General features: G+C 34.5%; 4 protein-coding genes and 1 non-coding gene across 10 annotated transcripts; 2 read left to right on the top strand and 3 right to left on the bottom strand.

Annotated features, from left to right (window-relative positions):
- Positions 1-23,079: 23,079 nt before the first annotated feature.
- On the top strand, positions 23,080-23,187 carry LOC112799390 (small nucleolar RNA R71). The gene has a single exon (XR_003200972.1). It is a non-coding gene; the product is annotated as a small nucleolar RNA R71 (small nucleolar RNA).
- A 20,604-nt stretch (positions 23,188-43,791) lies between these two features.
- On the bottom strand, positions 43,792-44,496 carry LOC112794702 (pectinesterase-like). Its single transcript, XM_025836683.1, has one exon. The coding sequence runs from the start codon at positions 44,494-44,496 to the stop codon at positions 43,792-43,794; it is 705 nt and encodes a 234-aa protein (XP_025692468.1).
- A 1,032-nt stretch (positions 44,497-45,528) lies between these two features.
- Positions 45,529-46,299, bottom strand: LOC112794701 (probable pectinesterase/pectinesterase inhibitor). Its single transcript, XM_025836682.1, has one exon. It carries the CDS (start codon positions 46,297-46,299, stop codon positions 45,529-45,531), a length of 771 nt encoding a protein of 256 aa, XP_025692467.1.
- A 1,141-nt stretch (positions 46,300-47,440) lies between these two features.
- LOC112794700 (uncharacterized) lies at positions 47,441-51,008 on the bottom strand. The gene is made up of 2 exons (XM_025836681.1): positions 49,287-51,008; positions 47,441-47,647 (listed from the first exon to the last, which is right to left on the bottom strand). Exons 1-2 carry the CDS (start codon positions 51,006-51,008, stop codon positions 47,441-47,443), a joined length of 1,929 nt encoding a protein of 642 aa, XP_025692466.1.
- A 4,819-nt stretch (positions 51,009-55,827) lies between these two features.
- On the top strand, positions 55,828-60,548 carry LOC112796401 (protein IQ-DOMAIN 14-like). 6 transcript variants are annotated; one of them, XR_003199150.3, is made up of 10 exons: positions 55,828-56,136; positions 56,270-56,294; positions 56,441-56,541; positions 57,087-57,354; positions 57,536-57,614; positions 57,776-57,829; positions 57,981-58,070; positions 58,393-58,647; positions 58,789-59,096; positions 59,235-60,548. XR_003199150.3 is itself a non-coding variant. In XM_072235182.1 (9 exons), exons 3-5 carry the CDS (start codon positions 56,497-56,499, stop codon positions 57,568-57,570), a joined length of 348 nt encoding a protein of 115 aa, XP_072091283.1. In that variant the 5' UTR covers positions 55,828-56,136; positions 56,270-56,294; positions 56,441-56,496; the 3' UTR covers positions 57,571-57,614; positions 57,776-58,070; positions 58,393-58,647; positions 58,789-59,096; positions 59,235-60,548. The 6 variants fall into 6 exon arrangements, 4 of the variants coding, with proteins under 4 accessions (XP_072091283.1, XP_072091284.1, XP_072091286.1 ...); XM_072235182.1 differs by having other exon boundaries at positions 57,776-58,070; XM_072235183.1 differs by having other exon boundaries at positions 57,536-57,829.
- Positions 60,549-72,089: the final 11,541 nt, after the last annotated feature.

Genomic DNA, 72,089 nt, shown 5'->3' with positions numbered 1-72,089 from the left:
TGTTCTTTATTTCAACTTGCTCTAGGTGCTGTAAATTCAGAGGTTCTTCTTGAAAGGTATGAGCTTTAAAATATTTACATGATTTTCATATGCAGTAATGTGTTGTTTTTCAGGCTTGGTATGTGGGGAAATGAAGGTGGTCAAGTGTAGCAAAATTATTTCCTCATCAAACTATTCATTTTATATGGTTAATGGAATTATTCAAGATCGGATCAAGAGAAAGCTTATATAAATAGCATATGAAACAACTAGCTGAAGTTCTTGGAAGGTCATTCTTTCTCAATCTCAATGCCTAATTTGCTTCTTTTTTCTTTTCTCCTATTTTGATTTTTGAGTTTTCTGCTAACTATGTAGTAAGGAAGAGGCTAAGAAGAAGATATATTCTGTTTCCACTACTTGATGCCCTCTTTTTCGAAGAGCTTTCTTACAAAGTTAAAGGTAGGTTTTACCATTAGTTCTTTCTGATTCCTCTTCCCATCAGTTCTTGTCTTTCATTAATGTCGATGCTTATTAGATTTGTTTTTATTGCTTGCATGTGTTAAATTCTGATTTGCAAAGTATTTTTGATATCACAATTGCTTTGTATTTAAAAGACTCCTCAACACTCTTATTTCTTGATGAACCAACAAGTGGATTTGACAATGCTACCTCTTACTATGTCATGAAAAGAATTAAATTCCTTGATCATAAAGATGCCATTTAAAGGACAATTATTGTATCAATCCATCAGCCTAGTGCTGAAGTTTTTCAATTCTTTGATAATCTCTATTTGCTCTCTGCTGGCAAAACAATTTATTTTTGACCTGCTTCTGCTGTAATTCAGGTTAATATACAACTAAGAACCAACTAACTAACTAGTTCATAATTTCAATGCCCATCATTTCTATAGTACTATCATAAGAACATCATCTTGTATGTAGTTTTTCGCTTCCAATGGTTTCCTTGTCTTGCTCTTCAAAACCCCTAAAATCATATGCTAAAAACTATAAACAAGGACTTCGATCAGGTAATAAGCTTTCCAATGCCTCTTTTCTTTTCTTTAACAATTTAGTTGTTCTTATATATATAAATAAATAGATATAAGTCTTCTTTGTCTTTTCCATGTTGGTACTCCCTTGGACCTGGTTGTTTGCTAGCTTTTTGGTCATTAATTATATATATATATATATATATATATATATATATATATATATATATATATATATATATTAAAAAAATAAATAAAGTTTAGCATGCATTTGAATTTGGTAGATAAGGCGTGACAAGGACTTTAATATGTCCAAATCTTGTTTCCACGCTAAACAGGCTTATCTAGAGGAGCAATTTCAAAAGCGAGACACAAATTGACAAGGCTTCATCATTTGTAGTTATCGTTAAGTTGAACAAGTAATTAAAAAATAATCTCAGCTTGAATTGAAACATGATCTGCTATTCATTTAAGGTGGATGCGTAAAGTTGTCAATTTCATCTTTTTGTAAAGACGTTTTTCATTTTGTGGTTGTTATTGATTTAAAAGCGTAGTATTAAAAGTGTTGCTTAAAGAGAAAGTGTTACCCTTAATCGTTAACTTGCTCTGATATCAATTTTCAATTTCGACTTTTCTTTTAATTCCTTTTTCGAAATTTCTACTAACTCTTCATATTTTACTTCGAATAAGTTTAAAACTTCTTTTATTTCTACACTTTCTCTTATTTCTAATTATCAACAGTTTTAATTCTTTTAAATTGTAATATGGTTTTCCAGACATTTATAAATTTCCTAGATTTAATTCTAACTTGTTTATATTTATTCTTATTTCTATCCTTTTCATTATAAGGTCATCAATTTCGATCTGAAGATTGTTTAATTCTCTTTTATACTCCTCTATTTTATTTTTTAATTTTTTCGCTCTTTTCCTTTTTATTTTGTTTTCTGGTTTTTCAATCTTTTTATGCCTCATAAATTAGGTAATCTTATTATAATTCCTAAAATAGTTTTGTTTATCATTATTTATTTTAAAATTTCTGCAAACTCTATCGTTGATTCATCACTATTTTCTAGAGATTCTATTAATTTTTCTAGCTCTTCAACTTCTCTTTTTAACTTGTTATAGATTATTTTTAGAGCTTTAAATGCTCTTTGATTTATTTCAGAAAACTGCAAATAATTCAAACGATTTTCTCTTTCAAAGAGCTCTTGTTTCTTATCTTGATAAGTTACATATATTTCTTCCTTATTTATTGTCATAATTTAGTATTTAGGGTTTCATTTAATTTTTCGACCTTTTTTGTTAATTCTTTTATTTCAGAGTTTTCTTCTTTAATTTTTAATTTAGATAAACTTAAAGGACTATTGATTTTAGATTATCTTATTTGAAAATTTGATGAAACCGATCTTTTTTATGGTTCTTTTAATAATAGAACTGGGTTTTCAATAACTTTATATTTTGGTATTTCTGTTTTTACAATTTTCTGAAATAATTCATCAACATAAATTCTTTCTCTATTTTTAAATATTATACTATGATGGCTATTTGTTAAAGCATAATTTATTGCATATCTAATTGAAAATGGTTCATCATCTTGTTCCATTAAACTTTTTCTATGAAATTTATAAGCTAAACTTATAGATCTACCAAGATTTTCAGTTGATAAAGGTATGGCATATCCAAGATGGGCATTAAATTTAACATTTACATTTTCCAAATTTCCATGAACAATTCCAATTATTTGATCTATTGGGTCATCAGTAATTCTTTTATCACAGATTGCTAAACTTATTGGTGAATTAATTCCTTTCATATATGTAGATTTAATTAAAACTTGTATGGTACTAATATGAATCCATCCAATTTTAGATCTTTTCTGTTGATCCTTAATTTTCTCAATCTGTTTACTTAATTCTTCATCATTTATCAAAACTATTTCAAGTTCTCCATTAGCAGATTTTATTTTTACAGGGGCTTCAAGTTGAATTTTTCCATAGTATATTATATTTTTTCTATTAAAAACTTCTTTTAAAAGATTTTGTTTATTAAAATTTTCATTTGATTTGAGATTTAGTTCTGTTTTTAGAACAGCCTGTTTTTCATTATCTAATAAAGCAGTTAATTTATAATAATCAGATTCTTCCGTTAATTCTAAGCTTTCTAAGTAATTCATAACTAAGAGATTATGACAAAAGACATACCTTTCTGGAGAAAAACTTCCTTTATTTAGTATATTTTACATAAGGTGTTTTTATCTCCAGAGGGGAGATTAACTCCAGAGGGGAGTTTAAAACTATTTTTTCCTAAAGGAATTCTTTTGTCAGACTACAGAATCGCCTCGGCAGCGTCCTCCTTGCTCTCCTAGCATATGAGTACTCTTAGCCTTCTGCTTTCTGTTTTCTGATGCCTTCTACAATTGCCTAAGCAATCTATTTATAATGGTTGGGTCTGATGGACAATTCCCATCCTTACCCTTCTTATGACGTCATTGCTTACGTCATTGTTTTGTTATCTTGCACCAGCTACATTGTTGGTGCTCTATGACCTAAGCGCTTACGTCATTATACAATAATGTTGAGGGATGCTTCAGATGCACTGTCTTCTTCTTTTATCATGTGGGTGGATGCACTATCCTCTTCTTTTATCATGTGGGTGGATTCCGTTTCATTATTGCTTTCTTCAGATATTTCCGAGACACATAGCTGGCACTTGTGGTCTTCTCTATCTTTTATCAAATAGCAGAGATTCCTTTTTATCCCTTCAGGAAGCTTTTCTAAGAGTCCGGATAAATTGTAGAATGCAGATTCAAATTCCACCAAGAGTCTCATCTCTCTTTCTTCAATTTCATTTCTTTTGCTGGACACAAGCAGAGTATTTCTGCTTTTATAATTAATTCTTGTGTGAGATTCCCTTGTTATTTTTTGAGTTCTTTCAAAGACCCTTGCTAATGTGCTGGCTAGTCTTCCTTCATGACTGTAGATTGTTAAATCTTGAATTTGATCAATTGGTTGAAAGTTTCCTGGGAAGTGATAAACCCCGTTTTGACGGTTTATCTTGTATTGATTTTAAGAGCTTTTATCACCTTTTACCCACATTTATTCAATGAAATAGCATGGTTTTGTGATTGTCTCCTTATTTGTGCTTAGATGTGAAAACATGCTTTTTAACCCTTAATTTGATGGTTTTAATCTCCCTTTGATTCCACTAGATGCCTTGATATGTTTGTTAGTGATTTCAGATTGAAAAGGCTAGGAATGGATCAAAGGAGTGAAGAGGGAAAGCATGCAAAGTGGAGAAATCATGAAAAGTCAAAGAAGTTGAACTCGCCCATGGACGCGCGCGCGCACCTGGCGCTTGCGCGCACCTTGCGAATCACCCCATGGACGCGTACGCGTGATGTGCGCGTACGCGTCGGTGCTGGTTTATGATTTTTTAATGAAAACGTGACCAACGAATTCTCAAGGGTGGTGGGGCCCAATTCCAACCAACTTTGGCGCCAAAGATGCTATTTAAAGCCAAGGATTGAAGAGCAAAGGGAGATTAGTTCATTCACATTCATTAGGATTAGTTTAGAGTAGTTTCTAGAGAGAGAAGCTCTCACTTCTCTCTAGAATTAGGATTAGGATTAGGATTAGTTCTTAGATCTAGGTTTTAATCTTTGCTTTCTTCTACTTCTACATCTCAATTCCTTGTTGTTAGATTCATTCTTCTTCCATTCTTTTGTTGTAATTTCCTTTATGTTGTTCTTATATTTTGTTGTAGATCTAGTATTGTTCCTTCTACTTTCTTCCAATTCAATAAGAGGTAATTCATAATAATTGTTCTTCTTTTCTTTTCTATTGTTGATCTCTTGCCTTTGTAGTTAGATCTCTCTTTAATTCTTGCAATTTATGTTGTTTACTTTTATTGCCTTTTATGTGTTTGTTGAAATGCCTCTTCTAGATATAGTATAGATTTTGTTCCTCTTGGCCTAGGTAGAGTAATTAGTGACACTTGAGTTATCTAATTCCTTTGTTGATTGATAATTGGAGAGATTGCTAATTGGTTTGGAGTGCACTCAAGCTAGTCTTTCCTTGGGAGTTGGCTAGGATTTGTGGCTCAAGTCAATTCATCCACTTAACTTTCCTTTATTTAGTAAGGGTTAACTAAGTGGTAGCAATGAACAATTCTCATCACAATTGAGGAGGATAACTAGGATAAGACTTCTAATTTTCATACCTTGCCAAGAGCCTTTTATAGTTGTTAGTTTATTTTCATTGCCATTTACTTTCATGCCTCTTATCAAAACCCCAAAACAACTCAAACCAATAACAAGACACTTTATTGTAATTCCTAGGGAGAACGACCCGAGGTTTGAATACTTCGCTTTATAAATTTAGGGGTTTGTTTTAGTGACAAACAACTTTTTGTATGAAAGGATTATTGCTTGGTTTAGAAACTATACTTCGACGAGATTTTATTTGAGAAATTCTAAACCGTCAAAAATCCAATCATCAGGAAGACGGACATGAATATTACTTGGTGTACTGGAACTAAGCATTCTTCTTCTTCACTAAAAATAGGTTGACTATTTGTAAATTTTAGGGATATATCCCTTGGATTTACATTGTCAATCATATTTTTAAATCTCTTTACTGCATCAACGAATCCTGCAGGAAACTCACTAATAATTTTTAGATCATTAAAAATTAAAATTGTATCAATTAATCCATACTGAAAAAACTGATAAGTGTCAGATGGGAAAGCCTCTGGAAAAATAACTAGCTTTGTTAGCTGTTCTTTGGCAATAGGATAGTATCCCAAACTTGCCCTTTTTTCTTCAGTCCAATTCAGGACTATATTAAGGGTTTCTCTGAGATTTGATCTATAGACCCTTTTCTTTTCCTTGATTTCAGCCCTTGTAGGAATGTTTCTTATTATTCATGTTCTTTGGGCTTGAATTGCAGCTTTATCTGCTCTTTTTAGGGTTTGCTCTGGATGAAGAGCTTCATATTCCCTGAAGGATTCTTTTGCCTCTTCTAGTGTTAAAAATCCTCCTTTATGAACTATCTTTGATTGATGTGTGAATGGTGCTACTTTTTCCCAGGCATTATATACTCCTTTCATGGGGCCATAATATTTTTTTATCTTGTGTGGATTTTTTAATAATTTCAGCAATTGTTTTATTTTCTAAAATTTTTTCTTCACCTGGTTTGTCCACCATGCTTAGCTGGCTGAACTCTGATGGTTTTGCTTGTTGTGTTGATTTCATTGCTTCAATGGCTTTCTTGAGGGATTGGATCTGTGCCCTTATTTGCAGACAATGCTTGCATTCTTCGAGTTCTTGCTGATATTTTTGAATTTCTTGATTTAATGCGTTGTAGACGAACTCCATTCTCTTGTCAATGTATCTACAATAATATTTTTGTCACCCTTAATATATTCAATTTTTATTGGATATTGTAACAAAAATAATTGCCATCTTACCAATCTCCCATGATTATAATCAACTTTTAAATTGTATCGAATGAAACCTGTTAGGTAACTTGAATCTGTCCTTAATGTAAATTCTTTGGGTAGCAAATCAATTTTCCATTTTTAAGAGATTTAATTGCTGCTAGAGTTTCCTTTTCATGAGTAGTATATCTCTATTCTGTTGAAGTAAAAGTCCCTGAAATATACCTGCAAAGTAATTCCTTTGGGGAATATTTAGAATCTAGTGATTCTTTTTCTTGTTCCAAACTTTTTATAGCTTTCTTAGCTTTTAGACATCTTGACCAGGTTATGTCTGAAGTATCTGTTTCTACTATTAAGTAGTCATTCTCTACTGGAATATAAAGTTCCGGAAGCTTTTCACATAATTCTTTGATTCTTTGAATTTGCATACTATTTTTTTCTTCCCATTTCCATTCTTTTTTAGTACTTATTTTTGGAAATAAGTTTTTAGTGTATTCTGTTATATTTTTTAAAAATCCTTGATCAAAAATATAATTTATACACCCTAAAAACCAAGGTTTTCTATCTTCTATTTTATTAGGAAATAAATTTACCTTTTCTAAAATATTTGGTTGAAGTTTTAGCTTTCCTTGAGTGGATAAAATTAACCCAAGAAACTCTATTTCTTGTCTTGCTATTTTTGCTTTCTTTTTGCTAAGAACTAATCCTTTTTCTTTACATCTTTCTAAAACTGTTAATAATTTTTGAAGATGATCTTCTTTGTCTTGTTTTGTAAAAATTAATATATCATCAATGTAAACTAGAATAAATTCATTTAACTCTTTTAGATTTTTTTCCATAAATCTTTGATAGATACCTGGGGCTTGTTTTAATTCGAATGGTAAAACATTCCATTCATAGAGCAACACACTTGTTGATTCTTTTGTTGGGCAAGTAAAAGCAGTTAATTTCTTTGTTTCTTCGTCTAAACGAAGTTGCTAGTATCCTGATTTTGCATCAAGAGATGAAAACCAAGTTGCTCCTTTGATTTTTTCCAAAATAGAATCTTTTCTTGGAAGTTTATGAGCATCACCAACAGTTGCTTCATTCATTTTCTTATAATTAATTACCATTCTTCGTTTTCCCCTTTTAATTTCATTGTTGTTTTCGACATAAAAGGCCGGAGCCGCATGAGGACTTTTGCTTAGTCTTATAATTCCTTTTTCCAAAAGATCTTTACATTCTAATGAGAACTCTTCTCTATCTCTTGCGGAATAATGAATTTTATTTGGAACATTTATTTCTTTTGTAGGATCTTTTAATTTAATGCTTATTAATTCTTTATTTTTATTTTTAACATCTAAAGGATTTTCAGCGCAAGTTTCATCCAAAAGTTCTTCTATTTTTATTTCAAGATTATTTTTTGGGATATTTATCTGAAAATATAAATTTAAATAACATGTTTCTAATATAGAAAATATTTTAAATTTTAAAATCTTATCTATGGTAGTAGTTGGTATCTTTATACGTTTTGATTTTTGATTTATTGAAGAATCGTGTGGAGCTTTTAAAACTATATATGTTAATTCTTGAATGAATGGATGATATAGCTTTAAGAAGTTATTTCCTATGATAAAATCCATCCCAGAATCTAACATATATATGGATGGAACAATGAACCTATAATTTTGAATAAATATTTCAGCCATTTCTGCTTTTTGGTCAATTTTATGTATTGATTTGTCAGCTATTCTAACTCTTAATGGTTTCTTTAATTTTTTCCAATCAAATTTTATATTTGTACTAGTAAAGCATTGTGTTACTCCAGTATCTATGAAAGCATTTATAAGCTTTTCTGTTATTTTTATAGTAATAAATGTGGCATTATTGCTCAGTCTCTGAGTCTGTTTCTGAGACATATTCAAAAATATAGTTTAAGTTATCATCTGATTCTTCTAATGGTTCCATGAAACAAGATTTAGCAATTTCTAATTGTTTGGTAAGGTCTTTTTTATCCTTCTTTTTTGGACATTCATTTGCATAGTGTCCTTCTTCTTGGCAGTACCAACACTTACAATTTTCTTTTTTATTTGGGCAATAGTCATTTTTTTGTTTTTTGTTTTTATTGTTACTTCTTTTTCTAAAATACCTCTTTTTTCTCCAATTTGGATAGTATTTTCTTTTTCTAAATTGATATTTTCTTTTTCTTTGAAAATTTTTATTAAGGCCATATTTTTGAGGTATTTTTTCATTATCTTGACAGCAAATTCTAATTATATTTTCAAATCTTTTTTGAGTTGCTTCTTGCATACAACGTTCTTTTATTTCCTTTTTTATTGCAGAGGTTGCTCCTCCAAAATTATTTTCAATTGTTCCTCTATTTATTTCTCTTATAAATCTTCCCATTATAAATTCATTAGCAGGGTATGGAAGTTTTGTTATATACATACTAAGATAATAGTTTTTATCTTCTTCTTTTAGTTTATAATAATGTATTCCATATTCACATATGTAAGATTCCACTTTACATAAATCATATATTTGAATATTAGTTAAATGGTTTTTCGCTTTTTGATATTCTTTATTATAGACTTCTTGTCTATGATCTATAATATTTTTTCCAAAAAATTCTTTATATAGAATCATCATTATATGTAATATCTTATCGTAAACTGTTTTTTTTGTTGCTAATTCTTCTATAATTTGGTTTTCTATTGATGTCATATAATCTCTTACAGTTCCTTTAGTATGAAATCCTATATAATTCCAGATATCTCCTCCAGATAATTCACTAAGTTTTGGATTAGTAAAGGCTTCTAATAAGAAGGAGTTCAACCAGTTCTCGAAAATTTCTTTTTCACTCTTTTTACAGTCTAAATCGAGCATTCTTTCTCCTTCCGTTTCCTGGATTTTAGGAACGTACTTTGATGGTATTTTTGTATACTTTGAATTTTTATTTATAAATCCCTTTTTAAAAGCATAATTTTCAAACCCTGTTTCCCATTTAAATTGAGATTGATTATCCTTAGATGTTCCAGCTTCATTTTTTACTTGTATTGGAACTGCTGGTTCTTCATCACTTGAATAATCTAGGATGTGTTCTTCATTTTCTATATTTTCAGAATTTACTAATTCTTCTTCTATCTGAAATTCTTGTTCCATAATATTATTTTGTTGAGCCATTTTTAATTGTTTAAAAAGCATTGTATGTAACACCCTACCATACAGAGTCTTATGCTTAAGTCATAATTCAGAGATGGCAAGGTATTACGACCTCTAAAATAAAAATTTAGTACGTATAGTAGTATGAATAAGGTTTATAACTAGGAGCCTTTACAGAAAAAGGGGTAAACAAAATTCGAAATCCTAAAGCGCAACACTCCGATCGATAACGTAACGAACGAAGGATAAACCAACGCGAGATTATATATATACAAAGGAGTGTCAAAAATAGGAATATCAAGACTCAAAATCCGGCTGCGAAGATAACCGGTCCGAGCATAGCAATATATACATATGATAAAATAAGGAAAACCCCAAGGAAACCCAAAGGGACACAAATACAGAAACCTATTCTCCAAAATCTCCCATAAGAGGAGTCATCACAGTTTGTATTATTTAATGGAGATAAAAGTATCTAAGCAAAACATATATACCAAAACATAATCCCGAGAACAAAGGATCTTCGCAAATCCAGAAGTCTCCCGCAGGCCTCAGCGAGAAACCTCACGTCCTGCATTTGAAAACCACAAAATCCGCATGGGTGAGAACCAGAGGTCCCCAGCACGGTAACAACTTCCACATATATAATACATAATAATAGAGGAAAGCCGAAGGCAATCCTAGAACTTTCTCCAGATAATTCAAAGCTTATAAACAAGCTAAACCATAAAAGGGCATCTGACTAAAGATTCTTCAGTCTAACTAATACCTCCCTTTCCAATTCCTTCAAACCTCCCAACCTCCAGCAGGAGTATAATGTAGCAAACACAGTTATATCAAACAAGAGATAAACAAATAGGAACAAATAATACATTTAGACAGTTAGCAAGTAATATGCAGTCAAATAGGCAATCTCAAACAATTCATATAGTATGCATATGATGAATGCCTGTCCCTAGTGGCTGATGATATCACCTGTCAGTTATAGAGCCAACCCGACAAGTCCTAGTAGCTAACCATTGGACTGTCCCTCTGTCACGTATCCCCAACTCGAGTTATACTCATCATAAACTTGATAATAATCATGATCTATATCCATCACCTTCACTGGTGAATATTTACGGGGGCGAGCTCATCCGGGTCTTTCACAGTGCCCGGCCACACTTATGACTTAGGGTCAAAAAGAGCTTCGAGGCTCAACCTGGAGCACGTGGTGGCTAGCCACTGCTTCCTCCCAGGGAAACTCTCATCTCCAACAGTGGAAGTGCAACATTCACAATTCATTCAACAGCATATATGCATTTATACTAGCCATAATCATGGCTCCACCGTAACACGGCAATAATCTAGCCATCCGACTCACAGTTAAATCCATAAATAGCCATTTCATTAACAATTACAGCCTTTCGGTCCATGGCATAACAAGCACTTCCACTGCCATCCTCCGCATCTCACATAATCATCTTGATCCTCATTGATCATTCATTTTTCCCTTGCTTCACTCGCAAGTTACCATATTCCCTAGCTCCTTTTCTAATAGCTAGGCATATCATAATGATTTAAGACATAAATGGTGAGATCGAAGACTTAGAAGTATGAGATTTGGCTTTTAAAACTCAAAAATCAACTTTGGGATGAAAATAGGACCACGCGTACGCGCACTCTACGCGCACGCGTGGATGGCCTAAAAAAATCATCGACAAGTATGCATCATTCACGCTAACGCGTGGATTGAAAATTAGCCAATCGACGCGCACGCGTCAGCCACGCGTACGCGTGGGTACTCTCGTGCCCCAGGCACGAAACTGGCACAGTTCAGGCACAACCCTCTGGAAAATGGCTGGGCATTGGGTGCAGCACGCGCACGTGTGGATGGCGCTTTCTGAAAGAACGGCGCGTACGCGCCAAGTGCGCCTACGCACGAGGGGTCATTCTGCTAAAAATTTTCTAAGTTAAAAGCTGCAGAATTCACAGATTCAAACCCCAATCTTCTAACAGACATAACTCTCTCATTTTAAATCATTTTTCACCCGTTCTTCGAACGGCATGGACATCCCGGATCCAATTTCATTTCTAAATAGATTTGGCACAAAATGGAGATCCGTAGTTCAAGTTATGTCCCGTCAAAGTATGCCCAAAAACCATATTTTTATACAAAACCACAAAGTCCCATTTTCAAAACAAGCCATTTTCAACTCTTTTCAAAATCAATCAAAACATGCCAATTTCATCCGTTTTCTTTGAAATCAATCAAAATATATCAAATTCAACATCAAGCCTCCTCAACTCACACATTGACACATTACCACAATTTACAAAATCACTATCCCATCATTTTAGCCCACTTCACCAAAGTGTCTCAAACCCAAACACATTGACATATCATATACTCTTCCTCATTCCAATTTTCAACAACACCAATTCCAATTAACCATCATTGTACATAATCAATATCATACTCACCATCATCATGATTTCACCCACAATTCAACCATAATCAATCATCAAGCCTATATCACAACATGCATATTTCTCATACATCATACCATCAAGGCATTAATAATCATCATCACATATATGACCACATCATATATATCAACCATCCAACATCATCAACAATTCAATGCCTATCTTAGGGCCTCTAGCCTAAGTATTTCCTACCACATTACGTATTAGATACGAAAAACCGAAACCATACCTTAGCCGATTTTCCAAGCTCAACCGGAGCACTTCCAAATCACTTTTTCCTCAAGTTCTCAAGGCCTCAATACTTTCAAGAACAGATTTTTCACCACCAAACCCTTTTCAAGCTTTTCAATATCACCAGTCAAGCTCCAATATTCACACATACACAACCTAAGCCACAATCATCACACCCATACACAACATCTCAAAACCCAAACATCATAGAACCACAAATTACACTAAGGTTAGGAATCTTACCACACCCAAGGTCCAAGGAGACAATATTAACCTTCTCCTTCAAGAGAGTTGGGTCCTATAACATCAAAGAGCCCAAAATCTCAATATTTTTGCTCATGAAACTCGAAAACAAGACTGGAAATTCGAAGAGAAAAACGTGGCTTACCTCAAGATTGATTGTATTGGTTTTGTAGAGCTCTCCGCGGTGAACGCGTGGCCGCAAACGGTGCGGCAATTGGAGCTCTAGATCAAAAGTTATGGTGGTTTGAAGATTAAGTGAGAGATAGAAGTTGAGAGAGTGTTCTTCCCCCCCTCCCTTCTAATTTTCAGCGTGTTTGAGTGTTGTGTGAGGAAAGAGAGTGCTGAAAACTAGGGTTTTGGTTTAGTTTAGTTGGGCCAAGGGCCCACTTTGGGTCCGATTAGCCCGATTTGGCCCGTTCGGTCCAATATTGGTCCGAATTCTATAAAATTGGTTCCGAAATTCTAGTCTCAATCTCATCTATCACTTTTAGCCATAAAAATCACATTCAGGGCTTTCTAGAATAAATTCTCATTTATGGGTTAATTAGCCGTTAATTAACCGGGTTTTACATTCTACCCACCTAATTGGGAATTTTGCCCACAAAATTCAAATGCAATTACCTGAGAATAAGTGCGGATAATCCGTTCGCATCTCCGACTCAAGTTCCCAAGTGTGTTCCTCAACACCGGCTCGACTCCATGCCACTTTGACTAATGAAACCTCTTTTCCACCTAACCGTTTGATACTAGTATCATCAATTCTGACTGGAGCCACTGAAAGCGTCAAATCTTCTCTTAACTGAACCGATTCAGGTTCTAACACATGGCTAGCATCAGGAGTGTACTTCCGAAGCTGCGACACGTGAAACACGTCGTGCAGGTTCGAAAGATGAGGCGGTAGAGCCATCCGATACGCCACCGGTCCAATCCTCTCCAGGATTTGAAATGGACCAATGTATTGAGGATTCAACTTCTTTGCTTTAATCGCCCTACCTACTCCCGTGGTCGGAGTAACCTTAAGGAAAACATGGTCTCCTTTCTCAAATTCTAAGGGCTTTCGCCTCTGATCGGCATAACTCTTTTGATGACTCTGCGCCGTAAGCATCCTATCTCGGATTTTCTTGACTTGTTCAGTGGTCTCAGCTATCATTTCCAGCCCCAACAAGATTTTCTCTCCAGCTTCATACCAACATAGCGGAGATTGACATTTTCTCCCATACAAGGCCTCATACGGAGCCATTCCAATGCTCGCATGATAACTATTATTGTATGCAAACTCCACTAATGGCATATACCGATCCCAACTTGCCGGTTGGTCCAAAATACAAGCTCTCAACATATCCTCTAGTGTTTGGCTCGTCCTCTCGGATTGACCATCTGTTTGAGGATGGTAAGCCGTACTCAACCTTAATCGGGTTCCAAAAGCTTTCTGAAATGCACCCTAAAACCTTGAAGTGAAACGAGGATCTCTATCAGAGATTATAGTAGCAGGTACACCATGAAGTCTCACAATCTCCTTTATGTATAACCGTGCTAGCTCCTCAAGGGTGTAAGTCATACGAATGGGTAAAAAGTGAGCTGACTTCGTCAGTCGGTCCACAATCACCCAGATAGCATCAAAACTAGCCCTAGTCCTTGGCAATCCCGACACAAAGTCCAATGCAATACTTTCCCACTTCCATTGTGGAATCTCTAAAGGTTGCAACATCCTGGAAGGTCTTTGATGTTCAATCTTTACCTTTTGACAAGTTAGGCACTTTGAAACATATTCCGCCACATCATTCTTCATACCCGGCCACCAGAACATCGCCTTTAAATCATGGTACATCTTAATACTTCCCGGGTGAATGGAGAATCCGCTTTTATGTGCCTCCTTTAAGATATCCTGCCTCAAAGTGCCAACATCCGGCACAATGATCCTACCCTTGAACCTCCATAACCCATCTTTTTCTTCCGACACTTTCCACTGTTTCCCTTGCTCAATAGCCGGTAACACCTTCCATAACGCTTCATCATTTTGATGAGCCTTTAGGAGTTCGGACTTAAAGTCACTTGAGATTTCTAATCGGCTCAAACATAAGGTTCCAGATACTTCTCGAGCACCAATTTTTAGACTCTCGAATCCCTTGAGCAACTTCTCCTCTTGAAGCATCATCCAAGCCGCATATAACGACTTCCGACTTAATGCATCCGCCACTACGTTCGCCTTTCCTGGATGGTAATTCATCTCAAAGTCGTAGTCTTTCAATAATTCCATCCACCTTCTCTGCCTCATATTAAGCTCTTTCTGATCAAAGAGGTACTTCAAGCTCTTATGATCAGGGAAAACTTGGAACTTAACCCCATAGAGGTAATGCCTCCACACCTTTAGCGCAAACACGACCGCAGCAAGCTCCAAATCGTGCGTAGGGTAATTAACTTCGTGTGGTCTCAACTGTTGTGAGGCATACGCCACCACATTATGATGCTGCATCAGCACGCACCCTAGACCCTTTAATGAGGCATCACAGTACACCTCAAATGGCTCGTTCGGCTCAGGTAACACTAACACAGGTGCAGTGGTCAACTTTTTCTTCAATGTCTGAAAGCTCTCCTCGCACTCAGGAGTCCAAACAAACGGAGTGTCTTTGCGGGTTAACTTTGTCATTGGCAAGGCTATATGTGAAAAGCCCTTGATAAACCTTCGGTAATAGCCAGCTAAGCCCAGAAAACTCCTTATCTCTGTTACGGTAGTTGGTTGCTTCCAATCCATCATAGCCTCCACCTTAGTTGGATCTACGGCTATTCCCTTCTTACTCACTACGTGACCCAAAAACTTCACCTCACTCTTCCAAAACTCACACTTAGACATTTTTGCATAGAGTTTCTTCTCCTTTAGAATCTGCAACACAGTCCTCAAGTGTTCCGCATGCTCTTCCTCAGTCTTGGAATAAATCAGTATGTCATCAATGAAGACAACAACGAATTTATCCAGAAACGGACAGAAAACTCTATTCATGTAATCCATAAACACTGTAGGAGCGTTCGTCAATCCAAAGGACATCACAGTGTACTCGTAATGACCATAACGAGTTCTAAAAGCGGTCTTAGGGATATCCTCACCCCTCACCCTTATCTGGTGATAACCGGATCGCAAATCGATCTTGGAGAAAACTCCAGCTCCTTGCAACTGATCCATGAGATCATCAATCCTCGGCAATGGGTACTTATTCTTTATTGTGACCTTGTTCACCTGCCTGTAATCCACACAGAGCCGCATACTCCCATCTTTCTTCTTTACCAGTAGCACTACCGCACCCCACGGAGAGACACTTGGTCGTATAAAATTCTTACCCAACAAATCCTCTAACTGAGACTTTAGCTCATCCATCTCTAATGGTGACATCCTATAGGGAGCACTTGAGATTGGTCCCACCCCGGGCACCAACTCAATAGCAAACTCAACCTCTCGGTTAGGTGGAAATTCATCAATATCATCGGGAAACACTTCCGAAAACTCACACACAACCGGAATCTGTTCCAACCTTTGATCATCTCCCGAAACACCCGCGGTTAACAACAGGATAACTGACATTCGGTTCCGGAACAGTTCACCATCATCAAATTCAAGTAATAGTTATTCACCACGACCGGCCCTTCTGTATCCTCTGGCATAAAGTACATCGACTTTGTAGAACAATCAAGCAGGACATGGTTCTTAGATAACCAGTCCAATCCCAAGATAAGATGAAGACCGATCATCGGCAAGCAGATTAAATTATGAACAAAATCACGCTGCTTGAACCTAAAGGAAACTTTCGGGCATCCTAGCCTAGTTACCATGGCTTCATGGGTAGCATTATACACTTTTAGGTCATAACCTAAGGTTACGATCTTCAATCCTAACTCATGGGCTTTCTCAAATGCAATGAATGAATGTGATGCTCCCGAATCAAATAAAGCATTTAAAGTTTGACCAGCCATTTCACAGTTACCTCGAATAAGTGTCTCAGATCCCTCGACACCTATAGCTGCGGTGGTGAACACCCGACCAGTCTGTTGTGCCTTCCCAGCACCTTATTTCTGCTTCTCCGGACAACTGGCGGCTTTGTGCCCCGCTTTTCCACAATTGTAGCACAAGCCCCATCCGGCCTTGCATGGTGCTCCCGGATGGTGACTCCCACATCTAGTACAAGCTTGATCATTCTGAGGCTGCTTTTCAAACTTCTTCCCTTTGGAGTTGTTGTTGTTGGGCCTCCTGAAAGAGCTTCCCCTCTCGAAAGACGGACCTCTAGGTGCAAAGCTCTTCCCTCGATTCTGTGGGAATGATTGTTTGTGACTCCCTTTCTCAGCGGTTTCCCTTTTCACACACTCTTCAGCAACCTGGTGCACAAAATTGTGATCTCTTCTTTTCACAACTCAAATAATCCCCGGTGATGAATCCAAAAACTTGGTGTTCAATACCATGGCATAAACACAACTTCGCACAGTAATAAACCTTACGCGAGTAAGGGTCGATCCCACAGAGATTGTTGGTATGAAGCAAGCTATGGTCACCTTGTAAATCTTAGTCAGGCAAACTCAAATGGTTATGAATGATGAATAAAACATAAAGATAAAGATAGAGATACTTATGCAATTCATTGGTGGGAATTTCAGATAAGTGTATGGAGATGCTGTGTTCCTTCCGTCTCTCTGCTTTCCTACTGTCTTCATCCAATCTTTCTTACTCCTTTCCATGGCAAGCTGTATGTAGGGTTTCACTGTTGTCAGTGGCTACCTCCCATCCTCTCAGTGAAAATGTTCAACGCACCCTGTCACGGCACGGCTATTCAGCTGTCGGTTCTCGATCATGTCGGAATAGAATCCAGTGATTCTTTTGCGTCTATCACTAACGCCCCACAATCGCGAGTTTGAAGCTCGTCACAGTCATTCAATCATTGAATCCTACTCAGAATACCACAGACAAGGTTTAGACCTTCCGGATTCTCTTGAATGCCGCCATCAGTTCTAGCTTATACCACGAAGATTCCGGTTAAAGAATCCAAGAGATAAACATTCAAGCCTTGTTTGCTTGTAGAACAGAAGTGGTTGTCAGGCACTCGTTCATAAGTGAGAATGATGATGAGTGTCACATAATCATCACATTCATCATGTTCATGGGTGCAAATGAATATCTTAGAACAAGAATAAGCTGAATTGAATAGAAGAACAATAGTAATTGCATTAATACTCGAGGTACAGCAGAGCTCCACACCTTAATCTATGGTGTGTAGAAACTCCACCGTTGAAAATACATAAGAACAAGGTCTAGGCATGGCCGAATGGCCAGCCTCCCAATGATCTAAGATAGCATAAGAACAAAGATAGCTACCAAGATGAAAATACAATAGTAAAAGGTCCTACTTATAGAGAACTAGTAGCCTAGGGTTTACAGAGATGAGTAAATGACATAAAAATCCACTTCCGGGCCCACTTGGTGTGTGCTTGGGCTGAGCATTGAAGCATTTTCGTGTAGAGACTCTTCTTGGAGTTAAACGCCAGCTTTTATGCCAGTTTGGGCGTTTAACTCCCATCCTTGTGCCAGTTCCGGCGTTTAACGCTGGGAATTCTGATGGTGACTTTGAACGCCGGTTTGGGCCATGAAATATTGAGCAAAGTATGGACTATCATATATTGCTGGAGAGCCCAGGATGTCTACTTTCCAACGCCGTTGAGAGCGCGCCAATTGGGCTTCTGTAACTCCAGAAAATCCACTTCGAGTGCAGGGAGGTCAGAATCCAACAGCATCTGTAGTCCTTTTCAGCCTCTGAATCAGATTTTTGCTCAGGTCCCTCAATTTCAGCCAGAAAATACCTGAAATCACAGAAAAACACACAAACTCATAGTAAAGTCCAGAAAAGTGAATTTTAACTAAAAACTAATAAAAATATACTAAAAACTAACTAGATCATACTAAAAATATACTAAAAACAATGCCAAAAAGCGTACAAATTATCCGCTCATCACAACACCAAACTTAAATTGTTGCTTGTCCTCAAGCAACTGAAAATCAAATAAGATAAAAAAGAAGAGAATATACAATGAATTCCAAAAACATCTATGAAGATCAGTATTAATTAGATGAGCGGGGCTTTTAGCTTTTTGCTTCTGAACAGTTTTGGCATCTCACTCTATCCTTTGAAATTCAGAATGATTGGCTTCTTTAGGAACTCAGAATCCAGATAGTGTCATTGATTCTCCTAGTTAAGTATGATGATTCTTGAACACAGCTACTTATTGAGTCGTGGCCGTGGCCCAAAGCACTCTGTCTTCCAGTATTACCACCGGATACATACATGCCACATACACATAATTGGGTGAACCTTTTCAGATTGTGACTCAGCTTTGCTAGAGTCCCCAGTTAGAGGTGTCCAGGGTTCTTAAGCACACTCTTTTTGCCTTGGATCACAACTTTATTTCTTTCTTTTTCTCTCTCTCTTTTTTTTTTCGTTTTCGTTTTTCTTCTTCTCTTTTTTTTTTTGTATTCACTGCTTTTTCTTGCTTCAAGAATCATTTTTATAATTTTTCAGATCCTCAGTAACATGTCTCCTTTTTCATCATTCTTTCAAGAGCCAACATTCATGAACCACAAATTCAAAAGACATATGCACTGTTTAAGCATACATTCAGAAAACAAAAGTATTGCCACCACATCAAAATAATTAATCTGTTATAAAATTTAAAATTCATGCAATTCTTCTCTTTTTCAATTAAGAACATTTTTCATTCAAGAAAAGTGATGGATTCATAGGACATTCATAACTTTAAGGCATAGACACTAAGACACTAATGATCACAAGACACAAACATAGATAAACATAAGCATAATTTTCGAAAAATAGAAAAATAAAGAACAAGGAAATTAAAGAATGGGTCCACCTTAGTGATGGCGGCTTGTTCTTCCTCTTGAAGATCTTATGGAGTGCTTGAGCTCCTCAATGTCTCTTCCTTGTCTTTGTTGCTCCTCTCTCATGATTCTTTGATCTTCTCTAATTTCATGGAGGAGGATGGAGTGTTCTTGGTGCTCCACCCTTAGTTGTCCCATATTGGAACTCAATTCTCCTAAGGAGGTGTTTAGTTGCTCCCAATAGTTTTGTGGAGGAAAGTGCATCCCTTGAGGCATCTCAGGGATTTGATGATGAGAGGGGTCTCTTGTTTGCTCCATCCTCTTCTTAGTAATGGGCTTGTCCTCATCAATGGGGATGTCTCCCTCTATGTCAAATCCAACTGAATAACAGAGGTGACAAATGAGATGAGGAAAGGCTAACCTTGCCAAGGTAGAGGACTTGTCCGCCACCTTATAAAGTTCTTGGGATATAACTTCATGAACTTCTATTTCTTCTCCAATCATGATGCTATGAATCATGATAGCCCGGTCTAAAGTAACTTCGGACCGGTTGCTAGTGGGAATGATTGAGCGTTAGATAAACTCCAACCATCCCCTAGCCACGGGTTTGAGGTCATGCCTTCTCAGTTGAACCGGCTTCCCTCTTGAATCTCTCTTCCATTGGGCGCCCTCTTCACAAATGACTGTGAGGACTTGGTCCAACCTTTGATCAAAGTTGATCCTTCTAGTGTAAGGATGTTCATCTCCTTGCATCATGGGCAAGTTGAACGCCAACCTTACATTTTCCGGACTAAAATCCAAGTATTTCCCCCGAACCATAGTAAGCCAATTCTTTGGGTCCGGGTTCACACTTTGATCATGGTTCTTGGTGATCCATGCATTGGCATAGAACTCTTGAACCATTAAGATTCCGACTTGTTGAATAGGGTTGGTAAGAACTTCCCAACCTCTTCTTCGGATCTCATGTCGGATCTCCGGATATTCACTCTTTTTGAGTTTGAAAGGGACCTCGGGGATCACCTTCTTCAAGGCCACAACTTCATAGAAGTGGTCTTGATGCACCCTTGAGATGAATCTCTCCATCTCCCATGACTCGGAGGTGGAAGCCTTTGCCTTCCCTTTCCTCTTTCTAGAGGTTTCTCCGGCCTTGGATGCCATAAATTGTTATGGAAAAACAAAAAGCAATGCTTTTACCACACCAAACTTAAAAGGTTTGCTCGTCCTCGAGCAAAAGAAGGAAGAAGAGAGTAGAAGAAGAAGAAATGAAGGAGAAGGAAATGGTTTTGTGGTTCGGCCAAAGGGGGAGAAGTAGTGTTTCGGTTGTGTGAAAATGAAGGAGTGAAGATGGGTTTATATAGGGGTGGAGAGAGGGGTAGGGTTCGGCTATGGGAGGGTGGGTTTGGGAGGGAAAGTGTTTTGAATTTGAATGGTGAGGTAGGTGGGGTTTTATGAAGAATGGATGTGAGTGGTGAAGAGAAAGATGGGATTTGATAGGTGAAGGGTTTTTGGGGAAGAGGTGTTGAGGTGATTGGTGAATGGGTGAAGAAGAGAGAGAGTGGTGGGGTAGGTGGGGATCCTGTGGGGTCCACAGATCCTGAGGTGTCAAGGAAAAGTCATCCCTGCACCAAGTGGCGAGCAAAATTGCTCTTCATGCCAATTCTGGCGTTAAACACCGGGCTGGTGCCCATTTCTGGCGTTTAACGCCAAGTTCTTGCCCTTCTCTGGCGTTTAACGCCAGTCTGGTGCCCCTTTCTGGCGTTAAACGCCCAGAATGGTGCCAGACTGGGCGTTAAACGCCCATCTGCTAGCCTTACTGGCGTTTAAACGCCAACAGGTTCTTCCTCCAGGGTGTGCTGTTTTTTTCCTGTTTTTCTTTCTGTTTTTGCTTTTTCAATTGATTTTGTGACTTCTCATGATCATCAACCTACAGAAAACATAAAATAACAAAGAAAAATAGATAAAATATAACATTGGGTTGCCTCCCAACAAGCACTTCTTTAATGTCAGTAGCTTGACAGAGGGCTCTCATGGAGCCTCAGAGATGCTCAGAGCAATGTTGGAACCTCCCAACACCAAACTTAGAGTTTGAATGTGGGGGTTCAACACTAAACTTAGAATTTGGTTGTGGCCTCCCAACACCAAACTTAGAGTTTGACTGTGGGGGCTCTGTTTGACTCTGTTTTGAGAGAAGCTCTTCATGCTTCCTCTCCATAGTTACAGAGGGATATCCTTGAGCCTTAAACACAAGGGACTCTTCATTCACTTGAATGATCAATTCTCCTCTGTCAACATCAATCACAGCCTTTGCTGTGGCTAGGAAGGGTCTGCCAAGGATGATGGATTCATCCATGCACTTCCCAGTCTCTAGGACTATGAAATCAGCAGGGATGTAATGGTCTTCAACTTTTACCAGAACATCCTCTACAAGTCCATAAGCTTGTTTTTTTGAATTGTCTGCCATCTCTAGTGAGATTTTTGCAGCTTGCACCTCAAAGATCCCTAGCCTCTCCATTACAGAGAGAGGCATGAGGTTTACACTTGACCCTAAGTCACACAAGGCCTTCTTGAAGGTCATGGTGCCTATGGCACAAGGTATTGAGAATTTTCCAGGATCTTGTCTCTTTTGAGGTAATTTCTGCCTAGACAAGTCATCCAGTTCTTTGGTGAGCAAAGGGGGTTCATCCTCCCAAGTCTCATTACCAAATAACCTGTCATTTAGCTTCATGATTGCTCCAAGGTATTTAGCAACTTGCTCTTCAGTGACGTATTCATCCTCTTCAGAGGAAGAATACTCATCAGAGCTCATGAATGGCAGAAGTAAATCCAATGGGATCTCTATGGTCTCAGTGGGAGCATCAGATTCCCATGGTTCTTCATTAGGGAACTCATTGGAGGCCAGTGGACGTCCATTGAGGTCTTCCTCAGTGGCGTTCACTGCCTCTCCCTCCTCTCCAAATTCGGCCATGTTGATGGCTTTGCACTCTCCTTTTGGATTTTCTTTTGTATTGCTTAGAAGAGTACTAGGAGGGAGTTCAGTAATTTTTTTGCTCAACTGACCCACTTGTGCCTCCAGGTTTCTAATGGAGGACCTTGTTTCAGTCATGAAACTTTGAGTGGTTTTGATTAGATCATAGACCATGGTTGCTAAGTCAGAGGTGTTCTGCTTAGAACTCTCTGTCTGTTGCTGAGAAGATGATGGAAAAGGCTTGCCATTGCTAAACCTGTTTCTTCCACCATTATTGTTGTTGAAACCTTGTTGAGGTCTCTGTTGATCCTTCCATGAGAGATTTGGATGATTTCTCCATGAAGGATTATAGGTGTTTCCATAGGGTTCTCCCATGTAATTCACCTCTTCCATTGAAGGGTTCTCAGGATCATAAGCTTCTTCTTCAGATGAAGCATCCTTAGAACTGCCTGGTGCATTTTGCATTCCAGACAGACTTTGAGAAATCAAATTGACTTGCTGAGTCAATATTTTGTTCTGAGCCAATATGGCATTCAGAGTATCAATCGCAAGAACTCCTTTCTTCTTATTTGTCCCATTGTTCACAGGATTCCTTTCAGAAGTGTACATGAATTGGTTATTTGCAACCATTTCAATCAGCTCTTGAGCTTCTGTAGGCGTCTTCTTCAGATGAAGAGATCCTCCAGCAGAGCTATCCAAAGACATCTTGGACAGTTCAGACAGACCATAATAGAAAATACCTATGATGCTCCATTCAGAAAGCATATCAGAGGGACATTTTCTGATTAATTGTTTGTATCTTTCCCAAGCTTCATAGAGGGATTCTCCTTCCTTCTGTCTGAAGGTTTGGACTTCCACTCTAAGCTTACTCAATTTTTGAGGTGGAAAGAACTTTGCGAAGAAGGCATTGACTAGCTTTTCCCAAGAGTTCAGGCTTTCTTTAGGTTGTGAGTCCAACCATATTCTAGCTCTGTCTCTTACAGCAAAAGGGAATAGCATAAGTCTGTAGACCTCAGGGTCAACCCCATTAGTCTTGACAGTGTCACAGATTTGCAAGAACTCAGCTAAAAACTGATGAGGATCTTCCAATGGAAGTCCATGGAACTTGCAATTCTGTTGCATTAGAGAAACTAATTGAGGTTTAAGCTCAAAGTTGTTTGCTCCAATGGCAGGGATAGAGATGCTTCTCCCATAGAAGTCGGGAGTAGGTGCAGTAAAGTCACCCAGCACCTTCCTTGCATTGTTGGCATTGTTGTTGTTTTCGGCTGCCATGGGTTCTTCTTCTTTGAAGATTTCTGTTAGGTCCTCTACAAAGAGTTGTGCCTTAGCTTCTCTTAGCTTTCATTTTTAAGGTCCTTTCAGGTTCAGGATCAACCTCAACAAGAATGCTTTTGTCTTTGCTCCTGCTCATATGAAAGAGAAGAGAACAAGAAAATATGGAATCCTCTATGTCACAGTATAGAGATTCCTTGAGGTGTCAGAGGAAAAGAAAAATAGAAGGAAGAGGTAGAAAATTCGAACTTATCAAGGAAGATGGAGTTCGAATTGTGCATTAAGGAATAGTGTTAGTCCATAAATAGAAGGATGTGAGAAGAGGGGAAGAAATTTTCGAAAATAATTTTAAAAGGATTTTAAAAACATTTTGAAAAACTTTAATTGATTTTCGAAAACCAAGATTGAGAAAGAAGTAAAGTGATTTTTGAAAAAGATTTTGAAATTAGAAATCAAAAAGATTTGATTGAAAACTATTTTGAAAAAGATGTGGTTAAGAAGATATGATTGGTTTTAAAAAGATGTGATTGAGAAGATATGATTTGAAAAACATTTTAAAAAGATTTGATTTTAAAAATTAATAACTTGGCTAACAAGAAAAGATATGATTCAAACATTAAACCTTTCTCAACAGAAAAGGCAACATACTTGAAATATTGAATCAAATCATTAATTGATAGCAAGTATTTTGAAAATGGAAAGAAATTGATTTTGAAAAAGATGTGATTGAAAAGATTTGATTTGAAAAAGATTTGATTTTGAAAAATTTTGAAAACTTGAAAAAAATTTGAATTAAAAACAGAATCTCCCCTCTTGTGCCATCCTGGCGTTAAACGCCCAGAATGGTGCACATTCTGGCGTTTAACGCCCAAACTACTACCCTTTTGGGCGTTAAACGCCCAGCCAGGCACCCTGGCTGGCGTTTAAACGCCAGTTTGCCTTCCTTACTGGGCGTTTTGAACGCTCAGCTTTTTCTGTGTAATTCCTCTGCAGTATGTTCTGAATCTTCAATTCTCTGTATTATTGACTTTGAAAAGACACAAATTAAAAATATTTTTGGATTTTTAATAATAAGGAATAATCAAAATGCAACTAAAATCAAATAATAATGCATGCAAGACACCAAACTTAACAGTTTGTATACTACTGACACTAACAAAATGAGAATGCGTATGAGACACATAAACACTCAAGTCAAGAGAATTTAAAAATCAGAGCAATGAAATCATCAAGAACAACTTGAAGATTAATGAAGACGCATGCATGAGTGCAAGAAGAACAGAAACATGCAATTGACACCAAACATAAGATGAAACACTAGACTCAAAAAGAAACATAAAATATTTTTGGTTTTTTATGAATTTTTTTTTTATTTTTCGAAAAATAAGTGGAAAAAGAAAATAAAGATATCAAAATTCTTAATGAGAATTCCAGGAATCATGCAATGTTAGTCTAAAGCTTCAGTCTAAAGAAATTAGACATGGCTGAACAAGCTTCAGCAGGACATTGCATTCAAGAGCTAAATTGATGAAGATCAATCAGCTTTGGTGATGATAAGAACATCACCTTGAAACACTAGAATTCAATCTTAAGAATTCTGAAGAAAAATACCTAATCTAAGCAACAAGATGAACCGTCAGTTGTCCATACTCGAACAATCCCCGGCAACGGCGCCAAAAACTTGGTGCACGAAATTGTGATCTCTTCTTTTCACAACTCAAATAATCCCCGGTGATGAATCCAAAAACTTGGTGTTCAATACCATGGCATAAACACAACTTCACACAACTAACCAGCAAGTGTACTGGGTCGTCCATGTAATAAACCTTACGCGAGTAAGGGTCGATCCCACAGAGATTGTTGGTATGAAGCAAGCTATGGTCACCTTGTAAATCTTAGTCAGGCAAACTCAAATGGTTATGAATGATGAATAAAACATAAAGATAAAGATAGAGATACTTATGCAATTCATTGGTGGGAATTTCAGATAAGTGTATGGAGATGCTGTGTTCCTTCCGTCTCTCTGCTTTCCTACTGTCTTCATCCAATCCTTCTTACTCCTTTCCATGGCAAGCTGTATGTAGAGTTTCACCGTTGTCAGTGGCTACCTCCCATCCTCTCAGTGAAAATGTTCAACGCACCCTGTCACGGCACGGCTATTCAGCTGTCGGTTCTCGATTATGTCGGAATAGAATCCAGTGCTTCTTTTGCGTCTGTCACTAACGCCCCACAATCGCGAGTTTGAAGCTTGTCACAGTCATTCAATCATTGAATCCTACTCAGAATACCACAGACAAGGTTTAGACCTTCCGGATTCTCTTGAATGCCGCCATCAGTTCTAGCTTATACCACGAAGATTCCGGTTAAAGAATCCAAGAGATAAACATTCAAGCCTTGTTTGCTTGTAGAACAGAAGTGGTTGTCAGGCACTCGTTCATAAATGAGAATGATGATGAGTGTCACATAATCATCACATTCATCATGTTCTGGGTGCAAATGAATATCTTAGAACAAGAATAAGCTGGATTGAATAGAAGAACAATAGTAATTGCATTAATACTCGAGGTACAGCAGAGTTCCACACCTTAATCTATGGTGTGTAGAAACTCCACCGTTGAAAATACATAAGAACAAGGTCTAGGCATGGCCGAATGGCCAGCCTCCCAATGATCTAAGATAGCATAAGAACAAAGATAGCTACCAAGATGAAAATACAATAGTAAAAGGTCCTACTTATAGAGAACTAGTAGCCTAGGGTTTACAGAGATGAGTAAATGACATAAAAATCCACTTCCGGGCCCACTTGGTGTGTGCTTGGGCTGAGCATTGAAGCATTTTCGTGTAGAGACTCTTCTTGGAGTTAAACGCCAGCTTTTATGCCAGTTTGGGCGTTTAACTCCATCCTTGTGCCAGTTCCGGTGTTTAACACTGGGAATTCTGATGGTGACTTTGAATGCCGGTTTGGGCCATCAAATCTTGGGCAAAGTATGGACTATCATATATTGCTGGACAGCCCAGGATGTCTACTTTCCAACGCCATTGAGAGCGCGCCAATTGGGCTTCTGTAACTCCAGAAAATCCACTTTGAGTGCAGGGAGGTCAGAATCCAACAGCATCTGCAGTCCTTTTCAGCCTCTGAATCAGATTTTTGCTCAGGTCCCTCAATTTCAGCCAGAAAATACCTGAAATCACAGAAAAACACACAAACTCATAGTAAAGTCCAGAAAAGTGAATTTTAACTAAAAACTAATAAAAATATACTAAAAACTAACTAGATCATACTAAAAACATACTAAAAACAATGCCAAAAAGCGTACAAATTATCCGCTCATCACAACCCTACACTTGTTTACCAACTCGGAGAAAGTCCTAATCTCCATTGGTCCTACTGAACTGAAGATATCACTCCGGAGTCCTCCTTCATACTTAACACACTTCCATTCCTCATATTCCACCGGAGTCCCTTGACACATACGAGAGAATCTGAACAGCTCCTCAAACTTGTCAGTATACTCAGATACGGACATAGTACCCTGCTTCAGCTGTAACAATTCAAGCTCCTTGGCTGTCCTCGCAGAAGTCGGAAAGTACTTCTTATAGAACTCCTCTTGGAAGACATCCTAGGTGATATAGTCATCACCCTGCTGCAGAAGACGTCGGATACCTTGCCACCAATGCGACGCTTCACCAGTGAGCATATAGGTAGCAAACTCGACACACTGTCCTTCAGGTACCACTTGTGCTTGCAGTGCTCGCTCTATAGCCTGAAACCATATATCAGCCTCAGTTAGACTAGCAGTTCCCTTGAACTTAGGTGGATTAACCTTCAAAAAGTTTACTAGTGTCATCGGGCCTTGAACTCCACCTCCATCATTACCATGGTTATTCATCTGTTGACCAAGAGCCTCAGCAGTGGCTTGCATAGCAGCAGCCATATTCTCCAATGCAGTCATAAAGTTCACCGGGTTATTAGGGTTATTCTCCAGCGCACGAGCATTCATACGACCTCTCACACTACCTCTACCGCATCCACGAGGCGCCATCTGGTTCCTATACACAGCAAACAATCGATATTAAGTTGATCAGTCTCAATATCGGAAGTCTAGTACTTCAAGGCTCCAAATGCATGCTCATGAATGTTTATGCCAATTATATCAAGCAGATATACTAATAGCACATAACACACATACAGAGAATGCACAGAAGCATAGTCAGTCCATCCCTCAGGCTCTACAGGAACGAACTGCTTTGATACCATAATGTAACACCCTACCATACAGAGTCATATGCTTAAGTCATAATTCAGAGATGGCAAGGTATTACGACCTCTAAAATAAAAATTTAGTACGTATAGTAGTATGAATAAGGTTAATAACTAGGAGCCTTTACAGAAAAAGGGGTAAACAAAATTCGAAATCCTAAAGCGCAACACTCCGATCGATAATGTAACGAACGAAGGATAAACCAACGCGAGATTATATATATACAAAGGAGTGTCAAAAACAAGAATATCAAGACTCAAAATCCGACTGCGAAGATAACCGGTCCAAGCATAGCAATATATACATATGATAAAATAAGGAAAACCCCAAGGATACCCAAAGGGACACAAATACAGAAACCTATTCTCCAAAATCTCCCATAATAGGAGTCATCACAGTTTGTATTATTTAATGGAGATAAAAGTTTCTAAGCAAAACATATAAACTAAAACATAATCCCGAGAACAAAGGATCTTCGCAAATCCAGAAGTCTCCAGCAGGCCTCAGCGAGAAACCTCACGTCCTGCATCTGAAAACCACAAAATCCGCATGGGTGAGAACCAGAGGTCCCCAGCACAGTAACAGCTTCCACATATATAATACATAATAATAGAGGAAAGCCGAAGGCAATCCTAGAACTTCCTCCAGATAATTCAAAGCTTATAAACAAGCTAAACCATAAAAGGGCATCTGACTAAAGATTCTTCAGTCTAACTAATACTTCCCTTTCCAATTCCTTCAAACCTCCCAACCTCCAGCAGGAGTATAATGTAGCAAACACAGTTATATCAAACAAGAGATAAACAAATAGGAACAGATAATACATTTAGACAGTTAGCAAGTAATATGCAGTCAAATAGGCAATCTCAAACAATTCATATAGTATGCATCTGATGAATGCCTGTCCCTAGTGGCTGATGATATCACCTGTCGGTTATAGAGCCAACCCGACAAGTCCTGGTAGCTAACCATTGGACTGTCCCTCTGTCACGCATCCCCAACTCGAGTTATACTCATCATAAACTTGATAATAATCATAATTTATATCCATCACCTTCACTGGTGAATATTTACGGGGGCGAGCTCATCCGAGTCTTTCACAGTGCCCGGCCACACTTATGACATAGGGTCAAAAGAGCTTCGAGTCTCAACTTGGAGCACGTGGTGGCTAGCCACTGCTTCCTCCCAGGGAAACTCTCATCTCCAACAGTGGAAGTGCAACATTCACAATTCATTCAACAGCATATATGCATTTATACTAGCCATAATCATGGCTCCACCGTAACACGGCAGTAATCTAGCCATCCGGCTCACGGTTAAATCCATAACCAGCCATTTCATTAACAATTACGGCCTTTCGGCCCATGGCATAACAAGCACTTCCACCGCCATCCTCCGCATCTCACATAATCATCTTGATCCTCATTGATCATTCATTTTTCCCTTGTTTCACTCGCAAGTTACCATATTCTCTAGCTCCTTTTCTAATAGCTAGGCATATCATAATGATTTAAGACATAAATGGTGAGATCGAAGGCTTAGAAGTATGAGATTTGGCTTTTAAAACTCAAAAATTAACTTTGGGATGAAAACAGGGCCACGCGTACGCGCATTCTACGCGCACGCGTCGGTGGCCTCCAAAACTCATCGACGCGTATGTGTCATGCACGCTAACGCGTGGATTGAAAATTAGCCAATCGACGCGCACGCGTTAGCCACACGTACGCGTGGGTACTCTCATGCCCCAGGCACGAAACTGGCACAGTTCAGGCACAACCCTCTGGAAAATGGCTGGGCATTGGGTGCAACACATCGGCGCGCCCGCGCACACCACGCGTACGCGTGGATGGCGCTTTCTGAAAGAACGGCGCGTACGTGCCAAGTGCGCCTACGTGCGAGGGGTCATTCTGCTAAAAATTTTCTAAGTTAAAAGCTGCAGGATTCACAGATTCAAACCCCAATCTTCCGACGGACATAACTTTCTCATTTTAAATCATTTTTCACCCGTTCTTCGAACGGCATGGATATCCCGGATCCAATTTCATTTCTAAATAGATTTGGCACAAAACGGAGATCCGTAGTCCAAGTTATGTCCCTTCAAAGTATGCCCAAAAACCATATTTTTATACAAAACCACAAAGTGCCATTTTCAAAATAAGCCATTTTCAACTCTTTTCAAAATCAATCAAAACGTGCCAATTTCATCCCTTTTCTTTGAAATCAATCAAAATATATCAAATTCAACATCAAGCCTCCTCAACTCACACATTGACACATTACCGCAATTTACAAAATCACTATCCCATCATTTTAGCCCACTTCACCCAAGTGGCTCAAACCCAAACACATTGACATATCATATACTCTTCCTCATGCCAATTTTCAACAACACCAATTCCAATTAACCATCATTGTACATAATCAATATCATACTCACCATCATCATGATTTCACCCACAATTCAACCATAATCAATCATCAAGCATATATCACAACATGCATATTTCTCATACATCATACCATCAAGGCATTAATAATCATCATCACATATATGACCACATCATATATATCAACCATCCAACATCATCAACAATTCAATGCCTATCTTAGGGCCTCTAGTCTAAGTATTTCCTACCACATTACGTATTAGATACGGAAAACCGAAACCATACCTTAGCCGATTTTCCAAGCTCAACCGGAGCACTTCCAAACCACTTTTTCACCACCAAATTCTTTTCAAACTTTTCAATATCACCAATCAAGCTCCAATATTCACACATACACAACCTAAGCCACAATCATCACACCCATACACAACATCTCAAAACCCAAACATCATAGAACCACAAATTACACTAGGGTTGAGAATCTTACCATACTCAAGGTCCAAGAAGACAAGATTAACCTTCTCCTTCAAGAGAGTTGGGTCCTATAACATCAAAGACCCCAAAATCTCAACATTTTTGTTCATGAAACTCAAAAACAAGGCTGGAAATTCGAAAAACAAAACGTGGCTTACCTCAAGATTGATTGTATGGGTTTTGTAGAGCTCTCCGCGGTGAATGCGTGGCCGCAAACGGTGCGACAATCGAAACTCTAGATCAAAAGTTATGGTGGTTTGAAGATTAAGTGAGAGATAGAAGTTGAGAGAGTGTTCTTCCCCTCCCCCCCTCCCTTCTAATTTTCAGCGTGTTTGATTGTTGTGTGAGGAGAGAGAGTGCTGAAAACTTGGATTTTGGTTTAGTTTAGTTGGGCCAAGGGCCCACTTTGGGTCCGGTTGGCCCGGTTTGGCCCGTTCGGTCCAATCTTGGTTCGAATTCTATAAAATTGGTACCGAAATTCTCGTCTCAATCTCCTCTATCACTTTTAGCCATAAAAATCACATTTAGGGCTTTCTAGAATAAATTCTCATTTATGGGTTAATTAGCCGTTAATTAACCGGGTTTTACATTGTAACTTCTTCTAATTTTTCTTCAATATTCATAATTTCAATGGTGGTTTTACTTTTAGTTTTGTTATGTTGGCTATATTTTGAATTTTTTCTTCTTTGGGATTCTCTTTCTGAAAGTATTTATTTAATATTTGTTTAATTTTGTTTATATTAGGTTCCTCTTTTTCCTTATTTCTTTGAAAATTTATGGATACTAATATTTCTTCAAGCATATCTACTATAGAATTTAATTGTGGGTTAAACGTATGATAGAGATGTGGGGAATCATTTCTATGGTAGCATTTTTTAGAAATTCCATGTGAAATATAAGTTTTTTCAGGTTTTTGAAGTCCTTCAATAAAACTTATAGTAAAATAAAGATTTTGAGAAAAATCATTTTGTATTGATTTTAAGAATTCGGTATCATTATAATTAACATTAGTTAAAATCATTAGTTTTTGATCTATTAATTTTGATAATTTAATTATTTCTTCTTTTAAATCTTCTAATTTACTTTTTTTTCTATTAAGTGACGCTTTTCTCATAAAATGCTATGGTTTTAAGTGTAGTTAAAAGTGTGACTTTAGAATGTATGGTTGAAGTTTTGTCACGTAGGCGTCTTTAGAAAAAGTAATTTTTAGAATCTTTATTTGAGTGGTGCCTTTCATTTAATGAAAAAGAAAAAGATAGATAGATAGATTTATAGATATTCTTTTTGTACATACAACTAGAACATATTTATTTATTTATTATTAACTCTGTCATAAAATATTTTACATATCTATATATATTATTATAGTGCATTCCAGTCGTAGAAGAAAAGCACAAAGGTTGACCCGTCCTTTTATTATTTTACTCTTATATTTATAGGTTCATAAACTTTTTAGGGACCTTCCCTCTGATCTCTATGATTCTTCTTGTATTGTAAACATTATCCGATCCTTTCTTCAAGGGCTAACAACCTAATCTATGAAAATAAATAATTTCCCATTTCGTATAAAAGGAGTTTTTGAAAGTAACACACGATAGTTATTTGCTATATATATAATATGCTATAGCCTTTACACTGATCTACAGGCCAAAATACTTTTTCAGGGATTTTGAATTTTAGGGTGGTTGGTTATTAATATGGTTAGTGATTATTACACATTATTGATGGAAGAAAATAATGTTTTAGACTTTTAGATAAGATTAAAAAAAAAAAAGCAAAAGATGAATAGTGTCATGCAATGAAAAAGGTAGAAATCCTCTGGACTAGTTAATTATAACTTAAACACAAGCTAATGGAATCACATTCAAGAATGGTTCAAATAATAATACAAGAGTTTTATCTTACCATTTAATTTCTATCCCCATCTCTCTCTTTTTCATGATAATTTTGATACAATTTTAATTTCTTATATATATTTTTTCTGGTGAGTGTGAGTGTGTGAGTGAATTTTTCCTTTTTCAGGTATTGATGAAGAGAGGAAGAGCAACTATTCAGAGAAAGAGGTATGCACCATCAAAAAAAGTAAAACAGGTTCAATTTCTTAAATCTTGATATCTATCACCTTGGACCACACCATTCCCAACCCCAAACCCCTCCAAATTGGTAAAAAAGATAAAATGAATTTTTGAATACATCTTTTCTGCTGCTGCAATCTCAGAATTTTGTGTCTATTAATATGCATGTAGCCGACCACACTTAATGAGATAAGAATTTGTTTCCGTCACTATTGTTGACTTTGTTGCTGCCATTGTCTCCTACTAATCTCATTTGTTGATCTTCATTTGAAATTCAGATAGACTAAGCAGAAGATTCTCAGATAGAATTCATGAAAGTAAGAATGACCTTGATCAAGCTCATATTACAGATGTGTATAAATAGGTATGGTTCATGTAGCTCTGTGTTGTACTAAACTATTTTCTTCTAACAACAACAACTAAAGATCTTCTGTTTTATTGAGTTCTTTATTCCTTCTACATGTAGAATATTTGTTGCCACTTGGAATGTAGCAGGGAAGTCACCTCCAAGTTATTTGAACCACTATTAGAAATAGGGCTTTTTCGGATGAATTTTGAGACGAAATTGAAATAAATTTCAAACAAATTAGAGATAATATTTTTCTTTCAAACAAAATTGGGACAAATTTTTTTTTCCCAAGAAACCTTGTTGCTAATTTATATTTTGTCTGAAATTTCGTCCAAAATTTTTTTCAGACAATTTTGTAACAGATTTCAAATAGGCATTTATCTGCTAGATTTTTAATTATTATGATGTATTTTAGACAAATTTCAGACATATTAGCCAACATAAAGACAACGTATTTCAGACAAATTTCAAACATAAAAAACATTGATTTTTAGACAAATTTCAAACAAAAAATATACTTTATTTCAGACAAATTTCTAACGAATTTAGTCAAATATAACAAATTTTTTTCAAACAAATTTTAGATAAATCAAATATTTCTTTTCAATTAAATTTCAGACAAATTTAATTTAAAAGAATTTATGTATTTGAAACAAATTTCATACAAAACAAAAATTATTTTCGCACAATTTAATATAATATTTCAAATAATTTTCATACAAAATAATTTGCTATTTAATATATAAATATTTTAGAAAATAAATTGTATTCGATTTGTTTTCTATATTAAGATAATCATAATCATTTTTGCATATTACATAATTGAAATTATAAACACATAATAAAGCCATGAAAAAGCCAATTACCATAAAAGAGTTAAAAAAATATTTATTATTAAAATACTTGTCCATAAATGTAATCAAACTAAAATAAAAAAATAATTAAACTAAAACAAAAAAAAAGCCTTTAAAAAGGTCAAATATCATGAATAAAATCAAATGTACTAACTAATTCACCAAAAAATTTCTTAATCTAAATAGAAAAAACATATACTCCAGATATCAATCACTCATGTTATCATCCTCATCATCACTAGAGCCTGTCCCAAACTCATCATCCGCAAGAACAGACATAGTTGAAGGAAGTGGAAGATTCAACTTTTTATACAAAGCATGAAGTGTCTTTTCAGTAGAACCAATTCTTTTCTGTTGAGCTTTTAGTTGACGTCCTTGATCCTTTAACTTATGCTCAGTATCATTCAACTTAACCTTTTGCCCTTCATTGATCATTTTTTTTCTCCTTTGTCTTTTCTTTCCACATGTGAAGTTCTTGCTCAATATTTAGATTGTCTTTGGATGTCTCTGAGCAATTTCTGGAATCCAACTTTGAAGAGAGATCTAAACCAAAAGAACCTAAACCAAAAGCATCTTTCTTTTTCTCCTTTGTCACAACTTCGTTCTAAATAATGTAATCATCTTGTATATCTAGGCCTTCCTTAGATGCCTCAACATCTCTCTCATTATCCAAGGATAAAGCTACTTAAGAAAGTTCTGTCTTTCACTTTTTGAATTTGCCCTACAAAACCAATTCATTTTAATCACAACTAAATATGCCATGAACAAATACTAACTTATAGTGAAATTTATTTTTAAAAACGACAAAAGAAGAAAAACAAACTAGCATCACATACAATGACTTTCTTAAATCTTTTATCAATCTAACTTTTGTCCTTTTTGGTGTGGCATTTAGTATAAACCTCCTCTAGAGAAGGTTTTACTCCCGTAGCTTTCTCCTAGAATATAATAGTTTTAATCGATAGGAAAGAAAAAAGAATAAGAAAACACTGCACACAATAAGAACAAGACTAAAATTAAACTATTTTTATCTTACCATTCTGCATGCATGTTCACCCATAGATATGGAATCACCAGTATGCATGGAACTTCCAGCATTTGATGCTCGATTCACAGTATTTGCTGCTGACCAGTTCTTAAAATGCGAATCTGTAGCCCAACAATGTAATAGTTGACGCCAAACGATTTCAAGAATATATTTTGGTACATAGTTAGGGTCTTTTGAATAATTGAGTCTCTCCTGATTCATCAACCCTCTTAATCGAGCACTCCCTTTAATCTAAAAAATTTGACAAATTCTCGCATTATGTTGAGGTTCCCACATACAATTTTCCTATAAAAGAAAACAAATATATACATTGAATTACCCACTATGTATAATATCAAAATAACAAAAAAAATGATAATAAATACTTACCTTAAATTCAGTAAACCACAAATCTCGCATTTGCTCACTGGCATGTCTCCATGCAGGACAGAATCTGAAAATTTGCTTTTAATGGCATTTGTTATATGACGAACAGCAGTATATGGATTAAACCTATAAGAAGATCAAATAATGAGTAATTACACATGTATTCACAATAAAAACAATATAGCGAGAACGTTAAAACACAAAAGTGATTGTTGTACTTACTCTTTGCCAAAAGGCACTATTTTCAAGAGCCCTTCTTGAGTGACAGGTTTACCTTCTTGAGTAAGAGATTCATGTTGATGATTTTCATCTGATGAGTGAGCATGATGTAAATTTCGTTCATTATTAGGAGCTTTATCAAATGATTGAGGTTGGATAGGTGAACAGTATGGTGATTCAACTGGTGATAGTATTTGATCGACATGGGATGATAGTAAATTTCTTTTGAATTTTTGTGGTGGCTGAAAAGAAGAGAGTAGTAATGTTAAAGGCTTTTTAGATACATGTGAAGGAACTAGAGCTCGTGATTTTATAGGTTTAGGATGTGAAAGCTTAGTTTTGTGTGCACTAATCACCTCCTTATTAACAGATTTTTGTACTTTAATTGACAAGTGTTTTTTATTTTTTTCGAACCTAACATCTAAAACAACAAAGATTTATAAGATTAGTAAGACATTGCATTTAAATTTCAGTAACATGTACATCATCGAAAGAATTAAAATAATAACAATGTAAAATAATACTTAGCTGCCAAAATAATAAATGAGGATGTAAAATAAAGTGCTACTATGTTTTAGTACTAAACTACTAATATATATGTACACATGAGCATTTTAAGAAGTTCATAGCAAGGATAATACTATATGTGTGAAAGGGGCAGATTGTGTGAAAGGTGGAAACAGAAAATACTAGTAATTAATTTATCACTTATTCATGTTACTACTTAGTAATATCATTCTAACTTAATAATTTCCTCCTAGTTTCTCGTTACCAATTCTAACAAGGCAGCAACATGGTTCATTTACAAGCACTCAATTCAACCAAAACAATAATCGCAACACAGACATAATCAAAGTAAATCCAACCATTAAAATATAATCACAATAATATCAACGACAATTATAATTCATAGTCAAAAACCAAAGTCAATTACATAAAATAATCACATAATACAACGCTAGGTGTTTTAGCAACAAAATTCTAATCATAAATACCTTGTTACTCCTTTCTTCATAAGAATGCATGATTATGCCGTAGTCTTCACTAAAATATGTGTGCGTGTAGCTTGTTACTAACTCTCGCTTTTCTAAAAAGAAGCCATACAAAGGATACAATCAAAAGGTTAACAAACTTAAATAATTCACGAAGGGGTTCACAACTCTTGAGATTGTATAAGGACCACACACACCATATGACTAAAAAAAACAGACCGCAGACACCACTTCTTTAATTCCTATTAATTATTTGTTATTTATTTCCTATAAAAGCTTCTACAAGTAAAGAACACAATAAATCACTGACAATGGAAGGCTTCTAGTGCAGTTTCAACAATGGAAGGCTTCTAGAGAGAAAGAGCTGTTGCACGTATGAGGTTTCCCCTTATTCTCATTTTGTTAATCGGCTCATGCAAATGATCAACAATATCAAAAGAAGATAAAAATTCACCAATTAATTTTTATTTCAAGATGAAACAATTGTGTCTTTATCAGTTGAACGCTTCTTTGTAAAAATAATAAACATCAAGTTATGGTTGCTTTATAGTTCTCTAAAGTTTGCAAAATGTACACATAAAAAGTAGTTACGGGCCAGGGCCTGTTTTGCTTGATCTTCCTTTATTATCGATGTGCTAATTAATCACAGTGTATTCATTATACGTTTATGAAAGCAGTTAAGGAAAGAAGGAAGAAAAAATGAGTATGAAATGCATAAGCTGCAGGCTATAAATCAGAGCCAGAAAACGGTAAGTATTTAGAATCTGTAAGATGGTTTCTTTACTAGTGAAACCTCATGGGTCTTATATTATTGAGATTCGATGATGAGTGATGACATCAGAAAATACGAGCGATTTTAAGCCATTATTCTTAGATTTCCACTACAGCAAATTTCAAGAAATTTATTAGTGTCCAAGCCATTTAATCTTTATAGTAGCTACAACATATAAATCGAATACAAAGCATCACATAGGCATTCAATCAAACATGTGGTTGCAATTCAGAAATTTAGCATAATCAAGCAATTTTCAGCAGCATTCAATCTATAACAGCCATAATCCAACACTTGCAACTTAACAAAGATCTAATAAACTAATCCTAACCTCTCTTAACCACTTAAATCCACTAACAACATGCAACTTCTAGCTAACTAACTAATTAAAGAAAATAGAGTGGAAAGCAGAGCAAAGAGAGAACTTGAGGTGATGACTAGGATTCTTGAAGCAAAGAAAGGGGAAAAGAATGTAGTGGTACTATGTTATTGCCACTGCTGAAGGTGCGATGACAATGACGCCAAAAAAGAGGAGCTGGGCTGAACTCCTAGTTGCAAAGGGAGAAGACGAACGTCGCTAAATGAGGGTGAGAAAAGAGATTCTTTGTTCGAATCTTAGAAATAAAAGGAAAAAAATATAGGTTATATATGATAAAAGCCATTTTAACAAAAGAAATTTGTGCATGAATTATGATTAAGAATATTAATTCATCCTTCTATTAGTTCTATTTTTAATCATAACTCTTCTCAATATATATGTAATAGATAATAATAGATGATAAATAAATAGTCACTTCTTTTATAGAGTTATAAATCGTCATCCCCAAACAGAAAAATAAAGAGAAACTAATCAGACCACTGTTTAAATAATATATTTACAAGAGTAATGCTGAAGAATCAAAAGCAACAGATCAAGATTCATGAGCAACATATTTAACAAGTTAAACTTTTTAAACATTATTAAAATTGACATTGAAAACAGGAAAAGCATGCATAAATAAAAATGGGACCTGCCTTGTTGTGGACTATTAATGATTTTCCTGCATATGGGATGTTGTCTGGATGGATGACTGCAGGTAGGCTAGCATGCCCATACTGTATGGAATGAACCAAGGTATTCCAATTAAAAAATGGGGGAAAGCCATCATGGTTTGACTGCCACAAATAATTCTTGCCAGATAATCACATGTTTAGAAGAAACAAGGATGCATTCTATAAGAATAGAATTGAGAGATCAGAACCTCCATCAAGATTAACTGGTATAGTTCAGAATTATGATAAGATAAGTGATGTTGAGCAACGTGAGATAGAAGGATATGGAAGTACGCATAATTGGACCAAAAGAAGCATATTTTGGGATTTGCCTTATTGGCGTCATAATTTAATCCGTCATAACCTTGATGTAATGCATATTGAGAAGAATGTATTTGATAATATATTTAATATTGTCATGAACATCAAAGAAAAGACTAAAGATAATGCAAAGGCTAGAATGGATCTATCATTATACTGCAAGCGAAAAAGTTTAGAACTGTTAGAACAAAGTGGAGGTAAAATTATAAAACCCAAAACAAACTACACATTTACCCTCCAGCAAAAGAGGGCAATATCTGAATGGGTGAAAAAGTTAAGAATGCCTGATGGATATGTTTCAAATTTAGGGAAATGTGTTGATATGAAGGAGGGCAAGTTATATAGAATGAAAAGTCATGATTGTCATATATTTATGGAACGTTTACTCCCAAATTGCTTTTAGTTCATTGCCAGAGCAGATATGGAAGTCAATAACAGAGTTAAGTCAATTTTTTTCGAGATTTATGCTCAATATCGTTACGAGAAGATGTTCTCAATAAGCTTGAAGAAAATATTCCAATTGTGCTATGCAAGTTAGAACATATTTTTCCTCCTAAAGTTTTTGACTCAATGGAACATCTACCAATTCATTTGCCATTTGAAGCATTGCTTGGTGGTCCTGTGCAATGTAGATGGATGTATCCTTTTGAGAAGTACCTTAGTCACACCTCTATATTTATTCTCAAATTTCTTTTTACTGTTTTATTAAGCCAATTGTTTGTTGTTTGATTTTTGTTATGAATTTTTTTTATGACAGATTTCTCCATCATCTTAAGAAAAAGGTCAAGAGCAAATCACATGTTGAATGATCTATCATTGAATCATACCTAATTGAGGATATTTCACACTTTTGTGAGTACTATTTTAACCAAACTAGCATCGACACAAAGGAAAATGATGAGGGTGATGATTCAATGCAACCAACTTTGTCTAGTTTTAATTTGCTTGGTTGTTTGGCTGGTGAATGCAAAACTCGTTATTTAAATGACAAAGAATTCAATGCAGCCATGAATCATATACTAATAAATTGTGATGAAATTAAGCCATATACTAAGTGAGTATTTATCTTCCTATGTATATTCTTACTAATAATAATATTTTCCTATATTAATAATTTAAATTTCTTTGAAATTCATGTACTATAGTATCTTTGTGGACTTCATACGTCAAGGTCATATTACTTTAAGTGATGAACAAATTGATCAATTTATTGAAGCGGATTTTACAAAGTGGTTTAAAAATTATGTAAGTCAACATGATATGATAGTCTTATTGTACACACATTTTTTGGTAGATGACATATTGTATTCTAACTTATTGGTTCTTATTTAATATAGGTTCATGATCCTTTAAATAATGTGACGGATTTGAATATTCATTCCTTAGCATGGGGTCCTTTGAGAATTGTTAAATGTTGGCCTATTTACAAAGTCAATGGTTTCAAGTTTCACACAAGATCTCATTCAAGTGGAAAGTCAACTTAGAATTATGGAATATGTGTCAAAGGCACATGTTATGGTGAATATGAAAATGATTTCTATGGCCAGCTTGATGAAATTATTCAATTTGAGTATACTGAGCTACCACTAAAAAGAGTTGTACTATTTAAATGTGAATGGTTTGATCCCACGATTGGCAACGGAACAAAGGTAAACAAAGAGTATGGAATCATACAAATTCAAAAGAATCAATGATATGGTAAATATGATCCATTTATCATTGCACATAAAGCAATCCAAGTATATTTTGCACCTCATCCAATGAGCAACACCAGAGAAAAAGCAAAATGGTGGTTTGTATTCAATACTAAAACAAGAGGTGAGATTGAGATTAAAACAACAGAAGATTTTGCATATCAAGAAGATGCCACAAATCAATCTAACAATCATATCTCAAATGATATTGACACTATTATTGATCTATTGGATACTGATAGTACAAGATATGAAGATGATGATGATGATGATGATGATGATGAGACACTTGGGGTTGAGGACGAGGACGAGGATGAAGACGAAGACAGTGACGAGAACAATGAGGACGAAGATCAAACTAAATAGTATGAAAAAGTGCACTATAAAATGTATTCATTTGTATTTTCTTTTTTTAATTTTTAATATACCTTAATCTTATATGAAAAAGTATATGATTTTTTTATTTTACGTGATTTTTTTATTATTATTTATTATTTGTATTATTTTTTTAGAAGATTGGATATAATTTATTTTTAAGTTTTTATATATGTGATTCTTTTAGATACATTTTATCTTAAATTTGTTACAAAATTAAATTTTGAATTATTGTAACGTAAATAATTAAAAGAATAAATTAAAAAATAATAGACTAATTTAAAATATAAATAATATTTTTATACTAAATGTTAAAATTTTTCAATAAACATTTAAAATTCGTTTGAAAGCTTATGCACTTTCAAACAGAATTTATAGATGATGTTATTTTTGTCCAAAATTTGTGGGAAAAAATTTTAGCTACTTCGAAGGGTTAGCTATAGTGAAAGCATTTAAGACTAATTATAGACAAATTTAGAATAGAATTAACATTTTTCAAAATGCGTCCCAAATCCGTCTGAAGTTATTGCGCATATTCATATGGAATACGGACGAATTATAGTTTTTGTCCAAAATGTGTTGCTAATCTGTATGAAAATTTTGGTGCCATCCAAAAAAATTTTGGCGCCAAAATTTGGGACAAAATTTAGACAAATTTAGGACAGAATATATTATTCCAATGTCTCCATTAAAAATTGTTCAATATTTATCTCAAATTTGTCCGAAATGAAAACGTCATTCAGACGGAATAGATTTCGTTTGAAATTTCTGTCCAAAAAAATTCTATTTCTAGTAGTGAACCTTGAAGATTGGCTTCACACCTTTCCACCCGCTGATATCTATGTTCTTGGATAAATTACTAATGCCGGTTGTATAATATGTAAGTCACCTTTTGTTTTGCAACATTTTTTGCTGAAAAATTTTTTGCATTTTCTTTTTGGCCTCAGGTTTCAAGAAATTGTACCTCTTATTGCTGGTAACATTTTGGGAATAGAAGACAATGGCCCTACAAGGAAATGGCTTGCTCTTATTAGGAAGACCCTTAACAATCTTCCAAGAACAAGTGGTGGATGCCACACTCCATCACCATTCCAGTTGTATAATGGCTTAGTGCTTGGTTGATGCAGTTTGACTAATCATAGAGTATTTACTGTCAATGAGAAAATTTAATTAAGGATAGTTAAACTTACTGAACAATCAATGAGAAAGTTACTTAATCATAGATGATGCTCTATGATGTATATTGACAAAGTATATAAGATAAAATACTGCACTAGAGTTTCTTGTTTACATGTCCAAAGGCCATGGTTTCTTTTGGTTCTGAAATGGCAAATTATATTATGAATTATTGTTTTCAAATTTTCAGGTTATAAGGTATTCGGATACAGATGTTGCTGAATATCTATATAATTCAAAGCCTGATGCCGATTCATCAAATATCTCTGCAAAGACCTTACTAAAGCATGCAGCACGAAGCCACCCCTGTCTCTAAGGTAGTGACAATCTGAATTGTTGTTTATTTACTGCTTTTGAGTAAATTTGAATTAGAATAGACATTAGTTACTAACTTACTATAAATATTGCACAGCTGCCCCATTTTTTGGAAACCAACTATGCACTTTTAGTAACAAACTAGAAACTGGAAACTATATATATATATATATATATATATATATATATATATATTGCACAACTGTCCCTAATTTAATTTCTCGCATGTTGCTTTTATTTATTATTTATTTACAGCCAAACATAGAGATATAGAGTAGAAGTTGCTTGCATGCATATAATATAATTAATCCTTTGTGCCCCAGCTGTTAATTAATATCCCTAGGCGATCTTAATAATATTTTTTAGCAGAATCCACAGACTTGCTCGTTACTACAAGAAGACAAAGAAGACCAAGAAACTGCCAATGAGCTGTAGAACTTTGAAGAATAGAATCTTCTTTTGTTTTTGATGTAGTATAGTTGAACAATACACTGAGTTTATATTTTGAATCATAGTTGATGTATCAATACACTTTGTTGATGTATGGTTACTTATTATTATAGTTGATGTATCAATATGCTTTGTTTATGTTTTGAATTATATTGACTTGCTTGTTTATAGTACTTTTCTTTTAATTTGATAATAGGATGAATTTGTTTAAATTTATATTGATTTTGTATGAAAATATGTTTATTTTGCAATGAAAAAATCTAAAAAAAATATTCTATTTTATCTTACTGACGGATTTACAAACGGATTTTCTGTCTGTATTCAGAGTTTGGGATGGTATTCCAAGGCTCAAATTACCGACGAAAAATTCGTCAGAAAATCTGTCTGTAATTACGGACGGAAAATTCGTCTGTAATTATCGACGAAAAATTCGTCGAAAAGTTCGACGTTTCAGGGAAATAGGGGAGAGAATTTACTGAGGGAAAATCTGTCGGTAACTGGTAAAAATTCGTCTGTAATTTTCCGACGGAAAAAATCCGTCGGTAAATAAATTCCGACGAAGGTTTTACAGAGGGACAAAATCTGTCGGTAATTTCGTCGGTAACCAAAAATCTATCTGTAATATAGACCAAATCTGTCTGTAAAGCTGTCTGTATTAAGTCATTTTCTAGTTGTGAGAAAGGGCCAATAAATCTACTTGTAATGAACTCTTTTCTTGTAGCATACCACTTTATAAGACATGTGAGAGTGTAGAATCCAAATTTAAAATTTTCATAGTTTTGAGAACTAGACCGAATAGATCAATTTGATGTGCGGCACTTCTTTTTTCTAGTATATTATTATATACTAAACAAAGATTCAGACAATATTTTTTTAGGAAAATGTTACCAGACTAAAAAAAATAAAAAGTTGATTACCATTAATACAAAAATAGAAGACAAATATTAAAAAGAAACCAATATTTTTCTATTTGTTATGATACATTTAATCTCCTTGAGAGAGAAAAAATTAAATAATATAATTAAGAAGTAACAAATGTTATGGTCTTACAAAACCACTTTCAAAAGGAACACCAAGAGCGTTCAACCATTGGTCAGCACTATTGTTAGGTCCACCCTTGAGGAATTCACCAACAGTGAATCGCATGGCTTCATTCTTGGTTATTATACCATGATATCCCTTCCACTTGATTCTTCCATGAACTGAAGCAGCTGGTCCGGTATTTTCATACTCACTAATATCTAAGAAGCCTTTCATCTCATTGGTAGCATGAGGGGCCCACCCTTCCGGATTAATCCAATCACCCAGATATGATTCTATAATTACTGCTCTCGATCCTTCTTTCCATGGCCTACCCAAATAAGTCTTGATTTGGTATTTGACATGGTCAAACATTGAATCTGGAACAATCTGGTATTCCTGAATCACAATGCCAGTAGTCATGTTCCTTTCGACGGTGCCATCTGCGACCAACACATTGAACTGAGTTGGCAAGGGCATCCTCACGATGAGCTTGCTTCTCTGGATCACGGCGGGGGATGTACCGAAGATAAAGTCAACTGTTCCAGCAATTTTGTAGTTGTGGTAGAATTGTCTATTAGCTTGAACATACAAAGTGTCTTGATAACCATGTATGTGGCCGTTATAAAAAGCTGAAAAATCTCCTACATTTCTGAGTGCAACTGCTTGGTGCCCTTTTGCACCAGCTGTATTCTCGAACCTCATGTCTTTCGCAAGAAACATTCCTGCTTTATTCACTACATGCATGCACATTCATTTTTTTGGGAAAAGTATAGGTAACCAATAACATTTTTGAACAATGTGTGAATAATGTGAATTAATAAGGTTAAAAGAGTAAATTAATCTTAAATTTAATTAGTAGCATTAAATTAGGGTGTAGTGTATTTTTATTTGATTGTTGGTTGTTCATATTATTCAAGATGGTCATTATTTACCTAACACTCCCCTTTATATATTAATTAGAGTAATCATTATATATTATGTATGACTCATATTATATATTGTGTACTTGCTTTATTATGTATTTGCCAACTCTTCTTTTTTTTCCATATAAGATATTATGTCGACTTTCAAGTGACTAGATAAAAGATGAGTTATACAAATATTTGTCGTGTATGTGTGTGCCTACGAGAATATTAAGGTTTATATGAAGTTATTTTCATGAAATTGATAATTGAAAATTGTTAAATAATTTAATATATTTGACTAAATTGTTATCTAAATCTTTTTTAATTATTAATTTCACTGAAAATTGCATATGAGTCGTTATTCATATAATAATAAAGGTGAATGCTATGGTGCCTAAAATATGGTGCATATTTACTAAAAAGAGTTAAAAATCAATATTTAATTTAAAAGATATAAAAATAAATAATTTTTAAAAATTCAAAACTTACTAAAAAAGAAAGTTAGGCAAAATTTAGACACCAAATCATAGGTACCATAGAATTGACCAATAATAAAATAGAGAAAATAAGAAATTACCGAAAGTGGCAGTAAACATGGTCTTGAGGTTATGGGTGACATTGCTCATACTAGCAGTGATAATGGTCTTAGTAGGGCCATCGCCATACATGAAAATGTTCATTGCATGAGATGGAACTGTACAATTCTCCTTATAAATCCCCGCCTTAACATAGATAATGTACCTTTCCTAAAAATTTTTTGTCTTTGGGTACGAGTTAATTGCATCCTGAACCGTCCTAAAGTTTCCACTACCATCTTTAGCAACCACTACATTTGGAACATGAAACTTCACATCCTTTGCCAACAGCTTGCGATCTGAAGAGGAAAACCAATCGGGAACCCCTCGTTATCAACCTCTTCGCGAAGAACACGTCCAGAAGAAGCAATGGGTTTCATTTCCACATGCAGACCAAGATCTTCAATGATCTTAGCGAAACCAGTAACAATATCGAGAGTTATGATGGAAACCTTCTCAACGCGATCCAAACTCTTGCTTTGTAGTTGTTCTTTGATTTTTCTCTCTCCTTCATTTTGATCCTCAAAAATGTCAACACAAGATTGCTGATATGAGATAACGGCGCTAAGCCAGTTCTTGAGGTCGGGAGTTTGCGATTGCAAGGAGTTAATGTCGTGATTGCTGCGAAGCACATTGCTAAAAAGGTCGAGGCTGCTCAATGCGGATTCCATAACTTCTTTGCAACCATCAATGGCCATCTTGATTCCGTTGTCATCTTTGGAGAACTCCTCCTTAGTCGTCATCATCTTTAGAGCGGTGGTGACGCCGTCTCTGATATCATTCACGGCGGCATCGATGTATGCTTCCGGGTCAGAAGAAGAGGACCCATCAACTTGGCTTAGAACCTTGCGACAGAGGTTTTGATCCTCTTGTGTGTTGTGGCACATGAGACTCGTGAACCTTTCTTTAGTGTTTTGCACTTCATCAGCGCCATTGCTTTTCTTGTTATTAACGGCCACTATGATCCCGGTAGCAACTCCCGCCACAAGGATGAGCGAAACTGAAACAACTACTGATACTATAATTTTTTCCTTCTTTTTCATTTATTTTTTATCTTCTTCTTTTTGTGTTATTGGAAAACATTGCAACACTTTCAAATATTTATAGTCACTCACAAGATGTTTGTTGAAACTACTATAGTTTATTAGTTCAGATAAGATTATGTTCAGACACACGTTTAGAAACAATTGTCTATTAATAAGGTTAATTAATTGGTATTTTATTACAACGTTGATTAGATTAACTGGCATTGTGGTATGACCAACAATATAAATTGTTTAATTTTAGTACTAAACTGTTGGATAGAAAATCCGATAGTTAACAATTCAATATGAAATTAGCTAGTTTCGATCATTGTTAATTTTCTTTTATGTTATTTGATTACAAAAGTGTCGTGTAATCAACAAATTTCAATGCAAAAATTCACAGATTTGGCGGCTAACCAAATTCGGTCACAATAATAAAACTAATTTTGTAATAGATAAAGATTTGCTATAACCCAAAAACGTTTTCGGTTGCTAAATTGATATCTATAGTAAAAATTATCTACCAATTTAACAATCAACTGAAAAATTAGATTGGTTAAACTATTGCTACCTGAAGTGCTTTCATTGTTAAACTATTATTTCAGATTTTTCATGTTATTTATTAATTTATACACAAGATCATTCGCAAAATAATACGTTAGAAATATAATTATTTATGTAATTTTTTTTATTAGTCTAATTTTTTTAGAAAAAATAATTTCATGTCATGGTATTAAAATTAAAAAAATTGATTTTTATTAAATTTTCAAAAGAAAAAATATTAGCATAAGACAAAAAAAAGAGGAGTGTTAAGGAGCCAGCAATTTTTGTGATTTGTAGCCATCAAATAGTTATCAATGATGATTTTAATGATGTGAGATTGGTGTGAGATTTCATCCAATAATTTACTTTTTCTTGTTGATTACATACTGACAAGAATTTAATAAAATTACTGACCCTAAACTTTTTCAACAATGAAATCATTCATGAATGGAAAAGATGAAAAAAACATTAAAAAAGATTACCGACTTATATTATTAGTTACACAATCTAATTCTTTAATTAGTTACCGAGTATGATTACACACAGTATCTCAAGAAGAAAATTGATAAAAACTGATCACTATTAAAAACACTGCACACATTGAAACTAAACTGATTTAAGATCTAAAAGATCTTCCAACACTAAGAATATGAGAGGCTCTGGGAAGCATCATAATTCGACGACCATAGAGTTTGATGGGAAGCTCTATCATCTCATGACATGGAACCTCAACCATCCAATGTCCTTGTTTTGCAGGATACACCCCATTTCCATTCCTATTCTTTGCAATGGGCCTTATTCGCATTCCAATAATCTCTTCTTTCTGCTCCGATGGAACAACCATGAATAATTCTCAACAAGATATGTAACACTACAGTTTTGTTCTTTGTTGTTTCTAGTTTCAGTACAAGTTAAGATGCTTGAGTCCCTTTTGTTTATATAGAAAGCAAAAAGTGGTTCTTTAAGCTTCTCTTTATACTATGTAGGCACTGATGCAGCACTTTTAACTAATTTAATATAATATAATTTGTTTGGCCCAAGCTAATTAAGGATTATTAAATCCGGTAGATTCTGGATAAAATAAAGTAATTTATTTCACGTTAGATTTGCCAAATGAATTTTTTTTCCCTTGTTGTTGGTAATAATATTTGAATAATTAAGTTTGATTAATTCAAAGGCAACAATTCATTTATTTTTTTTAATTAATTATGGTTATACTTTATCAAAAATACTATAACAAAAAAGCATATATTATATTAGAGTTTTTAATTAGAAAAAAATAATAAATGAATAAAAAACATATATTATAATAAAAAGTAATTTCATGACATGATATTATATTAGAGTTGTTATGATGCAAAAGTTTAAGTTCGATTATTGTTATTTTTTAAAAAAAATTAGCATAAAGTAAATAAAAAAAGTTATGTAATTAATCAACAAATTCAAAAAATATTTTTTAGTGGATATATTAAAAATATAATTATTTATATATTTTTTTTATTTAAATTTTTGAGAGAAATAATTTTGTAATAACAACTTATAAATTGTGGAAGAATGTATATACATGATTCTAGCATGTTTCTTTGGTTCTCGTGCTTGTTTAATAGATATTCTTCATGAGGATATGGTCGGTGTGGCTTTTGGATAGGGTTGCTTCAATTTTAAATTTTAATTTCTTTTGCTGTTTGCGTTTTTGGACTCTTAATTTAGACCTCCTAGCTAGATAACTTTTCTTACCAAACAAACACTAAATTATAATTATTCTTTTGCTTGTGGATTCACTTTCCGCACATATATATCATGTTCGCATAATCTGACTTCAATAATTTTGTATTATTGTAATAGCTTCCTAGTTAATTAATTAATTTTAGCTAGCTATCATCAGTGGCGGAACCAGAAATTTCATAAGAGGGGGGCCAATTAAATATAAAATATAACAAAAAATTAACAAAATATGATTTGTAGCATATATATCAAAAAAGTAATTATATTATATAAAAGTCAATGTTCAACTACATACTTTAAGATTTTGATATTTTTAAACTTGCTCGACGATGCTTCATGGAACTAAAATCATCAATTATCATCTCTGAAGTGAATTTTGAAGTAATTTCCTTTTCAATATATACAATCATACAATCTGCTAAAAATTCATCTTCCATCTTGTTTCGAAGCCTTGTTTTAATAATCTTCATAGCTGAAAAGGCCCGTTCAGTTGTTGCTGTTGTCACAGGAAGAGTCAAAACAAGACGAATTAATCTATCAATTAAAGGATATATATTTGATTTTCCTGTCTCTGTCAATTTTTGACACAATTCAGCAAGAGTAGACAAATTCTGAAAATCTGGAGCTTTAACCACATCAAGTTCATAATGTTGTAACTCATAATCCAATTGAATCTTTTCTTGCTCAGAAAAATCTAAAGAATAGAAATTCTTTACAAGATTGCATATGTTGCAAACACTGAATAACTTGAAAGCATCTTTAGGATCTAGAGATGTACTCAGTATGAGGAGCTCGGTTGCTTGCTCACTAAATCTACTATTTAGCTCTTTCAATTGAAAATCTATCACGCTAGTAAAAATGTCAACACGATAGTGGTGTTCAACAGTGACAACATCCTTTTTACGACGAGACCGAATTATGTCACTAAAAGAAGCACCCATATCAGGTATCTGAATAGCATGATCATTGCAGAAAGAACTAACTTTCTCCAAAAGTGCTCCCCAACTACTATCTCTTAACTGTTGAATCAATGACTTTGTACTAGAAACCAGATGCATAGCATTCAAAATGTCTTGAGATTTTTGTTGCAATGCTTGACAAAGTTTATCAGTGATTCCCATGATTTCTTTCATCATATGCAAAATGAAAACAAAATCAAATGATAATAAAGATTTAAGAGCATAAGTAGCATCACCACGTTGAGAATATGTAGATCCATTAGTAGCCAAATCTTCCAGAACTGAAGTTGTTGCTCCAAACATACGTAAAAGGCTACAAATTGAGTTGAAGTGAGAGCTCCACCTGGTATCTCCTGATCTTTTTAATGTGCCAATTTGATTTGCTCCTCTTCCTGTTTCAATTTGATTAGTTGCAACTAAATGGGAAATTTCAGTTGCATAAGCAGATCGTAATTCATCATTGCGTTTGCAAGAAGAGCACACAACATTGATAATATTACTCAAACTTTGGAAAAAAGCATGAACATCAACAACTTCTTTAGCCGCAGCAACAAGAGCTAGCTGTAATTGATGAGCAAAGCAATAAACATAATATGCATAAGGACATTCTTGAATAATTAAAGCTTGTAACCCTTTCCACTCTCCACGCATATTACTAGCTCCGTCATACCCTTGACCTCGAACATTTTGAATGTTGAGATTGTGATGAGATAATGCAGAACAAATCTCTTGTTTTAGAGTAGCAGAAGTAGTATCTTTGACATGAACAACATCTATTAGCCTTTCTTTGACAAATCCATGCTTATCAACAAATCTAACAACAAGTGCCATTTGTTCTCTTCTAGATTCATCTCTAGCTTCATCAACAATCAAACAAAACTTTGCATTACCAATCTCATTGCGAATTTCATTTTGCACCTTTCTAGCAAAAACATGTAGAATTTCCTTTTGAATAGAAGGTGATGTGTATATTGCATTTTGAGGAGCATTATCCAAAACAACTGCATCCACTTCTTTATTGTAAGAAGCTAATAATTTTAACATTTCAAGAAAATTTCCTCGATTCTGAGACTCATGACTCTCGTCATGTCCCCTAAAAGCACAAGCTTGAAACGTTAACCATTTGACAGTATCAATAGAGGCTTTAAGACGCAATCTATTGCTTAAAACTTGTTGTGAGCTTTGCTTAGCCAATACTTTGTCAATGTGACATAATTGATTAAGCAAATCTTTACAAGACTTAACAGCAATATTATGAGGAGAATTAAGAGATTTACCCACATGAGATAAAAATGCACAATCCTTTCCATTATTCACTTTTTTCCAATTGTGAAATCCTCCTGATGTGAATGGACTTGATTTTCTAGAAAATAAATAGCATGGAAGACAAAATGCAGCATCCACTTCTGGCGAATATTCTAGCCAAGAAAAACTCTTAAACCAATGAGCTTTGAAACGACGAGGATGACTTTCTAGACCAGAAAGAGGGTACTCATCCATAATAAATTGATATGGTCCAAACTTTATGTATGCTCTACGGATTTTATCTTGTTGATTGATAGGATAATTCCAAATTTGCGGACGCTTTCCGGGATCACGCATCAATGTATCAATATTAACTTGATCTATTTCAGTCCTTGCTATTTTGGAAGCAGGGGGTTGAATATCTTGCTCAACAAGTTGTGTCACAGGTTGTTCAATAATATTTTGAACATTACTCAAAGAATCTGAAGCTGAATTTTGTTCATCATATATTCTCTCTTTTCTCTTGAAAAATGAGTGAATTGTTTTCATCTTTGACATTTTTAATTTAACTTGAACTATCTAACAAAAAAAACAAAAATAATTGCATATATATTATTTTCTTAAAAAAAAATATTAAACCTATTGAGCAATAACAAATAATTTTAGAAACACAAATATATAATAACCAAAAATAAAGTTATTGATTTACCTGATTATTTTTTGTTCCAAGTCTCACAAAAAAATAATTCTATTGAGTTTTGTCCTCACTTCAATCTTTGAACACTGTCCATTATAAAAAAAAATAAATTAATTATTTTAAATAAATAATGTAAATAATACTTGACATTGTCATTAACTTAAAAAAAATTGAAATATACCTCTTTGAATCTTTGTTGTGCATTCAATGGTTAATATTTTGTTGTTCACTTCTCTTCAATGGTTTTTCTTCATATGTCTTGTTTTGGTATGGAAAGAAAATTAGAATGAGAAGAGTAGAAGACCAAAAGTTTGGGAATCACTAAAAGAGAGAGAAAAGTGGCGCTATGCCTATGATAGTTTGAAACAAATATTTGAAAAATGTACTAGGGTTACTTTAATTAATAGTATGGGCTTGGGCTAGTATAATAGAACCATTTTTATTAATTATTAGAATGGGCTATTTGTTAACAAGAGCAACAATAATTCAAATATCTAATACATAATGCAGTTTTTAGTTTTTTTAATTTATAAAATTTTGTAAGTTATATTTTTTTTAATATTATATATAAAAAAATTTAATATTATTAATTATTACTATTTACTATTTTTTTTAAAAAAATTTGGGGGGGACCATGGCCACCTTAGGTCCCCCCGTGGATCCGCCACTGGCTATCATAATATTAACGTGAATGATATATTTTACTATGAGACATGTTATACATATAAGTCTTTTTAATTTACAAGTCTTACAAATTGCTACATATACGAATCTTTTAGTGCGTTATTCAGTTTCTAAAGCGCTACACTCACCATGTATTATGAACGACTCTTCTTCTTCTTCTTCTTCTTCCTTTCTCTTCCTCTTCCTGTTCCTCTTCTTCCTCTTCTTCTTTTTCTTCTTCCTCTTTCTCCATGTATTTCTTCGTTATTCTCTTCACCTTTTCATTAGTTGTTCTATTTGCGTTTATCACTGGTATTCTTGCTTTGTTTTTTTTTTCGATTTTCATGGTTTCTAAAATCAAGTTTTGAAATCATTTTGAAGATAATGGAATTTCAGAAATACATCCAAACGATTACAGAAATACACCTAAATGATTATAGAAATACACCCAAAAGATTACAAAAATACACCCAAACGGTTACAGAAATTCACCCAAACGATTATAAAAATACACCCAAAGAATTACAGAAATACACCCAAAGGATTTAAGAAATATACCCAAAATTCGTTGAAGTACACCTTATGCATAATTCAAACTCTTTCTCTTTCTCCTCCTCATCTTCTGCTTCTTCTTCTTCAAAAACGATTTCAGAACTTGATGTCAAAAAACAATGGAAATCGAGGAAAGAAAACAGAGAGAAAAGCACGTAAATGAAGAAGGAGAAAAAGAAGGCAAAAATGAAAAAAAAAAAGAAGAAGAAGAAGAAGAAGAGGAGGAAGAAGAACGTGCAGCAATAAAAAGAAGAAGGTGCAGTGAAATTGTACAGTAACGGTTGAAGAAGGAGAAAGAGAAGGCAAAAAACGAAAAAAAAAAGAAAAAGAGAAAGAGAAGAAGAACGTGCAGTAACGGTTCAAGCGCGTTAATATAATGACTTGTAAAGACTTGTATAAGAAAAATGTTTGTATGTAAAGAATTTTTCTTTTACTATATATGCTCTTTTTTTTGCTAATAGATTATTTAGAAGCTAACCTCTTTTTTAGGGGGACAAAGAAGATATAAAATTTGTTGGTATAACAATATTTGAAATGGTTTTATAACAAAATATATTTTTAATAATTATTAAATAGTTTTATTTAATTTTAATTTTAAATTAATTTTTTATTTATTATTTAATTTTAAAATTTATTTTTTATTTTATAAATATTATTTTATTATTCACTATTTATATTTATTAATAAGTAGAAACAACAATGAAATATATCTTTCATTAATATTAACCTTCATAAATATTTTGATAATATGAATTAACGAATTTTTTATTGATCTGTTACATCTTAAAAATTAAAAAAGTCGTATTTGTTGTTAATTCAATCGATTTATTTGACACCAATCGATTTGTAAGAAACGAGTAGCGTCAAAAAAGTCGATTAAAAATATAACACAATCGATTGAATTGGACACTAGAATATAATTTTTTTTCATATTCAATCGATTAAAAGTACAATACAATCTATTGAATTTTGCATGACAATATAGATTTTTTCTTATTCAATTGATTAGAATTGTAACACAATCGATTGAATTGCCTAAATCGATCAATTACAAATGATACCCGAATGCACAAGATAAAATAATACAGATATGTTGTAAAAATAAATAAAATGGATCAATGTGATGTTAGAAACAAAAGAATAAAAATTATGATTCTACGATCCTTTCTGTTATAATATTAATTACCAGAATAAAAAATGCCTCTACAGCGGATAGCAAATACTGAAGAATAAACATTTGCATGTTTGAAGATGCTTCTGAGGGGTTTTAAGATCTAAGTGCCATCGGAGCCAAACTAATTCCACCACTGCTCGAATTCGAACCGCCATCAAGATTATATTTAATGTTCAAAATTAGATATAAGATTTCTTTAAAAAAGATAACAATTATTCTTGAATCAAATAAATTGAAGTATGGATGTGTATGGATTAAGATTTTATACCTACTTTTTTAAATGGATAATAATAAAAAAGATGATTGATAATAATAAAAAAATGATTGATAAATAATTATAACTGTAGAATTAGATAATTAAAAATTAAATTAATAATAAATATTTATTAATTATTAATCTTAATATTAAAAAAATAAGATTAGAATATCAAAATTAAAATAAAATTAAAAAATTTGAAAATAAAATTTGAAAAATAAAATAAATTAAATTAAAAATATATTTTATTATCAAACATTATTGGACCATTAAATTTTTTACCACACAAAAAAAATCTTTGCATTCGTTGAAAAACATGTATATCGATACTAGATTATCGTTCTCGATCTTTCCCATTTTCACTTTTTCTAAGATGGTTTTTTTTATACTTTTTATTTGAATAATTTTTTTTGGTCTTTAGTTATTTGTTCGAAAATTTTTTATAATTTAAAAATTTTCAATTAATTATTAATTATTTAAATAATTAATCTAAATAGTCTTTATAGATAATAACATATTAATAGTTTAAAGACAGTTTATATCAAAATTATTAAAACACTTATTCAAATAAAAATATTAAAAAAAATTTATAAAAAATTTTATATTAAAAATATATTTTATTTATTCGGTCATATTCTAAAAAAAATATTTTTATAATATATCAAATTAAATTTTATAATTTATTATTTAATAATAAAAAAATATATTTTATATAAAAATAATTATAAAATATTTATAATAATATCTACTTTTTTTATATTCTCTAATCTTAAAAGCAAAGTAATCAATGTAGTAGACATAGATTATATTATTCTGTAATGAAAATTACTCAGATTATTTGACTAGCACTGCGTTGAATAATAATAGAAAGCATTAGATGGCGACATGTGTATCTGATTCCTCAACATTATTTGCTACTTTTACTTTCTCCCTTCAAACATCTTTAGCTAACTAGTTATCTTGTGATGGGAAATTTCGTTCCACTTAGTTATTAATTTTTCGATTATATTATTTGTATATTAAAATTAATTATCAAAATTAATTATTAATATAAAATATATATTAAAATATAAATATATATTTAAAAATTTAAATTATATATATTTATATATAAATATATTAATAACAGAATAAATTTGTTTTTTTTTCTCAATTCGTCAAAAATTAATTCCCCGTACCAACAGAGGTCAAAGGGTCAAATACAGTGAGAAATTCTTAGCATCTTACTGCATAATTGTCCACCAAAGATCATTCATCAACTTTTTTTTATTGTATTATTATTTTTTAAATAAAGAATGGGTGCCAGAATACCTGACTATATATGGTCAGAAAAATATAGTTGGTTATTGCAAAAGAAATCATGCAATTTTTTATAAGTTGTAAAATCGATTTTTATATTAAAGTAACACTACAAGAAAAATTAGTTATTATAGACGGATATTTCCGACAGATTTTATCCCACATAAATACAGACAGAATTTTAGAGAAATTTTTTTGTCGGAAAATAAAAAAAAAATGAATTAGTATAAATTACAGACGAAAAATAGAATCCGTTGATAATTCTGTCGGTAAAATTAATCTTTTTTCGTGGGAAATAGTTACAGACGGAAAATCCGTCTGTAATTAAATAGACAAAATACTACTTTTTATTAAATTATTACAGACGGATTTTCCGTCTGTAATTTAAAATTTTCCGTCGGAAATATTAGAATAAAGATGTGAGAATCACATTATACCACTTCATTTCACACCCCACTTACGCGATTCCACGCTCATCCCCTCTGAATGCTTCATCGGCGGCGCTATCAGCCTTGCTCCGCCGTGTTACCGAACCTCCATTGCACTCAACTTCCATCGGCTTTGCTCGCATCCCGTCGCACCCCTTCCTGGTTCATTTTCGTCGCACCCCTTCCGTCGGTCTTGCTCGCATCGCTCCCTTTCGAACCCTAATATGCGTTTCTCTCTTCGTTCTCACCACTAGGGCTTGCTCTTTTTCGTGTGTTGTTGTGTTTCTCTCTTCGATCTTGTCTCGGTTGTGTAGGTAATCCTAATCTCCTTTCTCTTTCATCGCTTTTTTCTTTCTTTCTATACCATCGCTAACTCTAATTATATTATCCTATGTTCCATTGCTAACTATGATTCTATTTCCTATTCTATGATAATTTCAACGTCAGCGATTATGATGAAGATATAAAGCAGGTTCTAATACTTAATAGTTTGATTTTATAATAGTTTTATTTTTTCTAAAAGAATCCAAGATTGTATAAAAATGAATGTGATTTTGATCTTACAACTCTGGATTCATGTTATATTTGGAGTTTCCTAAAATCATAAAATCTTTACAGGAAAAGATACTAATGCTACTGATATAGGAAAGAAGGGTAGTTGATTTTCTGCAATAATGAGGGTTTTTACACACCACTCTAAAGAGAAGCAAGTACCTAATGTAAGTGATTTTATTTATATTTGTTTATTTATTTATGATGTGAAAAATCTTGATCCTGTTTGGCATGTTCTTGATTTTTCTTTTTGTTGTTGTTAGGTTTGGTTTTCTTGTTACTGATAGAGATTTGTAGTAATATTAAAATACTTAATCATTTCTAATATTTTGAAATTTTGGGATTCTGGTCTATAAGAATGTAGATAAATATAATTATGTTGTATAAAGTCATAAACTAAAAGGATTTGATAGATGCCAATTAAGTTGTTTCATAATCAGTAATAGAAAATTTGAAATGTAGAAGACAGAATACTAATATTTTTATGCTCATTTTCTATATGGAAAGGAAGCAAAATCTGCAAACTAATGTTTATTTTGTTTGAAATCAATTATCATAGAACTCTGTCTTCACTCTTCAAAATTTGCAACAAGCTCTTTTTACAACATGCAAGATTATTAACAAGTTCGCGAGTTATGTCATATGATTGAAGTTTATCTAAGCTCTGAGATTTGGTGAACTTTCGAGTTTGATAACCTTGCCAATATAACAGGATTCAGAGAACAAAAGCTCGAAAGATAAGAAGAAGAAAGGCCTAGGAAAACTAAGGCATGGAGAGACCAATTCATTCATCCCCCTCTTCAGAGAGCCAAGCAGCATTGAGAGAATCTTTGGCGACTTCGAAAGAGAGCAACAATTACTATCTGTAAGGCCTCCAACGCCTCTGGAGCAACCAAAACCAGCCCCTGTTGTCCCTCCTAGAGCTGCTTCTCCAAGGGCTCCTTCTCCGAGGGATCCATCTCCAAGAGCTGCGTCTTTTAGTAAGTTTCGAGTTTCTTTTAGTTTTGCTTCCTGCTTTCTTGTTGCGACTACATTTGAGTTGCTGATATGAATGGGGTCAACTTTGTATGACTTGCTGATATCTTAGTCTTCTATAACTTATTTTATCTACCAATTAGAACTACTGCATTATTTATTTTTATTTATTTTCTCCTGCTCTAGTTGAGAATGTTCGAGGAGATGGGCTTCAAGGTTGATCACTCCAGTCCTATATATAAGCGCTTTCGTCTGAAAATACTTGGTATAGAACTACACCTAATGTCTTGCTACTTCTTTGTGGTGACTACACTGTGCTGAAACCTCTGTGATGTAGCCGGTGCCTGAACTGAAGAAGAGTCGCCTTGTTTACAATTAGTTCTTCTATGATCTTACTGATTTTTTCCCTTTTTTGTTATATTTTAGGCCCATTTGAATCCGGAATAACTAGTACTAGTTCGCCAGCATCTGGTGGAAAAGGTAGGAGTGCAGTTGCTGAAGTTATTACTGCCTCCATCCTTTCAAGACTTCACATTCTGGCACATTTTGATTACAATATTTAAATAGATTGCTCGTTCTTTTTGTGTCTCCTCAGTCATTTTCTTTTTCCTGATTGTTTTTCGTTTCCAAGGTGAATTTAACAAAGGCAGAAAGGGAGACAAGGTTGCAAATGGAAAGGCTAATGCTTCAAAAAGTCCATCAGACCCTGGAATTGATCAAAGTTGGTGCTTGACTTGGTTATACCTTCTTTATGATTTATACCTGCATCTTGACTCTCATTTATGATCTATTCATTTTGGTTTAGTCACTGAACTAATCAAATCTGCATTACATAAACTCTGCTTTAACTAATATCTACAATGTTACTCCTATTTGGTTGGCTTATGCTGAACTTCCAGAAAATATAAAATGCCTAATGGGAAGGAATGAGGGAATGAGGGGATGAGGGATGTTATGTTAGGCCAATTTCCCTTTGCCAAAATTTAAAAGTAGAATGTGTTTATCAATCTCTACTAATCATGATTTTCTTACTATACTTTCAGGTACATAGATGGCCAAGAATGGGAGGGCATAGATTCATAGGAATTATATTTTTGCATCAATTTGGTGTCTATGGATTGCAACAAGTAGTAAGATATTTAGAGACAAAATGGTTAACAGGAGTGAAAGCTCTATAGCTATGAGTGCCTTCCATGTAGATTACACACCTGAGAAAAGTGGTTTTTATGATATACATGTATATTGTGGGAATGTCTTATTGAATAAGGGTCATACACTCAGAAAAGAAGTAAAAGCAGGTAAAGAATTAGTTTGCATTTTTGCATTTGACCAAAAGAAAAGATTTCAACTTTAACATATAAGAATGTTTAGCTAGGAAAGATCAATTGCTTCTGTAGAGAGAAATGGTTTCTACTTTATAGTGCTTGATTTTGGTGCAGGTGAAGTTAATGGTTCCTTATCAAATGTGGTCAAGTTTTCTTTTAAGGTGGCAAAGATGTTAGAAAATGAAATACTAGTGCAGCTTATGGATTCATTTGCAAACCCGTTCTTGCACAACAATCAAGGTTGACGTTGGAGACTACTTCAGCTAACAAATCTCTTTTTCAAACTTTGGACATTAAGGATAACAAGGATGGTTCATACAATTGTACCTATATGGCTAAAGATGTTGGAACTTATGAGATTTGTTCTTCCTTTGATGGCAAGGATATTCTGCCATGTCCCTTCAGTATCAATGTGTATAGCAGTAAGTTCAAATTGCATTATGTTGAGTTAAGAAATTAACTAAATTAATTAGTGATGACAAACATTATTTTTGGGCAAAATAAATAATTAAGTGTTGATTATTTATAGCTACATATTAACTAATTGTTTATTGTTGCAGGCCAAATGTTAATAGCCCAAATGGAATAAAAAGCAATCAGCAAGAATATTGGGTTGAAAGCAAAATAAAGAGCCCAAGCAAAAGCAAAGAAAGAAGCCAAAGAAATCAAATCAGGCCAAGCATACCAATACCCGATCCAAGCCCGATCTGATTTCAGAAATGCAAATCCCTCTCTTTTGCTTAACCAAAAGCAACGTTCATCTCTCTCTCTGACCAAGTCAAATCAGTTTCAGAAAAGTAAGAAAGAGAAAGAGAGAAAGAGCTTCTTCACCAAGATAGTCACCAAAGAAGCAAGAAAGAGAAACTAAGCTTGATAGGCAGAAGTCATCTCAATAAATCCAAACCAAATCAAGCTTAGGTTATAGGTAAATCTTTTCCTCATACATGCAACTCAGTCTCATCTCTTCTTCCAAACTCTCTGCTCTATCCGAAATGGGATACATGGGAAAGAGGATTTATGTTCTTCCCTGGTGTGTATCTACGGTCTTAAACAAGACTTGGGGACCAAGTTGGTTTTCAAGGGTTTAGATCAAGTTGACCATTGGAAGATTTCTATGGTTGCTATTTTATGGCTTTCGGCCAAGATGAGGAAGTCAGAAGGAGAGTTTCTATTCTGAGGATTATTGAGAAAAAGTAAATCTGTGGTTGGTGAAGCTCAAGGCTCAAGGTGTTAACCTTGGGAGAAGGTCCCAACAACATGCAAGGAGAATAAAAGAAGACTTCTTGCTCATTCAGAACCAAGGAGAGAAAACCAGAGAGTGAGAACAGTGTTCTGTTGAGAAGTTCCTCTACTTGGATAATGCTTTCTTTCAAAGAAGCATTCAGCCAATACTGAAGAACTGCATCTGAGGTTTGCGAATCTGGTTTTGCACATAGCAAAGAGGCTGTTGATGAAGTCAATCTCCTTTATGTTTTACTGATTGTAACGTACTTTTCCAAGTTTATCTTTCTGTAATTTCTTGTGAGAAAAGGCATTGTGAGAAAGCTCAAGTAAAATCCATGAGTGGAAAAAGGCTGAGTGATACACTTGAGAGGAAAGTCTAGAGTTATTTTTCTGATTTCTTTAGGTTGGTTAAGTGTCTTGTATCTTGTACCTGTTTGGTATCCCTTTCTTAGTTGGGTTAGCACTAAGAGTGAATAGTTAGAAGTTATCATAGCCAATGTCAAGGTAGGTTAGAACTTGAGTGTGAAATTGGTGTATGTAATACTGTTAACTATAGTGAAATTCTTCCATAATTGTGGAGGAGACTGGATGTAGGTTGCATAGCACAAGGCAACCGAACCAGGATACATGCTGGTGTTCATTTTTCTCTACTCTGCTGAGTTCTATTTTCTGATATTCATGAGACAAAAATAAATTGTCTCATAAATTTCCGCTGCTGAGTTTAAACAGAATCAGAATTGTAATTCTGTTTAAAAGGGTCAAAACAGCAACTTAAAAAGGAAGGCATAGATTCAACCCTCCTTCTCTAAGCCTACCACAACCTTCAATTGGTATCAGGAGCTAAGGTCTCAAGAATCAAGCTTAACCGCTTGGAGCAAAGATCCAATGGCGAACAACTTAGGCACAACCATAGTTGCTTACACCCTCACTGAAGGCCAGTCAAACAACCGGCCACCTTTCTTCAACGGGAAGAACTATTCCTACTAGAAAGAAAGGATAAGGATCTTCATCCAATCCATTGACTACAACATATGGAAGATCGTTGTGAGTGGTCCCAAGATCCCAACAAAAACAAGTGCTGATGGAGTGGTGACTCCAAAAGAAGAAGTTGAATGGAATGAAGATGACAAGAAGAAGATAGAGCTTAACGCTAAAGTAATCAACCTTCTTCACTGTGCTATCAGCTTTGAAGAGTACCGGAAGGTGTCTAGATGTAAGACAGCCAAAGAAATCTGGGAAAAACTTCAGGTTACACACGAAGGCACCAAACAAGTCAAAGAAACTAGGATTGATATGCTGCGAAAAGAGTACGAGATGTTTAGCCTGAAGGATGAAAAAAGCATTGATGAAGCATTTGAGAGATTCTCAATCATAATCAACAACCTTGATGCTATGGGTACAAACTATGCAGAACAAATCTTGGTGAGAAAACTCCTTAAAAGCCTCACAAAAGAATGGGAAAACACTGCCACTGTCCTAACCAAGAGTAACAACATAAGTCCCATAACCTATGATGAGTTGAGAGGAAAACTCCTTGCTTATGAGGCCACACACACAAAAACAGACTCAAAGAAAAAGGGAATAGCCCTCAAATCACAAATAGAATCGAAAAAGAGTGAGTCCAGTGATGGTATTTCAGATGATGAACTTTTGTTTTTTGCTAGGAGATTTAGAAGGATGATGAAGAATAAGGGCAAATACAAGGGTTCAAGTTCAAAGGAGCACAAGATAGACTTTAGCAAGGTGACGTGTCATCATTGCAAGGAGGCTGGACACTTCAAGTCAAACTGTCCAAAGCTCAAAAAGGAGGACAAAGGAAAGAAGAAAAGGAAGAGAGTACTCATGGCAGCTTGGGAGGATCTCGAGAATGACTCAAATGAAGAAGAAGAATCTGAAGGAGATAACAAAGACTGCTTCATGGCTGGAAATAACAATCTTGATGAGGTAAATTATTATGATTTGACCATTGAGGACTTGCATGCTATTATTGATGATCTTACCTTAAACACCTCAAAACTGCTTGACAAATACAATGAATGCATATCTGAAAGAGATGTGTTAAGAGCTGAAAATGAATTTTTAAAAGAAAAAGTGAAGGAAACTGAATGTGCTTTGGACATCATTGAAGAAAATAGATTTCTAAAATCTGAACTTGAAAAATTAAAAGGAAAGCACATTGTAGATCCTTCACATGAGTTAATTGCTGAAAATAAAAGATTAAATGATATGATTAAAAGGTTGAACGGTGACTTAGCAAAATTTGCTCAATGATCTAGTAACTTGGGCAAATTACTTGCAAGTCAAAGACTATTGTTTGAAAAATCTGGTTTAGGCTACATAGCCAAGGAAAATGCAGTTTCTAATATTTCCTCTATAAAATTTGTGGCTTCTTCATCAAATACCAAAACTATACCAAACAAATCTGGTATTGAAAATACTCCAACACTTGAAGAAAAATTTGATGAAATATACACAAGTGAAACTGAGCCTTCACCAAAAACTGAACCGAGTTCAAACCGGCCAAGTTTGGGTTACATCTCGAAAAATGAGTCTATTTTCAAGAAACCACCATTTTACAACAAAACCTCATATTCGAAAGAAAAAAATGTTCAAAGAAATTCTGGTGAAAATGCTTTTGTAAAGAGGAATAACTTTAATAAAAATCAGTTTGTCAAAAGAAATGCATTTCCTCCTAAAACCAGAAAATTTCAACACTTTAATCATTTCAAGCAATATAACTCACCTCAAGTTCAGCGACACACGTCAGAAAGTCATTGTGTCAATTGCAAGAAATTTGGTCACTCATATGTACAATGTTTCATTGAAAAAAGAGTTGTTGGAAACAAAGTTTACAATATTGTTTGTGATTTCAATGCACTTGGGCAACCAAGATGGATTAACTTCAAAGGATCCAAATTAATTTGGATACCTAAAACTACTTGAAACTCATCATGTAGATTTGCCTAGCATCCAAGAACAAAAAGGACATGTGGTACATGGATAATGGATGTTCAAGGCACATGACTGGAAGGTCAACCTACTTCATCAAACTAAATAAGTATAATGGAGGTTTTGTGACCTTTGGAGATGATGGTAAAGGTAAAATCATTGCTGTTGGAAAAGTAGGTAATGAGCAATCTACTTTCATTGATGATGTACTTTTGGTATGTGGTTTAAAGCACAATCTTTTGAGTATAAGTCAGCTGTGTGATTTAGGATATTTAGTTGTTTTCAAAAGGCTTGAATGCTGTGTTGTTAATGAAAAGACAAATGAAGTGATGTTTGTTGCCAAGCGTTTCAATAATATGTATGGACTTACTCTTGATGAACTAAAGGATTAAAATGTAGCTTGTCTTCACTCTAAAGAATCTGAAAAGTGGTTATGGCACAAGAGATTGGGCCATGCAGGTATGTTTCAAATAAACAAACTTGTAAAGAAAGAATTAGTAAGAGGTCTCCCTTTGATAAAGTTTGACAAAGACATCACATGTGATGCTTGCCAAATGGGAAAACAAACAAAAAGTTCTTTTAAACCAAAGGAAGACATCTCTACTAAAAGACCACTTGAGTTGCTACACATTGATTTATTTGGTCCAACAAGAACTCAAAGCCTAGGTGGTAAACATTATGGTTTAGTAATTGTGGATGACTATACTAGGTTTGGTTGGGTTTTATTTCTTGCACACAAAAATGAAGATTTTTCAGCCTTTGAACCTTTTTGCAAGAAACTTCAAAATGAAAAGGATTTAAAAATTTCTTCTATAAGAAGTGATCATGGAACTGAATTTGAAAATAATTTGTTTGAATCCTTTTGTGAGAAATTTGGAATATCTCACAACTTCTCTTATCCAAGAACACCACAGCAAAATGGTGTTGTGGAAAGAAGAAATAGAAGCATACAAGAGATGACAAGAGCTATGCTTTGTGAGAGTAATGTTCCAAAATTCCTTTAGGCTGAAGCAGTTAACACAGCTTGCCACATTTTAAATAGAACAATCATAAGGAAATTTTTGAAGAAAACCCCTTATGAACTTTGGAAAGGCTACCCACCAAACTTAGATTACTTGCATATCTTTGGATGCAAATGTTTTGTTTTAAATAACAAAGAAAATTTGGGAAAATTTGATCCAAAGGCCTATGAGTGTTTGTTTGTAGGATATTCCACAACTAGTAAAGCATATAGGGTTTATCATCAAGATGCTAGAATTATTGAAGAGTCCATACATGTTACATTTTGTGATACTAACTTGGTGCAAAGCATTTTGGAAGATTGTGATGCAGGAAATCAAACTCAAAAGGAGGATGAATCTGCTCAAAATCATGGAAAAGAAAATTCTGGACAAGCTGAACCAGAAACTGCAAATGCTGAAAATTCAAGAGACAATTCCATTTTGTCTCATGAATCTGAAGGATATCCTGCAGCCAGCAGCGCCCAGAATCCCTTGGTGACTGAATCTGCCTCTAAGTCCACCAGACCTCATGAGTGGAGATTCTTGAAGAATTATCCTGAGAAATTTATCATTGGGGACGTCTCTCATGGAGTGCAAACAAGGTCTTCCACTAGAAAGGCAAATGAAGGATTCAACATTGCCCTTCTATCACAGATAGAGCCTCAAAACGTTAAGGAAGCACTTAATGACCCATCTTGGGTTAAAGCTATGGAGGATGAGCTTCTTGAGTTTGAAAAGAACTAAGTATGGACTTTGGTTCCAAGGCCAAGTGGAAAGAAAGTGACCGGCACCAAGTGGATATTTCGGAACAAGTTGGGAGAAGATGGTAGCATTGCAAGAAACAAGGCAAGGCTAGTGGCTCAAGGATATGACCAAGAAGAAGGAATAGACTTTGATAAATCATTCGCCCCTGTTGCCCGAATGGAAGCCATAAGACTTCTCTTAGCTTATGCTGCATTTTGTGGTTTTAAATTATATCAAATGGATGTGAAATGTGCATTTTTGAATGGTGTGATAGATAGAGAAGTGTATGTGGAGCAGCCTCCTGGTTTTGAAAATAAAGTACATTCTAATCATGTTTTCAAATTGTCTAAAGCTCTCTATGGTTTAAGACAAGCTCCTAGAGCTTGGTATGAGAGACTTAGCTCTTTTCTTTTGAAAAATGGTTTTCAAAGAGGCACCACTGACACAACTCTATTCATCAAAAACTCTAATGATTGGGCTGCAAATTAAACAAACTGAAAAAGGTATTTTCATTCATCAAGAAAATATGCCAAGGAATTAGTTAAGAAATTTGGTATGGAAAATGCCAAACCCATGGGAACACCCATGCATCCTAGTTCTAAGTTAGATAAGGGAGAAACTGAGAAAGATGTTGATGAGACTAGGTATAGAGGAATGATTGGTTCTCTTATGTACTTAACTTCTTCTAGACCCGATATTGTGCAAAGTGTTGGATTGTGTTCTAGGTTCCAATCCAAACCTAAAGAGTCACATCTTTCTGCAGTTAAAAGGATCATTAGATATGTTCATGGCACATCTAATTTTGGTCTTTGGTATCCTAAGATTGATGATTTTTCTGCAGTTGGTTATTGTGATGCAGATTTTGCTGGTGATAGAGTTGATAGAAGGAGCACTTCTGGTTTATGTTGCTTCCTTGGAAAGTCCTTAAATGTTTGGTCAAGTAAGAAGCAACCAACAGTGGCCTTATCCACTGCAGAGGCTGAGTATATAGCTGCTTCTTCTTGTTGTTCTCAGCTTTTATGGTTAAAAACACAGCTTGCTGATTACAAATTAAAGGCTAAAAATATTCCCTTGATGTGTGATAATATGAGTGCCATTAATATTTCTAAAAATCTAGTTTTACACTCAAGGACTAAGCATATTGAAGTGAAATTTCACTCAATAAGAGAACATGTCCAAAAAAGGGATATTAGTATTCAATTTGTTAAATCTGAGGAGCAATTAGCAGATATTTTTACAAAACCATTAGCTGAGGATAGATTCTGTATGCTTAGGACTTGTCTAGGAATTTTGATTTATGATTCTTTGTTTGAAAATTGCTAATGTATTTGTTGGAGATTTTTTGTCTCATAAACAGGTATGAGACAATTCTGGGTAGGTGATGAACGTCTCCATCAAGCCAGCGTGTTCTGGGCTTGTTTCAAATGATAGATAATCTAGGCCAACCTCAAAATCAAATCTAGAGTGGTCCAATGTGTTTCCTTAAATCCAACTATCTCTGGGCCCATATATGAATGTTATATTGTTTTGGTTGATGGGCTGTGTATTTTTTAAAATAACTTTTCATTAAATGGTTATAATCCAAAAAGATTTTTCAGTTTATTTTTTGGTTTTTTTTTAATTTAAAATTCATTTCCTGTTTTATTTTCAAATCAAATCAAATCTTTATTTTATGAGGTCAGGTCTTTTCATGTCATTTCAAAAGGTGATGCAGTTACATGGTTTTGGAAAACCACTTTTGGGTACGGTTACCAACACTCCCTCTCTTCCCTCCATAACTTCTCCTCAAACTCTTCGATTTCTTCCCTCTCACTCCACTGTCTCTCTTCCATCAAAAGCCTCAATCTACCCAAAATGGGGAAGAAAGTCATTGCTAAAAGAGCACCGCGTGAAAAAATTCATAAACTTCCAGGATATCCTAGACCATCAACTCATTCTCAAGACACCACTTTTACTCCTTCACCCTCTTCTCCTACCTCTCCTCCTCGCACTGTTCCCATGGCGCGAACCAAGACCACTCCAACATACCCTGCTCCTGCCAAACCGATGCCACCACCTAAGGCAACGCCATCCAAACCAAGTTCCTCAAAACCTAGTTCATCCAAGGGTAAGCGTCCTGCCATTGAAGAACCTGTTCCTGAGACAGCAAAACCTAAGTCAAGGTCTGTTCCTGTGCGTTCACAAAGAGGTAACCCTCATTGCCCTCTCAAATCTGTTAGAGAACCAGACATTGATCCTTTTGCTCACAAATCACACTTCATGACATCTCACTCAGATTATAACCCCATCGTTTCAAATCTGCCATGAACCATGATTTTTATGAGGGAGTTATTCAGTATCGTACTCTGTGTCCATCTTTTCTTGTGGATTTACCTAGCTTAAAAAAGAATAGTTTTTCTTTTGTTGAAAATTTGGAATTTTTTGACTGGAATCACCTTTTCAAAATCAAAAAACCTGTATATCCTCAGTTAGTCAAAGAATTTTATGCAAACATGACTTATCATGAAGGAAGTGTGCATTTTTATGTTAAGGGCATAGACATTATCTTGAATAATAAAACTATCAGTGAATCCTTGAAGTACACTGATGTTGGGCCGTGTGCTTATACATCTGTGAAGTGGGATGAAGGTGTTGGTATCTCTTACCATGATGCTCTGGCTCACATTTGTGAACATGTTTCCTTAATTGATGGCATCACACCCACTCACAAAGCCCTCGGATATGAACGTGCTCAGTTGCACCGTATTGTCAACCACATTTTAATTCCTCAAAGTGGTTCATATTAAAGGGTTTCTTACATGGACACACTTGTTTTGTATGCCCTAATCACTAAAACAAAAATATCTTTTGCCTATTTGATGGCTAGATACATGTTTGATTCTGTTAGAAGTGTGAAAGATAAAGCACTACCATATGGCATGTTTTTGACTTGCATATTTGAGACTTTTGGTGTTGACCTGTCAAATGAGGCTTATGAAAATAAACATTCATACCTAAAAGGGGGTGGTTCAGTGAAACAGCAAAAAGGACCAACTCGATCTGAGAGAGTGGTTCTAGATGATGATGATGAAGAGTACATCCCAGATGACTCTCCTCCTCCTTCCACTGAAGGTACTTCCATTTCCACTGGGAAGAAATCTGCTCTGCTGAATGTGGTCAAGGATGTTGCTCAAGAGTTTGTTTCCCAATCAAATCATTTGATTGCCATGAGCAAGGAACAAAGGAAGCTAGCTAGCAAGCATGAGAACTTCCTGAAGAAATCAAGAGATAGGGTGGCTGTGCTCATGACCTTCATTGATAACCTTCATAATGATGAAGACATTGCCACTGATGTTGACGAGGAAGCTGCTTCGGAGGGGGATGGTTCTGATGCCTAGGATTTGTCTCATAAAAAGTGATGTAGCTGCTATCTTTTTGTCTCATGAACTGTGTTTTATCTTGTTACTGTTTGCTCTACTTTTGATACTTGGATGACTGTAATAACCTATGATTCTGATGCACTTATGGTAGTTTAGTTAGCTATTTGGACTATGAACTAACCTTTCTTGTAGGGCTTCTAGTATTGTTTTTGTTGATTCGCCCTTGATGACAAAATGGGGAGTAATAGTTTATGATTTTTCTGATTAGAACTGAACTGAACTTCACTAATTTATTTTGCAAATTGCTTTTGCTGCTATCATGTTAGGAAATACTGGGCTGAATATGTGTTTCTAGTTATATAGAATCCCTTAGTCAAGTTATATCTTGAATAGCTCCTTTTTAATCTTAATGTAAACAGGAACAAAAAGGAAAGAGCATAGATTCAGGGGGAGCTACTGTTGAAAAAGAAAGGGGGAGCAACACATTAGCAAGCAACATCATTCAAAGGGAGTTTCTAAACCTTACTCAAACTCAACGTCCTTTGATTATTGATTAAATCATGTTTGTCATCAAGGGGGAGATTGTTGAGTTAAGAAATTAACTAAATTAATTAGTGATGACAAACATTATTTATGGGCAAAATAAATAATTAAGTGTTGATTATTTATATCTACATATTAACTAATTGTTTATTGTTGCAGGCCAAATGTTAATAGCCCAAATGGAATAAAAAGCAATCAGCAAGAATATTGGGCTGAAAGCAAAATAAAGAGCCCAAGCAAAAGCAAAGAAAGAAGCCAAAGAAATCAAATCGGGCCAAGCATACCAATATCCGATCCAAGCCCGATCTGATTTCAGAAATGCAAATCCCTCTCTTTTGCTTAACCAAAAGCAACGTTCATCTCTCTCTCTGACTAAGTCAAATCAGTTTCAAAAAAGTAAGAAAGAGAAAGAGAGAAAGAGCTTCTTCACTAAGATAGTCACCAAAGAAGCAAGAAAGAGAAACTAAGCTTGATAGGCAGAAGTCATCTCAACAAATCCAAACCAAATCAAGCTTAGGTTATAGGTAAATTTTTTCCTCATACATGCAACTCAGTCTCATCTCTTCTTCCAAACTCTCTGCTCTATCCGAAATGGGATACATGGGAAAGAGGATTTCTGTTCTTCCCTGGTGTGTATCTACGGTCTTAAACAAGATTTAGGGACCAAGTTGGTTTTCAAGGGTTCAGATCAAGTTGACCATTGGAAGATTTCTATGGTTGCTGTTTTATGGCTTTCGGCCAAGATGAGGAAGTCAGAAAGAGAGTTTCTATTCTGAGGATTATTGAGAAAAAGTAAATCTGTGGTTGGTGAAGCTCAAGGCTCAAGGTGTTAACCTTGGGAGAAGGTCCCAACAACATGCAAGGAGAATAAAAGAAGACTTCTTGCTCATTCAGAACCAAGGAGAGAAAACCAGAGAGTGAGAACAGTGTTCTGTTGAGAAGTTCCTCTACTTGGATAATGCTTTCTTTCAAAGAAGCATTCAGCCAATACTGAAGAACTGCATCTGAGGTTTGCGAATCTGGTTTTGCACATAGCAAAGAGGCTGTTGATGAAGTCAATCTCCTTCATGTTTTACTGATTGTAATGTACTTTTTCAAGTTTATCTTTCTATAATTTCTTGTGAGAAAAGGCATTGTGAGAAAGCTCAAGTAAAAGCCATGAGTGGAAAAAGGCTGAGTGATACACTTGAGAGGAAAGCCTAGAGTTATTTTTCTGATTTCTTTAGGTTGGTTAAGTGTCTTGTATCTTGTACCTATTTGGTATCCCTTTCTTAGTTGGGTTAGCACTAAGAGTGAATAGTTAGAAGTTATCATAGCCAATGTCAAGGTAGGTTAGAACTTGAGTGTGAAATTGGTGTATGTAATACTGTTAACTATAGTGAAATTCTTCCATAATTGTGGAGGAGACTGGATGTAGGTTGCATAGCACAAGGCAACCGAACCAGGATACATGCTGGTGTTCATTTTTCTCTTCTCTGCTGAGTTCTGTTTTCTGATATTCATGAGACAAAAATAAATTATCTCATAAATTTCCGCTGCTGAGTTCAAAACGAATCAGAATTGTAATTCTATTTAAAAGGGTCAAAACAGCAACTTAAAAAGGAAGGCATAGATTCAACCCCCCTTCTCTAAGCCTACCACAACCTTCACATTCTGCTTATGATGTGCTTGTTTTTTTTTTAAGTGATTTTAATTTATAACTTAATTTATTTTATATAGTACAGTAGTTGACCCTTGAAAAGCTGAAATGTTTATTACTAATTATATTTTATAAAATTTATATGAAGATGTAAAACTGATTTTTCATGTCACAGGTGAGTATTTTCCCAAAGCCAACAATGATATAGTATCTGTTTGGGAGGATGAATCAATTGCCATTGATGCTTTAGCAAATGCTTATAGAGAAGGAGTTCCATGATGCATTGGATAATTTTGCTTGAGTGTTGGGGGTCAAATCTCCCTTTTTCCTAGTTGTTCAGGTATCTAAATTAAGCATAGATACTATACATCATTTGAAAGTTACATTGAATTCAGTAAAATTAAGCATGGATAATTATTTTAATGAATATTTAGAAATAAATATAAATGATAGTTGGACTGCTAAGTCCAGGGAATAGTAGTGGCCCAGCAATTATGGGCAATAACAATAAGGTTGCTAGAGTAGCATTCCAAAATCTTTCAGGAACTGAGAATATAGGGTATGCCTTTCATTTTCTTCGACTTAATTAATATGGTTTTTAAAATAGCAGATTCATGAATCTCCTATTATGGCAGTTGTTTTATGATTTCCATGTATGCTAGTGCTGAAAAGGAAGCCATGACAAGAAAAATAGAATGAGTGAAAATTATATGTGAAGAACAATAACAGATAATAGATTTCACTGAAAATTACATGATAAAGTGCATAATCTTTAAATTATCATGGAGCAGTATATATTTGTTTGCCTGATCAAACATAAATGTTTCATACTAGACTACTTTCCTTTTCATATTGGATGTTGCAGTTACATTATACCTGTACCTGTAATAAAGCATTTTATATATTATTATGGGAAGGTAGATATTTAAATCTGAAAGGGGATTAAATGTTAATTATTTAAATTTAAATTTATTTATTTGTATATTACTGCACATGAATACTAAAGTTTAGACATGCACAACACAATATAACACCAGCTTGAGTGGTAACTTTTAGCATGGTCCAAATTCTCACCAAATTATGAACTGTACCTTAACCGCTCAGAGCAGGTTCAGAAAGCTATTGCCAAAATTGGTTTGCTAATCAGCCAAAATTGAATGCTTCCATTGGTTTGCTGATAAAAAAAATTGGTCAACATCTAATTATTTTAATTTTTTCAGGTACCATTATTTCAGCACATGAATGATCTGGTCTTTAGAGAATATTTGTGACCGTGTGAGGAAAGCTGGGATGATGAAGAAGAAGCAGCAGCAACAGAAAGAGCAAGTGAAGTAAATTTTGCAGATGAGATAAGTGGAATTAACACAGGACTTCCTTCACCAACTTCATCTAATGAATCCTCTGTTACAAGTTAATTATTAGAGCAGCGAAAATTGTTCAAATGAGTTAGGAAATTGAATAGGGAATTGCTTGCAACATAGTTCTTTTAATTTACTAGTATGAGGAAAATTATTTAGAGCCTTTTGGATGTCCATTAACAACTTTTAATTTACTCAATACACTTTGTTGATGTATGGTTGTTATTTGTTATTATAGTTGATGTATCAATACACTTTGTTTATGTTTTGAATTATATTGACTTGTTTGCTTATAGTATTTTTCTTTTAGTTTGATAATATGATGAATTTGTTTATTTTTTGAAATATTATAAATATTCGAATACAAATTAGATAAAAATTTGTATTTAATTTGTATTAATTAAATTTATATTTATTTTGTATGAAAACAAGTTTATTTTGTAATGAAAAAATAAAAAAAAATTATTTTACCTTACCGACGGATTTACAAACAGATTTTCTGTCTGTATTTAGAGTTTAGAATGGTTTTCTAAGGTTCTAATTACCGACAGAAAATTTGTCGGAAAATTTGTCTGTAATTACAGACGGAAAATCCGTC

The sequence above is a fragment of the Arachis hypogaea genome, chromosome 4 (genome assembly GCF_003086295.3).
Source record: "Arachis hypogaea cultivar Tifrunner chromosome 4, arahy.Tifrunner.gnm2.J5K5, whole genome shotgun sequence".
Lineage (NCBI taxonomy): Eukaryota > Viridiplantae > Streptophyta > Magnoliopsida > Fabales > Fabaceae > Arachis > Arachis hypogaea.
The sequence above is the reverse complement of the archived record's forward strand: the minus strand, read 5'-3'. Positions and strand labels throughout refer to the sequence as shown.

Excerpts from the sequence above, each read along its gene's own strand:
- LOC112794701 (XM_025836682.1), bottom strand. The coding sequence starts at position 46,299 with ATGAAAAAGAAGGAAAAAATTATAGTATCAGTAGTTGTTTCAGTTTCG.
- LOC112794702 (XM_025836683.1), bottom strand. The coding sequence starts at position 44,496 with ATGTTTCTTGCGAAAGACATGAGGTTCGAGAATACAGCTGGTGCAAAA.
- LOC112794700 (XM_025836681.1), bottom strand. The coding sequence starts at position 51,008 with ATGGATGAGTACCCTCTTTCTGGTCTAGAAAGTCATCCTCGTCGTTTC. Across the intron at positions 47,648-49,286 it reads ATGCTTTCAAGTTATTCAGT|AAAGAAGAGATTATTGGAAT; the intron begins GTTTGCAACATA and ends CCATCGGAGCAG.
- LOC112796401 (XM_072235182.1), top strand. The coding sequence starts at position 56,497 with ATGAGGGTTTTTACACACCACTCTAAAGAGAAGCAAGTACCTAAT. Across the intron at positions 56,542-57,086 it reads AAGAGAAGCAAGTACCTAAT|GATTCAGAGAACAAAAGCTC; the intron begins GTAAGTGATTTT and ends CCAATATAACAG. Across the intron at positions 57,355-57,535 it reads TCCAAGAGCTGCGTCTTTTA|TTGAGAATGTTCGAGGAGAT; the intron begins GTAAGTTTCGAG and ends CTCCTGCTCTAG.